The sequence below is a fragment of the Astatotilapia calliptera genome, chromosome 7 (assembly GCF_964374335.1).
Source record: "Astatotilapia calliptera chromosome 7, fAstCal68.1, whole genome shotgun sequence".
Taxonomy (NCBI): domain Eukaryota; kingdom Metazoa; phylum Chordata; class Actinopteri; order Cichliformes; family Cichlidae; genus Astatotilapia; species Astatotilapia calliptera.
The window spans coordinates 30,978,399-31,050,070 of NC_137428.1; the positions used below are offsets into that span (position 1 = coordinate 30,978,399).

At 38.9% G+C, this 71,672-nt stretch overlaps 6 protein-coding genes across 10 annotated transcripts; 4 read left to right on the plus strand and 2 right to left on the minus strand.

Moving 5' to 3' along the window:
- The first annotated feature begins 535 nt into the window (after positions 1–535).
- LOC113027342 (heat shock protein 30-like) lies at positions 536–1,398 on the plus strand. The gene has a single exon (XM_026176960.2). The coding sequence runs from the start codon at positions 674–676 to the stop codon at positions 1,316–1,318; it is 645 nt and encodes a 214-aa protein (XP_026032745.1). The 5' UTR covers positions 536–673; the 3' UTR covers positions 1,319–1,398.
- Positions 1,399–2,859: 1,461 nt separating this feature from the next.
- LOC113027343 (heat shock protein 30-like) lies at positions 2,860–3,721 on the plus strand. Its single transcript, XM_026176961.2, has one exon. It carries the CDS (start codon positions 2,997–2,999, stop codon positions 3,639–3,641), a length of 645 nt encoding a protein of 214 aa, XP_026032746.1. The 5' UTR covers positions 2,860–2,996; the 3' UTR covers positions 3,642–3,721.
- A 1,451-nt stretch (positions 3,722–5,172) lies between these two features.
- LOC113027344 (heat shock protein 30-like) lies at positions 5,173–6,112 on the plus strand. The gene has a single exon (XM_026176962.2). It carries the CDS (start codon positions 5,320–5,322, stop codon positions 5,956–5,958), a length of 639 nt encoding a protein of 212 aa, XP_026032747.1. The 5' UTR covers positions 5,173–5,319; the 3' UTR covers positions 5,959–6,112.
- A 1,137-nt stretch (positions 6,113–7,249) lies between these two features.
- On the minus strand, positions 7,250–8,104 carry LOC113027345 (heat shock protein 30-like). The gene has a single exon (XM_026176963.2). The coding sequence runs from the start codon at positions 7,995–7,997 to the stop codon at positions 7,353–7,355; it is 645 nt and encodes a 214-aa protein (XP_026032748.1). The 5' UTR covers positions 7,998–8,104; the 3' UTR covers positions 7,250–7,352.
- Positions 8,105–10,577: 2,473 nt separating this feature from the next.
- On the minus strand, positions 10,578–12,764 carry LOC113025942 (N-acetyllactosaminide beta-1,3-N-acetylglucosaminyltransferase 2). 2 transcript variants are annotated; one of them, XM_080304409.1, is made up of 3 exons: positions 12,625–12,764; positions 12,329–12,349; positions 10,578–12,096 (listed from the first exon to the last, which is right to left on the minus strand). In XM_080304409.1, the coding sequence occupies exon 3, from the start codon at positions 12,065–12,067 to the stop codon at positions 10,724–10,726; it is 1,344 nt and encodes a 447-aa protein (XP_080160535.1). In that variant the 5' UTR covers positions 12,068–12,096; positions 12,329–12,349; positions 12,625–12,764; the 3' UTR covers positions 10,578–10,723. The 2 variants fall into 2 exon arrangements, with proteins under 2 accessions (XP_080160535.1, XP_080160536.1); XM_080304410.1 differs by lacking the exon at positions 12,329–12,349 and having other exon boundaries at positions 12,625–12,761.
- A 619-nt stretch (positions 12,765–13,383) lies between these two features.
- smad2 (SMAD family member 2) lies at positions 13,384–30,467 on the plus strand. Of its 4 annotated transcripts, none has more exons than XM_026174215.2 (11): positions 13,384–13,510; positions 16,755–17,219; positions 22,910–22,999; positions 24,118–24,311; positions 24,604–24,738; positions 24,917–24,991; positions 25,172–25,225; positions 25,335–25,547; positions 25,959–26,096; positions 27,497–27,641; positions 28,886–30,467. In XM_026174215.2, exons 2-11 carry the CDS (start codon positions 16,969–16,971, stop codon positions 29,007–29,009), a joined length of 1,419 nt encoding a protein of 472 aa, XP_026030000.1. In that variant the 5' UTR covers positions 13,384–13,510; positions 16,755–16,968; the 3' UTR covers positions 29,010–30,467. The 4 variants fall into 4 exon arrangements, with proteins under 4 accessions (XP_026030000.1, XP_026029998.1, XP_026030001.1 ...); XM_026174213.2 differs by having other exon boundaries at positions 13,392–13,552; XM_026174216.2 differs by having other exon boundaries at positions 13,392–13,552; positions 24,917–24,979.
- Positions 30,468–71,672: the final 41,205 nt, after the last annotated feature.

Sequence of the window (71,672 nt, forward strand, 5' to 3'; positions counted from 1 at the left end):
TAAATAAATAAATGAATACTTTAAATCTGATAATTATCAACAGCCAACTGTAGCAATTTAATAAAGTATGTTAAAGATTTACAGTTCTGATCCTACATTGAACATTAACTGAAGTCAGTATTCTTGAGAAAAAGCCCCACAAATTGGTTATATGTGATAAATGCATCAAACTGCACTATGTTCTGCAATTACCGTGAAAGAGTATCTAGGCGTTCTTGGATTTTGGATTTCTGGTTGTGTTTTTTTTAAATATCACATTTGAACAAAAATTTAAATAATGTAACTGAATATTTACTTAATCAAAGTAAACAATAAAAACTTGATGTCAGATCTGAAATATGTAGCATTTACGCTTATTACACATTTATATATTTTACATGTTTTTGTCACTGAGGCAGCCTATATGGACATTAGTAAATACATGCGGTAATCAAATAGTTTCACAGAAAAGAAGTGATGTCATAAATCCTGTAAAACAGCTCCACCCAGTGGAGATCTGTGGCAAAGACCAGAACATTCCTGAAGACTCTGGAACTCCTCCACTTAGTATATATAAACTGGGACAGTCTCACTGCTGAGACAGAAAGCAAGACAAGCAACACCAAGAAGACAACAGACACCTGAACAGTGTTTCATCTCACAAGAAGAGGACTCAACACTAAACCCACTGAAGATGCTGTGCTCTCATGGAGTCCAGTCTGCACTCAGTCCATTCATGGACTTCTACTGGCCTGTGCGCAGTCTGTGGCCAGAGATCAAGCCTCTGTTCTACCAGCAGGATCTCCTGCAGAGAAACCTACAGGAGCTGTGCAGCAGTCTGGAGCTGATGGATAAACTTCAACACAGGATCCTGGAGGAGACAGATCCTTTCCAAAGCAGCATGGCTGTGCAGCCAGTTGCCGTCCAGCTGGAGAAAGAGGGAGACAAGTTTGCTCTGATGCTGGACACTCGAGGCTTTTCCCCAGAGGAGCTGTCTGTCAGGCAGGTGGGCAGGAAGCTGAGAGTCAGTGGCAAGACAGAGAAGAAGCAGGAGGATGGGAAAGGCTCGTACTCTTACAGACTGCAGGAGTTCAGACAGGAGTTTGATCTGCCTGAAGGACTGAACCCTCAAACCATCACGTGCCACCTGTCTCCAGATGGGAAGCTCCACATCCAGGCAGCCAAAGCTCCGTGTGTTGAAGAGGCTGAGAGAGAGCTGACTATCAAGAGGAGCTCAGAGGACAAAGCACAGCAGAGTGTGTGTTCACAGGCAGAAGACAGCAGGACAGAGACACACAGCAGCACACAGGACAAACCTGTAAACATGGATATGAAATGATACCAATGTAAAATAAATGTTTTTGTATTGATATTCATTCAGTTTTCATGTGTTGAGAAATAAATGTTATCAAAGCTTAACTATGTTTTCTGTGTCATTCTTTCTAAGTCCTACATTAAAAAGAAAGAAAGAAAAAAAGCACAGAGGAGGATAGAAGGAGTTTTATTGAGGTCCTGTGATCCATGCATCCAAGTTCTCCAGCTCTAAAATTCTAAACTTTATGGCTTTTAAAAATAGAAACAAATGAGGACAAATTGAATTTGGTAGTTCAGACTGAAAACTGTTGTTTAATTCAACACCATCTGGGTTTGATGAATGAGCTCCTGGCTTTATCTGAGTTAACACTTCATAGACCAGGTGGTTTCAGAGTAGTTCATGCAATCTTATTGTCTGTTCCAAAAATGTGACAACACTCGATGTCAAAGTGAACAACAGAACATTCAGTTCACAAGTAAGAAAAATCAAATACTGCGCAATTAGTTTCCACAAGTTCTGTGTGTGTGTGTTGCTTTTCAATTTCCAGTAATCTATTAAACAAATGAAAGTTACAGCCTTCAAACAAACATGAAGAATGTACCAAGTATTGATAAATTGAGCAAATATTTTACAAGCCAGACTATTTCACCATATAATTTAACAACAATTATATACTGCACATGTGATAATTACTAACATCATGCTATTTGAAGTTAGCAAAACACATTTGCAAAAACATATTCTTATTAAGAATTATTAAGTGAACTCGGCACTCTTGAGAAACAACCCATCCTAGTGGATATATGTGGTAATGGCTATATGTTGAAACATGTTCACCTGTTTCTCTACACATTCTTAGAATTTGGAGTTTATGTTATTTGATTTTAATAATATGTTTTGGATTATAAAATTGATTTGAACTAGTGTTTAAAAAATATCAGCATGAACCCAAACATTTTTTGATCAGTAGACAAATAGCTTTTCACATCAGACATGAAGTGCATTCAGTTCACAAGTGACGTCAGAAGTTCTGTGAAACAGCTCCACCCAGTGGAGATCTGTGGCAAAGACCAGAACATTCCTGAAGATTCTGGACCCCTTCTGGGGAAATGGTGTACATCTAAGGCTTACCTCCAGTGTTTGCATTTAAATTCGTATTTAAATCAATGGACTTGTTAAAAACAAATTCACTGCATATATGGTTAGAATGGATATTCCAGTAAATATTGTATTATATTATACTTCTCAAGTAATGCGGAGTTTTGTTCTTTAGTTTATTTTTTGTATTTTTCAGTCTTGGTGAGAGCAGGTTGAGGGCTGAGGAAGAAGAGGTCAATTTCCTGCTCGTCTTTCATCAGCATGAATCAGATATTTGTTTAGTAGATATAGTTTTTCTTCTCAGTCAAAGCAAATGAAAATTTGGGGGGAAAATAGTACATATTTCAAGTCATGGATGGGGATTTAAGTTTTTCCAGCAGCAAAAGTGAGGTTCTGTTCCTGGGAAACAGCTCCACCCAGTGGAGATCTCTGGCAAAGACCAGAACATTCCTGAAGACTCTGGAACTCCTCCACTTAGTATATATAAACTGGGACAGTCTCACTGCTGAGACAGAAAGCAAGACAAGCAACACCAAGAAGACAACAGACACCTGAACAGTGTTTCATCTCACAAGAAGAGGACTCAACACTAAACCCACTGAAGATGCTGTGCTCTCATGGAGTCCAGTCTGCACTCAGTCCATTCATGGACTTCTACTGGCCTGTGCGCAGTCTGTGGCCAGAGATCAAGCCTCTCTTCTACCAGCAGGATCTCCTGCAGAGAAACCTACAGGAGCTGTGCAGCAGTCTGGAGCTGATGGATAAACTTCAACACAGGATCCTGGAGGAGACAGATCCTTTCCAAAGCAGCATGGCTGTGCAGCCAGTTGCCGTCCAGCTGGAGAAAGAGGGAGACAAGTTTGCTCTGATGCTGGACACTCGAGGCTTTTCCCCAGAGGAGCTGTCTGTCAGGCAGGTGGGCAGGAAGCTGAGAGTCAGTGGCAAGACAGAGAAGAAGCAGGAGGATGGGAAAGGCTCGTACTCTTACAGACTGCAGGAGTTCAGACAGGAGTTTGATCTGCCTGAAGGACTGAACCCTCAAACCATCACGTGCCACCTGTCTCCAGATGGGAAGCTCCACATCCAGGCAGCCAAAGCTCCGTGTGTTGAAGAGGCTGAGAGAGAGCTGACTATCAAGAGGAGCTCAGAGGACAAAGCACAGCAGAGTGTGTGTTCACAGGCAGAAGACAGCAGGACAGAGACACACAGCAGCACACAGGACAAACCTGTAAACATGGATATGAAATGATACCAATGTAAAATAAATGTTTTTGTATTGATATTCATTCAGTTTTCATGTGTTGAGAAATAAATGTTATCAAAGCTTAACTATGTTTTCTGTGTCTTTCTTTCTAAGTCCTACATTAAAAAAAAAGAAAGAAAAAAAGCACAGAGGAGGATAGAAGGAGTTTTATTGAGGTCCTGTGATCCATGCATCCAAGTTCTCCAGCTCTAAAATTCTAAACTTTATGGCTTTTAAAAATAGAAACAAATGAGGACAAATTGAATTTGGTAGTTCAGACTGAAAACTGTTGTTTAATTCAACACCATCTGGGTTTGATGAATGAGCTCCTGGCTTTATCTGAGTTAACACTTCATAGACCAGGTGGTTTCAGAGTAGTTCATGCAATCTTATTGTCTGTTCCAAAAATGTGACAACACTCGATGTCAAAGTGAACAACAGAACATTCAGTTCACAAGTAAGAAAAATCAAATACTGCGCAATTAGTTTCCACAAGTTCTGTGTGTGTGTGTTGCTTTTCAATTTCCAGTAATCTATTAAACAAATGAAAGTTACAGCCTTCAAACAAACATGAAGAATGTACCAAGTATTGATAAATTGAGCAAATATTTTACAAGCCAGACTATTTCACCATATAATTTAACAACAATTATATACTGCACATGTGATAATTACTAACATCATGCTATTTGAAGTTAGCAAAACACATTTGCAAAAACATATTCTTATTAAGAATTATTAAGTGAACTCGGCACTCTTGAGAAACAACCCATCCTAGTGGATATATGTGGTAATGGCTATATGTTGAAACATGTTCACCTGTTTCTCTACACATTCTTAGAATTTGGAGTTTATGTTATTTGATTTTAATAATATGTTTTGGATTATAAAATTGATTTGAACTAGTGTTTAAAAAATATCAGCATGAACCCAAACATTTTTTGATCAGTAGACAAATAGCTTTTCACATCAGACATGAAGTGCATTCAGTTCACAAGTGACGTCAGAAGTTCTGTGAAACAGCTCCACCCAGTGGAGATCTGTGGCAAAGACCAGAACATTCCTGAAGATTCTGGACCCCTTCTGGGGAAATGGTGTACATCTAAGGCTTACCTCCAGTGTTTGCATTTAAATTCGTATTTAAATCAATGGACTTGTTAAAAACAAATTCACTGCATATATGGTTAGAATGGATATTCCAGTAAATATTGTATTATATTATACTTCTCAAGTAATGCGGAGTTTTCTTCTTTATTTTATTTTTTGTATTTTTCAGTCTTGGTGAGAGCAGGTTGAGGGCTGAGGAAGAAGAGGTCAATTTCCTGCTCGTCTTTCATCAGCATGAATCAGATATTTGTTTAGTAGATATAGTTTTTCTTCTCAGTCAAAGCAAATGAAAATTTGGGGGGAAAATAGTACATATTTCAAGTCATGGATGGGGATTTAAGTTTTTCCAGCAGCAAAAGTGAGGTTCTGTTCCTGGGAAACAGCTCCACCCAGTGGAGATCTCTGGCAAAGACCAGAACATTCCTGAAGACTCTGGAACTCCTCCACTTAGTATATATAAACTGGGACAGTCTCACTGCTGAGACAGAAAGCAAGACAAGCAACACCAAGAAGACAACAGACACCTGAACAGTGTTTCATCTCACAAGAAGAGGACTCAACACTAAACCCACTGAAGATGCTGTGCTCTCATGGAGTCCAGTCTGCACTCAGTCCATTCATGGACTTCTACTGGCCTGTGCGCAGTCTGTGGCCAGAGATCAAGCCTCTCTTCTACCAGCAGGATCTCCTGCAGAGAAACCTACAGGAGCTGTGCAGCAGTCTGGAGCTGATGGATAAACTTCAACACAGGATCCTGGAGGAGACAGATCCTTTCCAAAGCAGCATGGCTGTGCAGCCAGTTGCCGTCCAGCTGGAGAAAGAGGGAGACAAGTTTGCTCTGATGCTGGACACTCGAGGCTTTTCCCCAGAGGAGCTGTCTGTCAGGCAGGTGGGCAGGAAGCTGAGAGTCAGTGGCAAGACAGAGAAGAAGCAGGAGGATGGGAAAGGCTCGTACTCTTACAGACTGCAGGAGTTCAGACAGGAGTTTAATCTGCCTGAAGGACTGAACCATCAAGCCATCACGTGCCACCTGTCTCCAGATGGGAAGCTCCACATCCAGGCAGCCAAAGCTCCGTGTGTTGAAGAGGCTGAGAGAGAGCTGACTATCAAGAGGAGCTCAGAGGACAAAGCACAGCAGAGTGTGTGTTCACAGGCAGAAGACAGCAGGACAGAGACACACAGCAGCACACAGGACAAACCTGAAAACATGGAATGAGATTTAAAATGACGTCAATTTAAAATAGATTTTTTTTTTTCAATGCAAATGATAATTTATGGTCCTATATGTTTTGGGGTTTTTTTGGTTTGTTTTTTGTTTTTGTTTTTTTGTTTTTTTAATGTAATGACGATTAAAAATGTTTAAAGCTGAACTCTGTTTCCTGTGTGTTTTACTTAAGTCATATGTTTAAAAAAAGGCCTTGCCTGAATGGATAGAATGGACATGCCAGTGAACATATAATCGTTAGTATGATTCTGAAATGATGTTTTTTCCCCACTTTTTTCTTATTCATACATTAGTATTATTTTAATTTTACAGAAATCACCAAAAATGAAATTTGATTATGCAGAGAAAAAAGCACAAAGCTTTCATCAATGCCACATGGATTATTTTCATTCAATTTTGATAGTGTTTCATTTAACACTTTAAACTGTTCATCTTTTGTGTCATGAAGAGTATCGATGTTAAAGAAAAGAACCATCATCAGTTCAATAAAATCAGATACTGTGTGATTAGTTTACAGAAGGTCAAGCTTGCTTTTGAATTTACCAATACATGTTGAAGAAATTACTTACTGCACCATTCATGCAAAATGGAACAATAAAACAAATACTAACAGAAACAATTTTGAGTTCAGGTCATTTGTCTTTAAAAACTTAAAACAGTAAACACTTTTGTGTAATCTTTTATTTGCCAGATGTATTTATTTTATCTCAAATTAGGGAAATACTATACATCTATTAATTACCTGCATTAGAAAATCTGAACAAAACATTAAAAAAAGACTTTAGTACATTGGGATTAATGAAGTGAAGTCTGAAATCCTGATAAAAAGATTCTCCAAATTGAGATATATGGGTATTGCAATAAAAAACAAATGCTAGTTTATAATCTGAAATCAAAGTTAAAACGTATGTTTTACTTGTTTTATATGTACATTATCCTATTTTTACATGTCTTTTTTTAAAGTGACACAGCCTATATGGATATTAATAAAAAAAGGCCACAGTGCAGTGACCGTGCTAACGACTGCACCACCATCATGGTTACTTTGAAGTATCTTTCTTGATAATCAATGTTCCTCCCACAGTCCAAACATATGCTTGATTGTAAGTTGTATAATATGAACATGGATGACATTCATTCTCTGTATGCCACCTATGGCAGCTGGGAGCTGGAGAACATGAATGGATGGAATAGATTATATTATTTATCACTTTCTTTTTCTATCATTTATGTGCTGTATTTTTTTAATGTATGAAATAGAAAAAAACCCCACACAACATGATTCAGTGTTTGTGATGTTTATTTATCATCAGATATAAATCACAATTACACATATAAAAAGAAATTAATATTATTTTAAAAAAACCATTTATTTTACATTGGTATCATTTCATATCCATGTTTTCAGGTTTGTCCTGTGTGCTGCTGTGTGTCTCTGTCCTGCTGTCTTCTGCCTGTGAACACACACTCTGCTGTGCTTTGTCCTCTGAGCTCCTCTTGATAGTCAGCTCTCTCTCACCCTCTTCAACACACGGAGCTTTGGCTGCCTGGATGTGGAGCTTCCCATCTGGAGACAGGTGGCACGTGATGGTTTGAGGGTTCAGTCCTTCAGGCAGATCAAACTCCTGTCTGAACTCCTGCAGTCTGTAAGAGTACGAGCCTTTCCCATCCTCCTGCTTCTTCTCTGTCTTGCCACTGACTCTCAGCTTCCTGCCCACTTGCCTGACAGACAGCTCCTCTGGGGAAAAGCCTCGAGTGTCCAGCATCAGAGCAAACTTGTCTCCCTCTTTCTCCAGCTGGACGGTAACTGGCTGCACAGCCATGCTGCTTTGGAAAGGATGTGTCTCCTCCAGGATCCTGTGTTGAAGTTTATCCATCAGCTCCAGACTGCTGCACAGCTCCTGTAGGTTTCTCTGCAGGAGATCCTGCTGGTAGAACAGAGGCTTGATCTCTGGCCACAGACTGCGCACAGGCCAGTAGAAGTCCATGAATGGACTGAGTGCAGACTGGACTCCATGAGAGCACAGCATCTTCAGTGGGTTTAGTGTTGAGTCCTCTTCTTGTGAGATGAACCACTGTTCAGGTGTCTGTTGTCTTCTTGGTGTTGCTTGTCTTGCTTTCTGTCTCAGCAGTGAGACTGTCCCAGTTTATATATACTAAGTGGAGGAGTTCCAGAGTCTTCAGGAATGTTCTGGTCTCTGCCAGAGATCTCCACTGGGTGACGCTGTTTGACTGGACTAATGACATCACTCGTCAATTGCTCATCCATCATGTCTGACTTCTTTTCTGTGAAACTATTTGATAGGCTGCCTCAGTGACAAAAACATGTAAAATATATAAATGTGTAATAAGCTTTTACTTCAGATTATAGGTTTGCATTTCCATTTAATTGCAATACCCAAAAAATCACCACAGGTGACGGTTCATCAGGAATACAAACTTCACTTGACTATTCCTGTTGGATCAAAGACTTACTTTTGAATATCTTGTTTGGATTTTGTAATACAGGTAATTATTTGGTGTACAGTGTTTCCCCAATTTGACTTTATTTAAAGTTTATTTAAAACAATCTGTACCAAAAATTCTAGACAGTGCGTTTATTATTCCTCTTCCATCAAAATTTATGTTTTACAAATATTTTTATTCTACGTTTTTCCATGAAAGCTGCATTAATAAACGTCTTGAGCATACATCTGTAAATTCAAAAGCAACCTTGATATTGACCTTCTAAGAATTACACACAGTTTTTGATTTTACTGAGCTGATGAGGGTTCTTTTCTTCATGTACAGATGTTCTTCCTGACAAAGAAGGTTACAGGACTACTTGAAATATACTGTCATCAATGTACACAAATAATCAAGGATGTATTGTCTGTAACGTTGTGCCTTTTTTTCCTATGCGCAATCAATTTCCACTTAAAATACTAGTACTAAAAATAATACTAATATATAAATATAGAAGTATTCTCCACTGTGGTCAAAGAACACACAAAAATAAAAAAAACATGGAAAAAAACATCTGTCATTTCAGAATTATATTAACGATTATGTATTCACTGGAATGTCACCTCTATGCATTCAGGCAAGGCAATTTTTTTAACAAAATGACTTAAAACACACAGTTTAGCTTTTATGATATTTATTCATTATCAGATAAAAAATACTAAAGCACACAGAATCATAAATTATCAGCATTGTTGAGATGCAACAATGTTCAAGTGTCTGTTCTCTTGACTTATCCCTTCTGTCATTCTTCTTTCTCAAAAATAGGACTGTTTATCGTCTTTTGACCTCTTTTATAACTAAAAGAGGTCAAAATTCAGCAGGAACCTTCTGGTCACTACCACAGAGCTTCACTGGGTGGGGCTGTTACTCAGGCTTACTAACATTAAATCATCACTCCTGTGTTTTCAGGAACTTGCCTTCATTTGCGTCACTGCAACACTAGATGCCTGTCTAAACTATCATGAGCTAATATTGTCAGATCTAATCTGAGTATCATCTCAACAAAAGCACACATATAAACACATATAAATGTATATGTGTACACATAAACACAATTAGGGTCTTTGTTTTTATACAATGTTTTAAAAAATATATATTTTGTGTTTAGTATTCATCATCTTAACAATCTTTCCTGTCTTTTCTTTGGATGGACTCCTCCAAATGCATTACTCTGAAGCCACTGTCTGCCTATTAGTACTAAGATCAATAACTGAGACCAGACAAGAATGGGCTACTAATATAATCAAGAAGAAAGAAGAGACGAGCGCGCCAAACACTAGAGTTATCCATAAACATTTCAGACTGCAAGTGCGGAAATATTTACTTAAATGTGATCTCTGCTGTTTGTGCCATGCTGCTGATTTATAATGTGTCTATTAATGCACTTAAACTCTTACTGAGTATTTTATCTTTCAAGAAATGCTAAAGTTCATCTTTTTTATTCACAACCAAACTCCAGTGTTACAACATCTATATACCCATGAACATTGTCCATGTTTAAGGCAACTTATAGCGTTTTGAATAACAACTGCATAATTTTACTTTATCAGTGATTTTCAGATTTTCATGACTTGAAAGACGTTGTTTTATGCTTTATGATTTAATACAAGAAGTTGGAAGTAGTTAGCATCATAGATTGACACTAAAAAAACCATTTTTCTGGCAGCAGAGAACATAAAAAAAAAGACAAAGTTTTTTTCAAGGATTACAACCATGTAGATACACACCTTTCAAAGTCAAGCATTGCTTTTTTTGAGGTACAGAAGACATCACATGAAAATTATACATTTAATCAAGCTGTGTTGCAGTTTCGAAGTGAAAGTTAAACATCAGAACATTTTAAGAGAAACTGCTGACTTAAAGGGAAGAAAATAGTGCCAAGAAATTTAAGAAAGGGGAAAAAAAAAAAACTATGTTCACCAGCCATTGTATAAATACATCTAAATCATTTACAATGGTAAAATATTTTCTATAGTCAAGAAAATAAAACCTTTAAGTTAAAGAAGAGTAAATAAATACAAATGGTGAATAAGGGGCCAGAATGTATGCCCTTAATCTGTGATGCCTTATTAACAAACCCTCTTTGAGGTAGATTGGTCTTCTATTCAGTTTTTAACTCCACACAGGAAATGTCCATTATGTGACCTTACGTAATGTGACAAAGCCTGATTGATATGAAGATGAAGCCAGTGAGTGTGGTTGTAGCAGTCATCCTGTACTCACTGAGTCCTATTTGGTTGGCAAATGAGCCTTAGCATTGACCAGGCAGGTTCCGGAGCTTTTTCCACAAAGTAACCATCTCCTTGGGACTCCGTTTGTGAACAAGCAGAACAGATCTGTATGCACAAGGATTTTCCCTTTCTCCTGCTGGGAGGTCAAATGTTAAAAAACCCGGGTGATGGGTTGGAGAAAGCCCGAGTCTGTGCAGGCACATTCCAAGATACACATCATCAATAGGGAAAAGGTGGACCCTCTCAGACACCTCTTTCAAACGTAATGCAAGTGATCCAGAATACACCACCCCTCCTCCACCAGCATAGGGTGGATACACTCCTTTGTAGAAATTTTCTGGTATGTAGTATTTTGTGGACGGTTCACGGTTTGGCATTGCATTAGTAATCACGTCCCCGATGAACATATCCATCTCAGTTTTCCTTTTTAAAAGTAGCTGTAGTTTGTGTTCCTCCTCGTTCTTGTGCAGATAATCCAGAAGGGCATTTGTTCTGACAAAGACGTCATCGTCTCCTTTGAAAACAAAGATGGCAGTGGGACAGTACTGCTCGAACCATTGCCAGAACAGCAAGTCCTTTAGGGTCAAATTATAAAAAGTATCTCTGAAGTCCCACAGTAGAATATCCCCATACTTCAGGTTCTCTAGCTCCAGGAGATTTTTTAGGTCTGGGTGTGGACCTGTACCTGAGTCCTGCCTTCCAAGAAGAAAGACTGTGCGCACCAATCCACCTTTTTTATTTGATTCCCCTTCCACCAGACCACTGCGTCCCCATGTTTCACGGATTGCCTGCCTATTTTCAAAGTTTCCCACTTGAGATTTGATAGCCATGAGGAGCATGGGAGAGTCCAGATCAAAGCTACTGTTGTCTTTCCTACACATACCAGGTTGGTTGATAAGAAGGGGGTACTCCCTGTAATACATTGACCTGATAAATGCCCTAATCTGTTCTGGCAGCTTGTTTATATCTTGCATGTGAGGGACTGAACACTTGTATGATGTGTTGTCAGAAATACATTCATTGTTAATCTCTGATAAAAACTTAGCTTTGGGCTTCCTCTGTATGCGAGTTGTGTTTCCTATCAGTAGTGGATTGTGCTCACGGTCCCAAGCATGCTGAAGCTGGTTCCACAGAGCACTGTCCTCCAAACGAAGGTTCCAGAAAGGCCCGAGTGGATGGGAGGCCATAGTTGAAGAATTAGCAGAAATCCCTGGAGCAATATAGTGGATAGTTATTTTTGGCGGAGCGTAGGAGATGGTGATGAATATGGAGATGCCAATATAAATTAAAAGATGGCCAGTCATCATACAAGGCAGCAGACACAAGCACAGCAGTCTCCCATTGCGTTTGCAGCATTTTCCCATTGCCTGTGGTATACAAAGCAGACACACACCTGCACACAGAAAAACATGAGGCTTTCTTTTAAAGATAATAATGCAAAGCAGAGAAAGAAAAATGGCACTGCCTTCACTGTACAGATTTATACAACAGAACGAGTCTCATAAGAGGTTTTATAGCAAACACTGCCATCAACTCAAGGGAGGTTTTTTGTCTCCTTAGTGATGGTCCAGGGAGGTTTATTATCTGTTCTTCTCTACACATTCACAACATCATCTAATACCTACCTGTCGACAGGTACTCAGCCCCTGTAGGAACAATGTGGAAAATGTATTATGAAACAACAAGGATTATTTGCCTCTTTCATCAGTTACTGCTTCCATATTGTATTTGACTTGAAAAGAATGGCCTATTGATTCTACATCTATCTATCTAATTCCAAGGATGGATGAATAGACTAAACTTGCCTGCATCTTTTAGTCTACAAAATACACTTGTTAGAACTGCTACATGTGTTTCCTACAATTCTGTCAAACTCTTACAGGTTTAGGCAAGGGACGAGAGGAAACACAGAAGTACTTACAAGCGAGGGAACTTTCGTTGGTTATGGCGAGTGGGAAAAAAGGCACAGTCACCTGTGGTGTCCACTTCTTGTTTTAGTTTTAGCATCCGGCCTCGTCATGAGCTGGTTATTAAGCCGCAGCTGTGTAGCACAGTTTGTATTGTAGTGCATCATTTGGTCCTTCAGCGTATGGGACTTTCAACCGCAGCTGAGCAACGTGTCCCAGGTGAGTCCCATGCGCATCGAGCATGCGCTCCTTTGGCTCTTTGACGCTTAAGCATAACGAGGGGGAAAAAAGAACAAAGGGATCCACATGATTTGTTGTACTGTCTCCTGCCAACACATTGATTTTATTTACATGCGTTGCAGGTGTAGAGGCTATTTGCATGATGTAGCCAGATTGTCTGGACCCACCCAACCGCAAATTATAAATGATTAGTGGTTTAAGGTTTCACTTAAGTACACACATATACATATATATATATATATATATATATATATATATATATTCTGTGTGTCAGTATGTTTGTGTGCGTGTAGATACAGAGATACAGTTAGTGTACAAGTGTATTATGCAATTTTATAAAGATAATCAAGGTAACACCGACATACCTCCATGCATAACACCCTGTGACGGACACTGCCTCAGACCAATAGAGCACGCGTCTTGCAACAGGTTACGGGCTAAACAGTCGAGGGCTTTGGGGCTAAATCCCCGGATGTGACCAATAGAACCAGTTGGGGGGCGGGGCATTGTGAAGTCTTCTTACGTTTGTTTTGCGTGAAGCAATACATGTTTGGTTGAGCTTTGAATGAGGAGCCATCATCCCGGCGGCTAGGAGGTGGAAAATACATTTCAAAGTATCTCTGGATGAATTCAAAATGAGCAAGCAGGCTTTTTTCACAGGTACTCCAGTGACTGTTAAGCTTCACTTTATCTCGGTGCTGGGTAAGCGTGTTTTTTTTTTTAAATAATGAAAGAGAATTGATTTGTAAGCGACAAAACATGCCACAGACCTGTTTGTCTGTGACAAAGTAGCAAGGTTGCTAGCAGATTTTTTCGCACTCTTGTTTTTTGTTTTTGTTTTTGTTTTTTTGAGAGAGAGAGAGGGGGCGAGGTGAAGAGGATGAGGGGGAACTATCAGTCATTCCGAGACAAAAGAAACCCTAATATCTTCACCAATATGTGGCTGAGGGCAAATGACAGCCAGCAATGAGACCAACTCGCCTTTTGTGGCTCGTTGAAGTCTACATCCCCTTGCCATTAAGTAGCGTTAGCTTATTCTTCGAATCGCGTGTGTTATGCAGGCGATCTCGGAGAAGAAGTAACCCAAACAGATCGTTGCAGACATATTATTGTTGCTTATTCCCTTCGTAAGATCCCGATAGTATGCCAGGATTTCGAGTTGACACGAATCAACGAATGGCCGAGGAGCAAATAACAAACGGCCTAATCGGCACGTTTTGTTCTCCTGACTCCTTAACTTGCATTGAGACTTTGTGTTCACTTTGAAGGCTCTCACACTCGCCAGCGGCTTGTCCCTGAGATTTTGTTATTTCGAAAAACCATTGCTTCTCTTCAGCATATTAACCACAACGCTTAAGTGATCATTCATGTGGACCAAATAATTGCTTTTCATTGAACTCAATCCGTTTATTGAAAAAGCCATTAAGCTTTCATCCAGTAGCTGTTATTTTGCGTACTGCAGCTAGAAATATTGCTTGGCGTGCTTTGCTGTTTGGACAGTATCAAACAAACACAGAATTAAGCTTGTAGTTAATTATTTTAAGGAAAGGTCTCTCTCTGGAAGCTGCTCTTACTGTAGGAGTCCAAGGGTTAAGCATTAAGTGAAAATAATTCTTAGAAGGAGCTTGGACTTTCAGAGTAACACACTAAGGATATTTATCCTTTCCACCTGGCAGCTAACTTGAGAAATCTGCATCTGCCAGTAGTTCTGTCTGGATTTATTAGAGTCCATTGATCTGTAGTGCAGCTGTCTAATCCAAAAGCAATGGAGTATACGTCTTGGCAAGACTGAGTCCGCAAAGAAGATGCATTTTCAAATTTCCTTTAGTAATTCAATTACAGTTGTCTCTGGAGGTCCTGTTTGAATTGCACAGTCTGAGCATGTGTGCTCTTCCATCAATAGGCTAGAAAATGGCTCTCTGCAATAAAAAAGACAGGTCTAATACAGGAGGAGGTTACACTTGCGAGTCAAAGCTCACATCAGTGTCCTGAACTTGGTGTTTAGTGTGTGTTCCACATTTCATGAGCTGTTTTCTGCTTAGTTGCTAGTCCAATTGAGGGTGAGGTTGAGGTTTAGAATTGCTCCACTCAGTTGTAGTGAAGGGGAATATCAGATTGAAAGTCTAAAGAAAAGCATCCTGGAAGCTTAAGAGTTTATCAGGAGTAGGTGGGCCAGCAGGTTTCATCTGAAATTCCCTCTAGGAACCTGCTACTGACCAGGATTAAACAGTCCTCAGTTTCCTTATGATAGGGTAATAACAGGTTTTGGTTACAGAAATGCTATAGATTGCTACCTAAGATGGGTGTTCTTCCCTGTTAAGTAAAAACAATACTTTAGCATAATTATATACCCTTTAGTTGTTTCCAAAGCCGACTATATACTGGGGAACAGGATCAAGTGCACCATCCACCATTTGGAATAACAGATTTATATGGGTTAGGATCCTTCAAAAGTTTAGTATTGATTTGTCTAGAGCTGCATTTGTATGAACAACATGCATGTGATGCTGAATAACTACATTAGGGACCAAAAAATTTGGTGTAAATAGTGAAATGCAAGGGGGCTGTACTAACAAGCAAATCCAGTATACCAGGATGAATTGTGATATTTGGGTTCACTCACTCTAACATCGGCAGTCAGGCTAAGTGGTCACACAACGGTTCCTATCAACTCGATAAGTCAAGCTAGGCTTTTCAAGTCTAGCTATGAGCACATTCACACAGTGGTGTTGGCCACATATGGCACAAACATGCATACATTTACTGGTAGCGGGGTGGCCTATTCTACTTTACAATAGAAACAATAATAGAAAACTACAATAATAGAAAATATGAAGTGGTCAAAGACACATGTCAAGCTAAAAGTAGCACATTTACTGCAACCAAAGCAGCATTGTATGTGTCTGGTGGGCATTGCATGTAAATGATATAAATAAGAAGTATATTAATGTGTGGTTAGGAAGACTGGAGCAGCACATAAAAACTCTATTTAAAGCCCAGTAGAAAACCAGCAAGTAAGCTTAGTATATGTAAGTTAGTAGACTTCTCAGCACCACAACTCTGTCATAGAAGCACAGGTTGAGCATTAGCTTGGTAAGATGGATGCAACCCTGGTGGTTTTAGACTGTGTGAGAGCAAGTAACGAACAAAAATATAAACAGAATTTAAACTGGCAGGTAAGTAGAACTGCAAATTTTATACAAGGTCAAAGCTTTATACCAGCCTTAGCGTTCTTTTAGTGTTATATAACTATTTTAAAGGCTAAACAACAACATATAAAATTGCTTAAAAACTGCTAGTAACCACAGGGTATGTCTAATTAGTTGTTGCCAGAAAATGACAAAAGTGAAAGTTATATTAAGTTAATAAGTAGGCAGTGGGTTTCAAAACTTGGGTTGAACCTAAAGTCCCTCCACTAAGCCCCAAATACTGCTTTGTAATATAGGACTGTCATAAATATGTATAAGTGTTGCTCTGTTGCCTGTACTTGAAACATGTTTCTGTAAATAGTGTATTGGTGGCATTTTTTTAGGCTATGTCAGTTAAGTACTCAGATTTTCAAATCAAATGCTGTTCATCATTTCTATATATCTTTAAATAGCCAGTGAAATGACCTGTGAGTGTTGTAGTCCTAAAAATATGTCTCTGTTTAAAGTGTTTGCAAAAGTTAGGTGTTAATGGCTTTAATAAAAAAAAACAATATATGAGAGGTGAGAGATGGTTGTTAATACGGATGCATCAAATTTTTGTGCTTTGTGTGCAGTGGGAGAGGTGATAGTGGAAAGCTGTGATACAAATGATTAAAAAAAACAACTTTAAGTTTAAAAGAAATACATTCAATTGTTCATCTCACTTAATATTTTTGTGCACAAATGTTAATGTGTGTTTTCTCTCTGTTTTCTAGGTTTCTTTGGATTTATTCCCCTTCAATCCCTATATTTAGTTTGACTTCTGAAGACCAATGCCTTAGTTCTGATCAAACATTACTCGTAAAAGACATACATACGCTGGGTATATTAACAGTGAGTTCAGACCAGTCAACTATATCACTCCCCCAAACCCTTCTTTCCCAACTCAAGACAGATTAAGAGGGGCATCAGAACATTCAACAAGCTACCATGTCCTCCATCCTTCCCTTCACCCCACCTGTTGTGAAGCGGCTCTTGGGATGGAAGAAGACTCCAGCGGGGAGCGGAGGAGCAGGAATCGGAGGGGTTGGGGAGCAGAATGGAGGTGGACAGGAGGAGAAGTGGTGTGAAAAAGCAGTTAAAAGCTTGGTAAAGAAGCTTAAGAAGACGGGACAATTGGACGAGCTAGAGAAAGCGATCAGTACACAGAACAGCAACACAAAGTGTGTCACCATACCCAGGTAAGATAGGGACCCAGAGATCCTGTATTTCTATGTTTTGTTTTTTTTGTCTCTGAACTGTAGACGCTCATTCACAACAGGTTTGTGCATTAATACATTTATATAAAGCAAATTTTTTCATTTCCACTGAATGGTTAAAAATGAAGACTACAACAGTGAACAATGCAGTTGCTTTTTTCAGCACTGTCACACTTCCACACAAAAACAAATCTGCTGGCAGCATGGAATGGTGTGCCACAATACCGCAAATTAGTGAGTGCAGTGAGGTATATCAACACACATGAAAGTAAGAAAAAGAGTGACAGGCACCCACACATTTGCAGAAAGAAGTCTCCGTTATGCAACAGTGGGTCCACTTCCCCAATACTTTGTGCCATAGGTTAGCAAGGCAGCAGAAGTGAAACCAGGTTGGAGGAAACAGATGTCCTGCATGCATTGCCAACCAAAACCATCTTGTGCTTGCTTTCATTAGAACTCACTAACCTATATGCAGAACTCGGGGGTGCATTCACACCGTCTGCAGAGTTTGCTCTATATTGATTTTTCTCTGATAATCTTTGATTGCATCAGCCTTGTGGTCTTCTGCACCTTAAGAATATGAACTGCCTGAGCTGATTTCAGTGTTTCCTTTGAGAACATTATACCGATGACTGATCATTCGGATGAATTTGATCGAAAACAGTGAAAAGATTAGAATAGAATAGAATAGAATAGAATAGAATAGCCTTTATTGTCATTGTACAGAGTACAACGAAATTGGAGTGCCACTCCCTTGGTGCAAGTTTCAATAATAAATATAAATGTAAAATATAAAAAGTACAAAAAAAACAATCGTAAGTACTCAAACAATAGTATGTACAATATATACAGGATAGCAGCATTAATATAATGACAGTATGAATAGCAGCATAATATAATAACAGTGAAAAGATTAACGTGCCTATTCTAGACTTTATCTTTAAAATCTATTCAGAAATTTTTTTTGTCTTGCGCCAGTAGTTTGCACCATCTCGTCTCCTAATTCTATAAAGTTTATTTTCAAATCAAAGATCTAAATGTTATTTAAGTAATAAACATCTCTGGCTTCAAAGGTAGGAGCATAATGTTGTTGTTTAACTGGTAGCATACTTTTAAGTACTTTCAGATAACAGCAGGCGTTACTAATTAAATAGCTGCTTTTTTTAAATTAGCACTCTGCATTGGCCACTTCACTTCATGAAGCACTTTAAGTCCAGTAAGTTTTGTAGAAATTATGTTATTACAACTCTCAAGCAATAAAGTAAGAGACAACCAAATGTGAATAGCTGTTGAAGCAATGTCCAAAAACTTAAGAATACCTTTGGTATGTAAAGCATTCTGCACCAGTTAACAAACTGTTTGAAATATGATGAACATTATATGATTACAAAAGTTGATGAAATTCTATTAAAAAATGAGTTGTGCAGTTTGTTACAGTGAAGAATATTCTCTTAACAAATTGCAGTTTTTGCAAACAAGTGAAGAAAAAACAAAAGAAAATGCATCTATTTATTCTTTTCATTCTGAAACTGTTTGCCATAATACCTAGTTCAAATAGTCGCTGGCTACCTCTCTTACATATGGCTTCAGTAGATTTCTGTTTGTCACATGAGAAGGTGTTGGAAGTCTCCAGATGAGGTGAGACAAAAAAGTCATGGAAACCCAACAAAGTACACGTGATCACCTTTCATTAATTCACTGAGGATCGGATTATTAGAAGCTTCCCTTCTCAAGTGTTTTATGCAATGTAGTCTTTCTCTCCTTTCTGTCTTAAGCCTCATGTTAATTACAAATTATAATTTGGTATTATTTTAGTACCACACTACGTACTTATGCTGACCATAAATCAGCACACTCAGACTGGCCTGTCACTGAATTGATGGGTGCTATTCTTGATCACTCAACCCATTGCTTTCTATTGGTAGCTTTTGACAGATATGGAGAAGAAAAAGAAATGAAAATTCAGATCTAATTTACATCAGGTGTTCAAAGCAATTGGCATTTCAATAACATTTTTCTAGTCCTACATATGTGCTTTAGACTACAGGCCACATTTAACCATACATCCATGCAAGTGTCTTATTCTGTACACTAAAAGCACTGTATCTACCTCTTATCCATGGCCAATTAACAAAACAAGCTCACCTTTTGACTGTGGGACGAAGCTGGAGTATTGGGTAGGGCTGCCACAAACGATTATTTTGATAGTCGACTAGTCACCGATTATTTTTGCGATTAGTCGACTAATCAGATCATCATCCATTGGACGTACAGCGTACAGCTTATTGCACCAGCGGCATCTGGTCTTATATAACTATCATTAGCTTACAGCTTGAAGTGTTTGTGCTAACTAAAAATAAAGACAAGATGGTAGTTTATTAATTTTTAATGAAATTTGCAGATTGTTTCGGTGAAGTTTAATAAACTCCTTGCTTTCTAAAATATAACAGGACACCGGAGTATATTCTCCAGCGTCTCACACTTCTGATAATCAGCTGTCTGCTTGACAGTTTTAGCTGTGCAAAAACTATAACTTTAATCTCAGCCAAACCGATTTACTCAGGAACAAATAAAATACTAAAGAAAGCCAAACAATAACATTTTTAAGTTATCTAAGTGACTTATATATATGTTTAACCTGACTAGCAAAAGACGGCGGTGGGTTTGAAAACGATTTGCCGGGAGTCCGGTGTTCTCACGGCTCTAGTGACCTAGCCCCCGGCTAGCTATCGAGCTAGTGGGTAACAGACGTCTCCGAAAACGTCGGAGCGCTTTTGAAAATATGTGGTGTCCTGATAAACTGAGCAGATATTTGAGGTTTACACAGCTACATTCTCGCCTGAAAATATGTTAAACGTTTATTTTGTGACCCAGAAAGAATAATAAGAGTAACATTAAAACTAACTAGCTGCCGCCATTGTTGACAGCTGCGCTATGAATTCTGGGACACAGCTTCTTCTTCTTCGGGGTTTAACGGCAACTGGCAACCTTTTACATGCAGTGCTGCCATCTTCTGTTTCAGTCCGTTATTACACTCTTAAATCCTACTACTCATTCCTGCGTCCTTTGTGATCTTACAAAGCTTCAAACGATGCGTCGACTATTAAATTAGTCGTCGACGATTTTAATAGTCGACATAATCGTGACTAGTCGACTAATCGTGGCAGCCCTAGTATTGGGGTAGAAACCCATATAGTCACAGAGAATGCTGGTCAGATTTACCGAGAATATAATGGAGTTGAAACTAGCATGTGTCTGGTTTGGCAGACTGGTGGTTTCCTGCTTTCCTTCCATTTTTTTGTAACTTAGTTTGTGAAACAATTGAGGGCTTTGTGAGGTGACCAGAAATGTAAATGCAGCTAATGTGATGGAGTTTGCACTGTATTTCTTTTTTCCTTTTTTTGGCCTTGTAGCACACACAGGTTCACCTTCTGTATTAAGGAATATTAGACGACGTCCTTGGTGGGCAGATAGTTTCTCAGCAGTGCACTCTGGTCAGATTTCTGGCTGAGGTCAGACAGACATAATTACATTGCAGTCTTTAATGCATTTGTGTAGATGTACTCTGAATGGATGAGCGCGCATATATATAGATAGATAGATAGATAGATAGATAGATATAAAATCAGTACTTTGCAAAAGTTTTAAGGTACCCATCATTTCTTTATATTTTGCTAAGAAACTGTAGAAATATGTGCAGTGATGTATTCAAACATGTAAAAACCTAAATGTAAATACAGTATAAAAGGCAAAAACAGGGTTTGTACAATTGTAGTAGACTTAATCTAACTTAGGCAAGCTTTCTTTAAGTAGTCTTCAGGAATTGTTCTCTTGAAGGACATTCAAAGTTCTTTGGATGCCAGATGTCTTTTGTTTTGTTCTCTGTCTAGATGATCCCTTACCACTTCAATAATATTGAGGTCCAGGCTCAGGGGAGACCAATCAATAACTGAAACTGACAGTTTTCCATTCGAGTGTGTTTGGGATCATTGCCAGACTGAAAGTTGCAGCCCATCAGATGCTTTCCAGATGGTATTGTGTGGTGGATCAAAATCTAATGATACTTTTCTGTAATCATGATACAATCAGTTCTTACAAGATCCCCAACACCTAGGGCTGAAATGCAGCCCAAGCCGTCATAGAAGCAAGATGCAAAGAAATGAGGGCCAGCATAACATTTTTGCACAGTATTGTATGTGGTTATGTACTGTATTCTAAACAGTGCATCTGAAAGTGGTCTAACTGTTGAGGAAGTTGTCAGAGATTTTAGCACAGATGAGAATGGTCCTGTAAATGAAAAAGACAAGACTTGCATGATGCTAAATGTCTGCTGTTTTCTTCTCATTGAGGAATGTAGGTTAGATTGTAGTTTCTGATATAGAACTGATAAAATCATGATAGTTACCGAAAGACATTTGTTTAGACAGTATGTTTTAAGGGTTGTAACTACACAGCTTGGATTCTTTTAGCTGCATAGTACGTCACATCGCCTCTAATTTCCTTTAAGCTCAAGAAAGTGACGATAAAGTCTAAGATTTTTTTTTTTTTCTTTTGGTCTTTTTGTGGGTGGAGTGAAGGATGTGGAAAAAGGTATCTCGAGTATTGCAAGGTGTTTGTAGGTTTCTTTCTGACTGGAGGTAGGAAACACTGTAGCAGCTCTGCTATTTCTGGAGATAGTTGGTGGTAATGGAAATTTTAAATGACAACAGCCTAATGTTTTGTGCATACTTTGGTTAAACTTGCAAGAAGACTCTTTTAAAATACAGTTCTAGTTTTGTGTCAAATTATCTCCAGTGATCAATAGGTGAATAGATGAAGATCAAGGGTTCCCAGACAGGGGGCTTTTTGACGATGGACTCAAGAGACCTTGTACTTTTGACCTTTTTAAGTAGGAAAGGAAGAAGGCAAAGTGCTATCTGTGATTCTTGTAGTTGTAAAACTATGCAAGTAGGGTGATAAGCTTCGAGATAGAGAACCTTGCACAGACAGGCATGACAATCATTTTGCTCTAATCAGACAACAGGATCTCTCACACAAACTCCTTATATGCAGATACACATTAGTGTTGTATCCTTTTTTTTTTTTTTCTTTTCTCACGTCTTGACACACGAAGTGTTTAGTGATTTTCTTTTTTTTTTTTTTTTTTTTTTTTAAATGTCCTCATTCACATATCATTCATGTTTAGATTAATATATTTCTTCACATCACACTTCTCATGTTTTTGAAAAAAACATGCCCAAATGTGTGGTTTTATTTTATTTTTATTTGTTTGTGTGTTCTTTGCAGTTGTGCATTTTAGCGGCTTATTAGCCACCTAAGTCAAGTAAATGACAATTGGATGCATGCCTGGAATTGTATTATCTTACGGAGCCATTCTGTGTCACCTGATTGCACCACATCACTATTGTCTGATTTGGATTTGTCTTGCAGTCATCTGTCATCTTGTTGGTCTCTTACTGGGAAACTGAAGGTGGAGCTTTTTCCTTCCTTCATGCCATTGAGTTACCAACTGTACATATCTGTGATTTCATCGTACTAATTTGGAATGAAACGCCTCATGTTTACCATCTGTTTGCTTTCATTTTGTATTTTTTTTTCTTTTTCCACTTGTGTGCGTGTGTATGTGTATGCATGTCTTTGGTGTGCGTGCCTGTGTGTTTCTGTGTCTGTAGCAATTGCTCAGACCTTTGGGGTCTAGGCTCAGGCCACATGATAGAGCAGTGGGACTCAGCAGGCATGTACGGATATCCTGACCACAGCAGGTGAATATACTCACATGCATGAAAAATACAGTGATCCAACAGATTTACTACATATGTCTTCATTATTGCAAAAGTTGTGCAGAAAAAAGTAATGCCTATTGTTTTTTTAAGATGGGGTCATTTCTGTTGTTTTTGTTTTTTAAACCAGATGTAATCACAACTTGTGCTACAACTTTGCATTTTTGGTTATTTAGTAGAGGTGGGAATCACCATACATCCCGCGATACGATATTATCACAATACTTAACGCACGATACGATATTATCACAATACTTAACGCACGATACGATATTATTGCAATTTTTTAAAATATTTTGCGATATTCAGATTCTGTACATAAAGGTAAACTTTATCAATATTCATTTTATCTGATATCAAAGTCTCACACTCAGTCTTTCTCTCATTTCAGTCAGTTTTATTGTTGACAAACTGAACGGTTTGTTTTACAGTCTAGTCCAACTTAACCGAATGCAACCATCTGGTACAATTATAGCTATTCTGAACTATGCAATTTATGAAAACTATGCAGCCCCTTCAGCAACTGAAGAATTTGAAAGTAAATTAAAACAAAATATAATTTTACATTAAATAAAAAAGTTTTAAACTTAATTAAAATAAAACATGTCTTAAATTAAAATAAGTAAACTGTCATGTTTATTGCTGCCAAAAAACAAGTTAAACACATTTGGACAGTGAAGGAATGATTCTTGCTCAGAAAAAGGATCAACATGCTCTGAAGTCAGAGCACAAAAACCTTTTTGTAACAGAATATCGATTTCTGCTGTCCCTGTATCGATACATAATTAGCAAACAAAATATCACCATACTACACAGTATCGATTTTTTTCCCCCACCCTTATTATTTAGACGATAAGGAAATAATGTAGCTGGTCATTTCCACTGAAAAGCTTTCTTTATAGCTTTTTAAATAATCAACTAGCAGGTAGGCTTTTAAAATAAGGTTTAGCCATGCAACATATCCAGTAACTTTTAAAAATATATATATATTAGTAAGCACTTTCAAACCAGAAATGACACAATCACCTTTCAGAGTTTCTGAGAGTTTTTTGTGAAGATCTTGGCGCATTATGAGCTGCTTTTCATCTTCTCTCGCTTAGGTCACTGGATGGCCGTCTTCAGGTGTCTCATCGTAAGGGCCTGCCTCACGTCATCTACTGCCGCCTGTGGAGATGGCCTGACCTTCACAGCCACCATGAGCTGAGGGCCATTGACACCTGCCAGTATGCATTTAACCTTAAGAAGGATGAAGTGTGTGTCAATCCCTACCATTACCAGAGAGTGGAGACACCTGGTAAGGGTCCTTGAGAATTGTGTGTCCTCTTACTTCAAGTACTTTTGGTTCTGGTGTTCAAGATGTCCTTGAACAACCCTATGAGCATGGTAGTCATAGCAAAATCATTGTTTTAGATCTCCTAGTCTCTTTCCGTTTTGTGCTGTTAAAATCAGTCTAAATGTGTTTATATTAGTGTTCATTCGTCTTTTTACAAGATTATATTTAGTGGAAAAATGCATATAATTATATCATATTAATTGGTATAACAATTTCCATCTGTACTTGTCAATAACACTCCTTTTCTCTTCAGTGCTGCCACCGGTGTTGGTCCCACGTCACACAGAGATTCTGACAGAGCTTCCGCCTCTAGACGACTTTACAAACTCCATTCCTGAAAACACCAACTTCCCTGCAGGCATAGATCCTCCTAATAACTATATACCAGGTATGTATGTTTTCCTTCATATTTCAGTAGTTTCACTCATTTGTTTAAAGTAACAACTGATCTTTCTGTGCTAACTCTTGAGCTTTGGTTTAGTATAAAAACCCCTTGGCTTTGTTTGGGTTTTAAGCAATGGTTGCTGTTAAGAATACACATCTTATTTAATGTTCCTTTTTTACAGACACTCCTCCACCTGGCTATATGAGTGAAGATGGTGAAACCAGCGACCAGCAGATGAATCAAAGTATGGAATCAGGTAGATTAGTTGAGTTTAGCACTTGGAAATATCCTTAAGATTATACTCGCATGTAAACTTCTGGATTTTTTTTTTCCTCACACATGCACGTCATTACAGCAGTGTGTTTTACACAGGCAGTGTTTAAAATGCAAAACAGAGTACAACAAGATGTAATGTGTTGTATGTTTTTGTCATCAGGCTCACCAGCAGAAATGTCACCGAGCACCCTGTCTCCTGTCAGTCACGGCCTGGGTAAGAGCGATTTATTGGTTTATTTATTTATCTTTAGTTTCCTTGGAAATGATCAATAAATGATTCAATGAAAACTTTAAACATTACCACCTTGATTTCTTTCTTTCAGACCTTCAGCCAGTCACCTATAGCGAACCAGCATTCTGGTGCTCTATAGCTTACTACGAGCTAAACCAGCGGGTTGGAGAGACGTTCCATGCCTCACAGCCATCCCTGACCGTTGATGGCTTCACCGATCCCTCCAACTCTGAACGCTTCTGTTTAGGGCTTCTCAGCAATGTTAACAGAAATGCTACTGTTGAAATGACAAGGAGACATATAGGTACAGCATACACTGCCACACACTCAAAAATAACATGGTGTAGCAGCTACTCTGTGTGGGAAAAGCTCTTTTTAAGGATTTTTACAGTGTTGCGGCACTTTAACAATACCTGCACTATGAATCTCAGATTCATTACACTGACGTCCTTGAGCTGTAAATGTGTCTTTACAGAGATTTCAATTGTAAAGGTGCTGTGAGAAATACAGCAGTTCTTTCAGTGATGGCTTTAAAAATCTATCTGATAAAGACATGTTGCTGAATAGGTGTGACTGATTTAAGACTTTCCATAGCACTATGTCCACTGATATTTCACTCAAGTTCAAGCTTTGCTCCAGAGTAAGCCTTTGTGATTTTTTTTCCTGTCTTTTTTTCGTTAGCTTCACATTAATTTTTCTGTGATACATTCTGCAGGTCGTGGCGTGAGATTGTATTATATCGGAGGGGAGGTGTTTGCCGAGTGCCTCAGCGACAGTGCCATTTTTGTCCAGAGTCCTAACTGCAATCAACGATATGGCTGGCACCCCGCCACAGTCTGCAAGATACCACCAGGTTTGTACATGTTTTGTTTTATTTTTTGAATAAAGCTGAATGATTCTTATACAACAGTTTAAAAAGGTCCTGCCTGGTTTGCTTACAAGATACAGTATAGAAGATGTACTTTATTTATCCTAAAGATGTGAATTTTGCAAATGTCTCAGAAAGGTAAAAACTAATCTGGGATCAAAATGAGTATTAAAAAATGTTAAATAAGTAAATGTTTGGCTGACAATATTAGGTAGTAGCATACAATACAGTAAAAAAAAAATCTAAGTTTATAAAAAAGTGACTTACCTAGTGTAGTAGAAACAGCATAGCAGATATCAGATGCTATTAAAGTTTCTCAGTAGCAGAAAGTGCAGTACAGTGAAGTAAATCAGTAAGTGTTAAGTGCTGTGACACTGCAGGCCTGAGATAAACTTTTGAGAGATGATTCTCTGCTAGGCATATGTGTTAATTTGAACACAGTTATGGCATGAACCACAATTTCCTGTGTCAGTCAGTCTGGAGCTGAATCACTCTTAGTAAAAAGTGCACTGCTGCCTGTACAGTAAGTGGTTCAGAGGGCTTCTAACGTGTCCAGCTTGTATCACAGAGGTGGCCTTCCAGATTGGTTTGTTTAGTCTGTTGGCGTCCGACTGATAGAAAATCCCTAGTGTTTTGCTGTACACATTGAAGGATCTCTGCCTTCTCAGGGGATACAACCTGCTCGTGCCCTTCTTGGGGAAAAAAACAAAAAACCTTAGTGTTGGTCCTCCTCCAATGGAAGTATCACCAAACAAAGATTAAGAAAATGATGGTGCGTGATGGCTGTGCTTTTTGTTTTTTGTTTTTTTTTTTAAATTAAAATAGCTCTGATATGTAGACCCCCCCCCCCTCTGATATTGATGAAATTGAGCTTGAAGAAAGGGAATACAGTGTGACAGTCTTTTCAGACACTCACCCACACTCTGACTCATCTGTACCCATGTAACTTTGAACATTTCATCCCTGGCCAAAAGAGCAGTGTGAACGCTATCATTACTGAAGCACACAGTGGTACTGAAATGCACCACAAAGATCTTTTGAACATTCAGGGGTCAGATTTGTAAGGCTTGTGTAGAATAATTCCTAACATGCAACACACCCACTCCTCACAATGGTTCAGCTTGGTACCTACAAATATAGCACAACTGTGATCTTGCTAATTCTAATATTCAGCTTACTGGTTTTGGAAATGCACATTTATTTAATTTGTTGTTAATTTGGCTTTATTTTTGTAAAATGTTACATGTGCACAAATGTGAAAAATGAAATGTCCTCGGAGTATTTGCATTAACTAAATTAAATCTTTCCTGGTGGGGATTATTAGTCCCACACATCATTTTGTTCGTTTCCTTTTTCTAATGTATTTTTTTTTTCTGTTTTGATAGGCTGTAATCTGAAGATTTTTAACAACCAGGAGTTTGCCGCACTGCTGGCCCAGTCAGTAAATCAAGGGTTTGAGGCTGTATACCAACTAACCAGGATGTGCACCATCAGAATGAGCTTTGTCAAGGGCTGGGGAGCTGAGTACAGGTGAATTTGTCTCTGAAGCACATGTTCTCTTACACTGCCATCCATAATGAATGGAGGGCTTTCTGGTCCCCATCAGACCAGAGAGTTGCTCAGTAAAACTCAGTAGTGTTGTCTCTCTCTCTCTGTGGACTGCTCAGGAATATAGTGTTTGCAATTTCTGAGCCGTTTAATTCATTTATTTTTCTCTGTAAACTGTTAATGTTGCAAATGTTGGCATGACTCTGATTGCTAACAATATTTTTCTGGTTCTATGAACTGAAAGGCTTAGGCCTACCTTCCCTTTTTAAAAACAACTTTTGGTTGTAATTTTGTGTACACATCAGTGTCCATCTAAGTTCTTTATGCACTAAAAATGAGCTTGTGGGTAGAGGCCACATACGGTAAGTGTCACAAATAGTTGTGACAAAGCTTGTGGTTCCCTTCACCTCTGCACATTTTGCTTGCCATGATGTGATGGTTGAATAGTCAGCAATAGAAGTTGTATTAGTTCTCAAGATGTTCTAGGGGGACTTTTCTGAAGCTATTGGACTGTGCATGAAAAAGACTGTAGTTTCCCTTAACACTGACTCATAGCTTGTATACCTTCAAGTTAATGGACTGAACCTAAGTAAATTAGTCTTAAGGAGAAATAGTGAATCAGCAACCTAACTTGAGAAAGTGATGAAGGACTTGAAATTCAAATCTAGGTACACTCTCACTCTCTATTGCGGTGTCAGCAGTATATCTTACATGCAGGTCGTAGAGAAGCAGCTCGTGCAAGATTTTAAGTGGTCATAGTTTGTGTGTGCACGTAAAATGTTAAGTTTTTAGGAGCTAAATGCATGGAACATCATTAACAAAGGATGAGGACTGACTTTTTGCCTTACTGCTCCCCAGTGTTCAGTGGAAGGTAAAACGGGTGCTTTTTACACCCCAAACAGTTTTGTATTTAAACAGAGTAGTAGTTGGTTGGCATGTCCCAAACAGACTGTGAGTGCAGTAAAGGCATCCTGCCAAGAGTAACACACAATGTAACAGTCTTGGACAAACTGCAAACTCAGATGTACATTTTAGTATTTTTAATCACACGTAAGAAATCTCATAATAATGTTTAACATACTGGGTTTTTTTTTTTTTGTGCTTTAAAAAATAAAAAATGAATATTGATATGAAATCCATCTATAAATGCTGCTTATTATCAATAACAAATCACATGAAATGCTACTTTTGTCCCATACCCATGTGCTATATTTTTATCCTTGCAGGCGTCAGACAGTCACCAGCACCCCTTGTTGGATTGAACTGCATCTCAATGGCCCCCTCCAGTGGTTGGATAAGGTGTTGACCCAAATGGGTTCACCCTCAGTGCGCTGCTCTAGTATGTCCTAAACAGTGTCCTGCTTTTGCAGATACAAAGTCAGACATTTCAGTGTTTGAACAGTGTATCCTAAAGGAGAGCACCATGCAGTCTTAAGTGATGTACAAACAACAAAACAAAAACAAGAAGAAAAAACCCCCACACACATTGGACCTGGAGGACAAGAGCTTGACATCACTAATTGACAATAGTGGTTTATTAAGTGATGCCACAATAGACCCTGACTCTGTTGGAACAACTGACACATTCTAGTTCTCATCAAGTGAGATCACCTTGCAATATCAAAATGACAAGAGAGTGATGTCCTATTGGGCGAGCCTACATTTCTGATCTGAAAACCCAAAGCAGGACAGAGCTTTATTATCCTCCTCACTGACACAGCAACAGCTGCTTCGGGCATCGAGCATGTGACCTTCTACTTGCTGGACAGTCTGTCCAACTACTCGTTCAGATCGCATCTTCACTACCTATTTACCACAGCACAACTTTGATCCCATGTCAGTATTTCTGTTTACACGACGCTGACTAACAGTACTACTGCCACTCCAGGCTCACAATCGACCAAAGCCAACTTCACATCTTCATTTTCTGGCGACCAAACTTCCATTTGATTTGGGATGCTCCTCTCTTCTCCCAGTCAGTCATGTGCTGTTGTTATCACTGACCTCACTATGTTGGAATGCAAAGTCTTCTGCTCTTAAAGGGGTTTAATTACTCATGAACCCCATCTTCGCATTTTCTCATGCACACAAACCATATGCGCTTTCCTTTTCCTTTGTTTTCATAATGATAAAGTGTCTCCTCTTTATACGAAGTGTGGACTGGTTGGTGAGGAGTTTCCATTAAATAGTAGTAGTCATCACTAACCACCTAGTGTAGATGATTGGAATTAAAGTTGAGGATTACTTGAAGCAAGTGTCTACAATATGTCACACTAGGCCAAAATTTGTTCCTCCCATGCACCCTCTCTTACATTCTCCTTATTTTATTCCACAGTTACATCGGCTTGTTTGTGAAGAGGAGCTCTGTATAGACTTTGAGATGCACAGGCTTAAGATTAAACACAAGGCTTCACTATTGCTTACGTCTAACAAGAGGAAAAGATAAACACCTATTCCCTATGTTTCACATTTGTGGAAGAGGCATAAATCTCTGCAATAGTGTATCATTATTGACATTTTATCAGTAAGTAAAGTCCTGCAGTGTTGGACTGTAATTAACAAGCATCCTCTATTCTGCACTTGCACTATCCTAAATTAAAAATGGTTGCCTTTCATGTAAAATATAGCAAGGTATGCTTTTAAATTGAAAATATAGAAGTGTTGAAAAGCCTACTCGATTCAAGATAATCACAGAAGAAGATTATTATTTTAGACTATTTACTGTAAAGATTTGGGCCCTTACATTGCATGAATTGGTGTTCATTTGATTTGAAAAATGAATAAATAAATAAAATTTCCTATCTGAAAGCCAGCTGGTACCGACATTGGCGTTTGAAAGCGTTTAAGTATTCAAGCTTTAAGTACTCCACAAGCTAGTTACTCTACAGTTATTTTCTTTACTTGTTTCCTTTAGCTACATTTTGTATTTTCTGAGTATTTTTTACATATAAATATATTTAAAATCTTTAAAGCTTTCTTCCTTTTTATTAGAATTTATTTTTCTTAGAACATACCTTCAGTTTGAAAATTATTACAGCTTGATGACTATTTGTGTGTGTGCGTGCGTGTAGCATAGGATATACCATTATCACTGAATTTACCACTTAAAGCACATTTAGTTATCATTGCGCTCAATGACTGACATTGTCCTAATTGATACCTTTCTTTCTTCAACGTGTGAAATTTGGAGACTTTCACCATATTTAGGCTCTTACAGATGTCATCTTAGTGATACCAGTATTTCATCTCAGAGTCTGACCAAAGATCGGCTTAATCTTTAAATTCACCAGTGGCTGTTTGAGCTCCACAATTAAAGATGAGCATTTTATGGTTAAGTACCACAGCTATTAGAAAAATTAAGGTGTTTCGATGACTAAATAACTGACCTTTTGGATATTGATGTATAATCCAACCGCCTCGCAATGGAGTATACAGCACATGGTATTAATTAATATAGCTCTGTTGCTGAAAGGTGTATTTGTGGAGTTAAGATTCCAGTGTGCAGTGAACAAACTGCATCAAAAGCTGATTGAGTTCCGTAATTCAACACATGCACATTAATTAACAATGAGTGTGTTTACTTGCACACGGGATACTAAGTTGAAGTCTCTGTACTGTAAGTGAATTCTTTACTTGGGATTTTAAGTGGGACATGTAAATATATAATAATGGGACTCACTTGCCTCATTGTTGTGGCTCTTGCTGTCACATTCCCAGTATCCTCATTTTACATTCTCTAAATAAAAGAGCTGTTGTTGGTGTGCACGTAAACACATTCCCATCTTCTACTTGATCAGTGATGCAGATGTGACATATTATTATTGCTATTATTTTATTTTTTAAGTAAGGACACCAAAATGAAGGTTTAGCTTCTCACATAATGAGGGCCAAGACATGAAGTCCAGAAATCCTGGTACATGATACATTATTGCATATTCAAAGATGTCAAACTTCAGTAGGTGGGTTTTAGAGCGCACAGTTGATGGATGACGTCTCTCATTAGGCAGTGTACTTCATTGCCTTTATTTTTATCTTTACTTTAGAGCCCTGCCTGTCTTTATACTGGTTTGACCCAGGCAAATGTTGACCTATACTCTTCACCTAACTAATGCTCATCTGTAACCAGACTAAAACCAGCTCAATGTGGTAAATGTTGTTTATCTTTTTGTTATTTATCTGTCAACCTGTCTTATATTTTCTTTTTTTATTTATTAGGGAAAATGTTGACTGGAAGTTATAGCCAGACTTTCCAAATGTTAAAGTGACGATATCATGGTGTATTATTGCTAACCCACGTTTGTTCTATGCAGAAACATTGATAAGGTTTTTGTTTTTTTTTTCTTTTCGTTTTTTTTCTGATGGCTAGTCATACTGTTTTGTGCGTATTGCCGGGATCCAGCAAAAGCCTTCGCTTCTATTTGTTTTTAAGTGCCACCTAAGACTTTAGCCTGCCCTACAAATTACCAGCTCTCAGAGGGAAGATGAAACCAAATAAGGTTTCATGACGGCTGATTCAACACATTCTGAAGGTCCACATTCCTATTTAAGGATCACGTGTTGTATTATTATTGTTATTATTATTATTTCTTTTTGTTTCCTGATTGTGATGACAATTGTGTATCTTCAAATAAGCCTCTTTCAGGTGAATCGTCAAGAAGGTGGTTCTTTGGAGACAGTGAAGTTTCTACATGTCACTAGTGATGTGTTGTTATATAGTTGTACTTTTGTTTTTATCATACATGCTGTTCCTTTTGCTTGCTGTCAATGGAGCATATTCACTTAGACAGTCTCTTAGAATTTGTCTTTTCAAACACTTCACTTCATAGGCTTTCCAACTACCTTGCATATACAACTTCTTACTGTGTACACTAATAAAGCTGTTTTAATTCAACTGAAAATAGTGTCTTGTGTTGCATTGCAAATAGTTCTAGCCTTTGTTAGGCTGAGTGTTCTACATAAATGAATAAAGCTCATGTTGGTGTAGTCATCAGTTAAAACTGACAGTTTACCTGAATTTCTTTAATTTAAAATACTGTCCTTTGTGGTGTTTTCGCTCTCGGCATAAACAGGCTGGTTCTTGTACCTTCAGAGCTGCCTTAATTCTTCTTGGCATAGATAAAACAAGGAAACAGTCCTCGGATGCAGAATTGTCGGCTGCACATCCCAAACTCATACCGCATATCTCAGGTGGTCTGCTGGATTGAAATTTGTGATTGTGGAGGCCATTTGCGCTTTGCGACATGGTGCGTTATGCTGAAAGGGGCCATCAGAAGATGGGCACACTGTGGTTTTAAAGGGTTGGACATGGTCAGCAACAATACTCAGGGAGACTGTGGTGTTTAAACAATGCTCATATGATATGAAGAGGCCTAAAGTGTGTCAAGAAAAAAATCCCCCACATGACTACACCATCAGAACCAACAGCCTGGAGAGTTAATAGAAACTAGACATGATCCATGCTTTCATATGGTTTATGTCAAATTCTGACCATACCCTCTGAATGTCACAGCAGAAATCAAGGCAACGGTTTTCTGTGTGTTCTGTTAACCAGTTTTGGTGAGCCTGTGTGTAGCCTCAGTTTTCTATTATTAGCTGACAGGAGTGGTACCTAGTGAGTCTTCCTCTATTGCAGCTAATCTGCTTTAAGACACATATTGTGCATTTAGAGATTTTCTTCTGCATACCTCAGTTGTAATGACTGTTTATTTGGGCCATTGTTCCCCTTCTATCAACTTGAAGCGCTCTGCTCTGAACTCTGTCATCAATGAGGTATTTTCGCCCCCTCACTGGATATTTTCTCTTTTCAGACCAAGCCTAGAGATAGTTGTGCAGGAGAATGACAGCAGATTGCAGCAGTTTCTAAAATACTCAGACCAACACCAATGTCACCCCCCCCCCCCCCCCCCCGCTGATGCTCAATTTGACCTTCACTGAGTTGCTGCACACATTTTATGTGCACATAAAAAAAGTGTTTGTTTTTTTGTTTTGTATAATGAGACATGTTTATTTGCTCTCCCCAGAAGCGAAACTGATAAATATTAGTGTATTAGACCAACCAAATTATGATTAATTAGCTTAGGCCACCGTGAGGACACTTTTAAAATGGATTAGCTGCAAGATTTAGCTGGAATAAGTATTATCTCAACCACAGCTACAACAAGGACGGGCTCTTCCAGCTCATTAGCTAAACACTGAGTTCTTCGATGGATTCAATTAAACAGTAACACTTGAAGAATTTGCATTTCGGAGGTCCAGGTACTGTCTTTGGCTAATGTCCATCCTATAACTCTCGAGAGATATAAGTATAGTAAACTGTTTAAATCAGTAAGTTGATGCACAGACGTCTATTGAAGTTAGCTTTGTTTAGACTGTCTGTTAGAAGTCTTTTAGCTTGTGTTTGCTTTTAAAGCCTCGCTAAAGTGTATTTAGTGAGGCTTATGTGGTGTTTATAGTGTATTGCATGTAAACTGAAGGGCTTTGGTGGTTTAGTTCAAATACTAAAAAGGATGGCATTACTATTAAAAATGTAAGCAAATCACTAGCCTAGTAGCCTAGGTTGTAGAATATGGGTTGGTCCTGATGCTAGGTGTCTTATGATTGTCGGTAGGGGGAGGTAGAAGCAAACTAATGAAGCGCCCCAGGGGTGTGAGGCGCAATAAAGAAGCTCAAAACCTACTTTAAAATTTAAATTTGATTTTTGTGTTTATTTATTTATTTGCATTATTTTACTCCCAGTTCACAACAGTATTATTAACCTGTGCACGTGTTAATTTGTAAATGTGTTTTAAGGAAAGCCGGACTGTTACACAGGTACACTACCTGTCTACAAGGACACTGACAGTTACTTAGCGTTGTAATGAAGATTTAAGTAGTTTGTATATTTCTGTAAAAACTGACCAAACCAGTTTGATAATAAATGTTTTCTTCTTTATGTGCACACTCACAAGCATATATACAGACACTGGATCACAACCCTGAAACAGTAACTGATCTGTAACATAAATAAAATGGTAATCTCTCCCTCCCTGAATTATTTATATTTGTTTACTGTCAGTGAGTGAAACCGTCTTTTAACCCCCTCCCTTGAAGTGAAATAGTCTACTTAGTGATATGGTGGTTTTACAGTTAAACATCCCAGACACATTAAAACACATTAAAACCTTTGCAGTTAAAAGGCTGGGTGGAGTAAACAGTCTAGAGAGTGGAGTATCTTTTATATGTGTTATAGTATGTACTGTTGTTGTTGGTTTTAGATAATTGGTGTTGTGATAAAAAAAAAAAAAAGCAGTAAAATATATTTAGCAACACATTTTAACCTGTTTCGTGTAAATACTCAGCATTTTGGTCTTCCCAGTTAAATTTATGCCAGTACACCCATTACATCTTTTTTGCCTGCCTGAATGAGTAGTCTTTCTAAGTGACCCACTCCATTACCAGAGCATCATTAGGGTGTTGTTGTTGATGCTTACCCTCCTTCCTTATGGTTTGGCCTTGGATCTCATCCAGTCCCCTGAGTCCTCTTACAGTACAGAGCAGTAAGCATTTCCCAAACAAATTAATACCATATCCTGAGTGTGCCTAAACTTTCTGGAAGTGTAATATAGACTATTAATGGTGGCAGTCATGTTTTTTTCAGTTGCGGTGGCAGAAAAGATTTCAATTTATATTTCCGATTGGTTAATAGACGCAAGAACGTTAATTGTTGTGACTGTGGCGTCTGCTTTATGGACTAGATATTGATCGGATGTGCTGGCTATTCATGCAGAGGTTGCAAATGCAAAATATGTTTCCCAGTAACTATGAGAGTAATTCGGCTTGGTAAATTACAGTCAGCAGCAAATATAGTATTTTGCAACTGTGATCTTACTCCAGGCTGTTAGTATGTGTAGTGTATTATGGATTTCACGTGAGCATGAAGTTTATTTGAGTGTAGTTATGACATTTCATTGGTTTTACGACTGCTGCTCTTAACAGTATGGCTAATCTACGTAATGCGTACCGACAAGGGTCTCTCTCAGCTGGACTTATTAGCTTGACTCCTCATCATACATTTCAGCACAGCTATAAATAGCTGTCTTGTAATTTGTTTATCTATTGCTGTCCATGTCTCTGTCTTTGTTTATGTCTATGCATCTAAGGCAAAAAAAAAAAAAAAAACCTGACACAGGCGGGAGGATTTTTAAGAATACCTTTAACTCTCTCTGTCAGGTATTTTTTAATACCTGGTGATGTTGCAGCGTAGGTCCTGACATACAACCTGTGTGCTGACCCCAGACTGACATCTATCATTAATATGACTTTTTGTTTCTGACGTTGTGTTTGTGCCATTTGACGTCCCAGTGTAAGATTCCTTTCATGGGTTCCTTACATTTCACTTACCTGACCCCTTGAATCTAAACCTTATACGTGCTGCTTGATCCAACCATGTGTGTGTGTGTGTGTGTGTTTGTGTGTGTGTGTGTGTGTACACGAATGATGTGTGTCTTTCCTGGACAGGGTTAAGTGGATGGTTCCTTGGGAACAGTCGATACATGTGTAGATGAACCCTTCTTACTTCTTGGCTTTACATCTTAGAAAGGCACTTTGTGTGTATTTGGGCACCATAGGACCCGAAGAAGGTTGATCATGTATAAGTTATGTTAACTAATTAAGACTGGGCCCTAACCTATGGCTGACCCCAAGGAAATAACAATGAACCATCTAAAAGCCTTTGTACCTGCTTACCTGTGGCCTCTTGGCCACACTAGAGTGTTGGATATCCTGTGTGCCTGTGTGTGTCCATGCATGTGTGTGTTTTGGCTGGCTGGTAGCAGAGGGCTACTCTGACCTGGTAACTGGAGCACGATGAGAGAAGAAACGAGAGAGCAAAGAGAAAAGGACAGCGAGAGAGCAAAGAAGAAAAGAGCCATCTACCCCTCTCTTACTTTCTTTCACCGAAGAGGGGAAAGAAAGTAAGGGGGTGTAGACGGCTAGTCCATGTAATTAGGCCTAAATGAGTTTTCCACTGACTCAGTGGGTCGTGGCAGCGCTGGGACAAAGATATGCTGGAGGTCAGGGAGTCATCAAGTTTGGGGATGGGGCATGGTGTGGTCACATGAAGAAATGAGTGCAGCGTGGCAGGCGGTAGACCTCCTTTGGTCAAGGTTTTTTAGGGGAGACTGACACGACTTTTTTTCCCTGTTTCTTTATGGTTCTAAAAAAAATATCAGATCTTACATCTGAATATGAACAACATTTTAATGTGGGGGAATGCACAACTTAATTTCCCAAATGAAAGTGCATTCCTATGTCCACCCACAGAATTTCACATATTATCAACAGTTACAATTATTCTCATGAATATGTACAATAAGGAATGAGTGACAATTATATATCTGTAATCTGTTCACATATAAAAGTCCCAAAACGGAAGCAAAAGCCATACTTTCTGCTGCCTATTTGCCCCATAAATGTGTAATACATTGTCACCACAGGTGTAATTGTGCAAAAAGATTGCAAGGATACATTCTCTGCTGGAGGAATAACACGATATTGACAGTAATTAATCATATTAAATGACTTGTTTCACTTAAACAAAGAAAAAAAAAGTCTCTCCACTGCATTCCTGTAGCATTGAACATGCTGCTTAACCTGATATTCTATTGACCGTCTTGCTTACTTAACAATCAGCTATCCTTCAATTTCCATTTAACTGATTTACTATCAGAAATAGACGAATCATAGACAGCAAAGCACCTAGAACGCACTTGTCTTCAATATGGATGAAACTGGTGGCAAAGTTACCCTTGAAATAGTCTTTCTATATGAAAGGAATCAACTCAAGAACTCTATTCAAATGTGTTTGTCATTCTTATTGGTGAGTTCTGCTTTAACCCCAAAACGATCCCTCCAATTATGAGCTGTTATGAGCTCTAAGAGTGTTTGTGACGTCGTTATATCATCACCTCAACCGAGTTCAAAAGGTTACTCTGTAACAGAAATGGTCATTAAGGGGGAATTTTTACATGAGATTGTATGGTGGGTTATTTGTAATTAAGATCCGCTCATTATGTGGATGGGAAATATTACACTTAGCTGGGAACACTGAATATCTCTTGTAAAATCTAAATATACTTTCAAGGTTGTTCTTCTACGCTTTCTTTAAAATACAAGTGTAGCTGGTGTTAGATGGTTCTTCAGGTTGAAATGTCCGGTGAGAATGACAGCACAGGCCGATTGCTTCTTCTCATACAACTGCTTAATGGTACAAATTGGAAAAATGAAATTTAGTGCTGTGCACAGATATTCAACTATGCATATAAATGTTTTTGGGGATGGGTATTTGGCTTCAGATTTTGAAATTATAATTAATTTTTAGGTGATTTTTTAAGGCGCTGAAACACACACCATCTCAACCATTCCTTTCCTGCACAGCAGTGATCATGACGCTTCATTTCACCTCATTCTTGCCATCTTAAAGAATTAGCAAGTCTTCATATCTTCACAGCCACTTTTCCTTAAAAAATTGCATAATGATAAATTTAGTGCCCTGTGAGCGCGAGGTCTTGCTCTCCCACCACAGGCAAACCTGTCAGCATACAGCAGCACCTGTAAATGAGCTGTTTGTGGGGTTGTTTTTACAATGATGGAGGCTGTTTGAGCGGAGGGGGAGAAGACATTCTGTCCCTTCTAACCTTTTCACGTTGGTTGAATAAATAAAATTAAAGCACTAGTTGTTCTTTGTTTAGTTTAACGATTTTTTTACTGTCACTTTTGCAGTTCTGAATGTGGCCTGTAAGCTGCTTTTGTCTCCTTCGCTGATCTTCAACCTTTTTCTCTTATTTGTCTTTCCTCCCAATATCAATACATTGTGTGCAATAATATCAGCTAATATTATTCCCTGTTTGTTGCGAAGCAGATCATATTATGCATGTTTGTCTGTTAATTCTGTGTATTAAGTGTGCAGCTGTGTACACTGTGTATTTTCACATCATCTCACATTACTTTTTAAAGCAACGAGCTACTGAAGGCCGTGCGCACAAACAAACACGCACGTGCCTGTGCTCGCACAAACACACAAACTCTCCACCTTCCTAATATTCTCCGCCTCCCCCTACATGTGCTACATGGCGGGGTGTGTGTGGGGTTATGAAAACAGTTAGGCTTAATAATTGATGTTCTGCATTTCAATCAATTTCACCACAGTGTTAGGCTAATTAAGGTTAGCGCTATGCTCCCAGGGGCTGTGTATGTATGAGGGTGTGAGTGAATAAAAAAAAAAAAGTGTGTGTGAGATGGACGGTATATGTGTGTTTTCCTGCTCCTGGGGGCTCCATGCTCCATTTTATATCTCAAAATACATGGGAATTCTCTATTTCAGGAACAAGAGATGAGAGACGGTCCTTTTCTCTCTCTCTTGCATGCGCGCTCTCGCTTGCTGTTTCTCTTCCTCTCTTTCCCTCATTTTGTGTGTCTCTCTCTCTTGCTCACTCCTTCCCCTCTCTCTCCCCAGGCAGGATCCTAAATGCAATTAACACAGCCGCTTTACTGCCTGCTAATTATTAACACACACACACACACACACGCACACACACACTGGAAATGATTATTTTATGCTGGACTAATTTAAAGTTCATTGACAATTGTTTTAATTAATTAAATAAGAAAAGCACACACTTTAAGAAACACAGGCTGCCAGGCAGGCACTGCAGACGTTTGCATATGAATGTAATAATTATCCTCAGTGTGTTTTCGGTGGCTCACCTAAAGCATTTTTTTTCTCTTTTTGTGTGTGTATGTGTCATGTATAGTTCACCCACAACCTTAAGGTGTGTAAGTGTTAATCTGCGTGTGTGTGTTAATGTGTCTCTAAACCCTTTCTGTCAGTATTTAACATTAACTGGAATAACTAAAGAGTGCAATTAAGAAGCAAAGACAGCTTTATGTGCAGCGATTTTTCCCCCTCTGTCATTAAATAGTCAGGGATAGGCCACACTTCCCATAGGAGGCTGGACTGCTATTGCTGCAGATCAGCTGTGTTTGTGTATCAGCACTAAATGCCACATGGTCGGCTTTTGAGGTGCAGGGTCAACCTACACAAATAACGATTGCCTCTACACTTGACTGCACAGTGGTTTTGATATTTAGCAAATCGCTAAAGTGTCAACTTTCAGGTACATTTATGTTCTGAGATAATTGACTACCTGTGTCACAGGGGAGGTTTTGTCTGTACAATATGTCACGTTCTGCTCTTTTATTTACAATGCTTGACAAAACAGTATTTGTGATAATGAAACATCAGCTTAGACTATAGGTTGCAGATCCTCGTGTCTAACTCACAGCTTACATTGCCTCTAGTAAGTTAAATAGGTGCATTTGAACTTGAATTAGAAATGCAGTACAATGCAAAACTCTTCAGCCTTTTCCTTTATATTTTGCTAGCAAAATTAGAAATAGGTGTTTTTTTGAAACATCTAAAAAGATAAATGTAAATAGAATAGAATAGAGTCTGAACAATTCTAACAAACTTGAAAGTCAATATTTCGTCTGACCGCCTTAATTCTTCAACACAGTCTGAAGTCTGGGGCAAGCTTTCTTGTAAAAATAACAATTCTCCAAGCTAATTTAGGCAGTTTTTAATCTTTAATTGTAAGTTTAGATGCATGTTTGATTTGTAACTTTCCAGGATAACTATGGCCTTACACAGGATAACAGTCTGAGTGTAAAAGAAAGACACCGATTGTATTCATTGGAGTAGTTTTGAAGTTTTGAAAAGTGCATGTCCAACAGAACCAGTCAAAATACAGGGTGTTGTTTCAAAATGTGGGACCAGGGGACAAGAAATTTCACATTTGAATTCATCATGCCCTCATCAAAAGCCTGTTCCCGCTGATTTTCAGACCACTTATTGTGTAATCTGGCATAACTCAGACTTTTCTCTCTGTTTTTCTTCTTTAAGAATAGCATCTTGACAGCCACTCTTCCACTGAGACCATTTCTGATGAGGCTTTGGTAATTGGATCAACTAAAGGGGCAGATGAATCTCTTAGAGCTTGTTCAGGTCTTTGCTGGATTTTTTTCCTGTTTCTTAAGGACGTGACTTTTGGATACTGTTCGTCTGCTGTTGAAGTCCACTTGTCCAGTATAAAGAAATATAAATAAATGAGGGGTTACTTAAGACTTCTGGACAGTACTTAGAGTCCAGAGTACTTTAGAGTGTTTTAATTATATGCAGTAAACCATAGTTTGAGTCCTCCTTAGATAAAAAATATTTCCTCTCCTGAAATGATTTTTTGGGTTTTTTTTATAAGCTAAATTTACGATTGATTGGACCATTTGTGGACAGCCCTTCAGCCATCATTCTGGACTTTAGTATTTGTAACTACAATGCCACTGAAGTGGGCTTGGACTAAGTCTTAAGACTGAGACATCCACCATGGTAAGAAGACAGAGATTGGATATGTACTTTGAAGAATTAATCTAGTACTGCTCTTGTGTTTGATGAGTGAACAGAGTGTGGCCTCAAGTAGCTAGACACCAGGTGTGTTTGTTTAATAAAGTCAGAAGAAAAGAAAAAAGGAGAGCCAAACAAAAGAAACAGAAATACTATAATATAAGATGAATATAAGATGAAAGACTGAATGGAAAGTGAAGGATCTCATATGAAAATGTGTGCGCTTGCTTTTGGTGGACTCAGGTGTTAAAGTACACTCCCATTACACTTAGGAGATGTCAGCCATGAGACTGGAGACACAACACCACCATCTTTCCACCACCCAACCACCTTTTATTAACCTTCTTTGTCTTTTTAAAACCCCTTTCTGCTCTTACCTCACAGTCCATCTTCAGTTCAGTTTTCAACACTGATTGAAATTCAGTATTAACTAGAAATTGTCTGAACTAAATTCTGTTAGTTAAAGCTGAACTTTATTATTATTGTCAAAACTACACTGTGGAGGGGGAAATGAACTCCACCTTATAGAAATCTCCATGACTTTGATTTTTGTTGTGCTTTATAGCATAAATAACCTAAATAAATACATTCTTAGCCATTCTCTGGGTGATGTGAGGCATCTTAAAGGAATGAAATATTTACACTTACAGTTGAAACAGTACTGATAGACTGGAATTGTTCATTTTTAGTTCATGAATTGTTTGAGTCACTTTTTTTTTGTGTGAATTTCTTACTTTCTAATTCCTCTTTATCCCTTCTTGTGTTACCCTTGCTGGCTTTTACTGTTTTCCACACATCATTTGTTCACTTCAAATGTATGTTTCTAGGTCTAGCAGTATTCACAGTTTATTAATAATCTCTCATTTCTTCTTCTTTTTGCCTATAACCACACAGAGAGGAGCTGCAGGAGGGCATCAGGAGGACACAGGGTCCTGAGTAGGGGGTAAGACCTTAGGCCTGAGGGCACAGAACCATATTGTGGGGTTAATGTGTGTGTCTGTGTGTCCAATTTATTCCTCTGTTGTTCTCCTCTAGCCTGACCATCATGTGTGTTTGAATGAATGCATGAATATGTGAAAGAGAGACACATATGGGGGTATATTTGTGCACATGCTTGTGTGCATGTGTGAATGAATGAGTGCGTGTGTGTGTGTGTGTGTGTGTGTGTGTGTGAGTGAGAGTGAGTGGAAGCCCCTGGCCAGGCCATTCGTTATTGATGCTCCTGCCTCAGGGTATGTCGGGGGAAATGGATGTGCGTGTATGTGGGAGTGTGCTCGTGTTCGCTTGTGTGTGCGCGCAGCTGTGTGCATGTGTGTGTACAGGGGGTCATGTTATGTCGTCAAACGGCGGCTGGTGAAAGATGGCCAGCACTGATATGATCAGTCATCTGTTGATCAAGATGTACTGCTGCCTCCTCATCGCAGTTTCTCTCTCTGAATTTCACAGTTAAGTCACTCTTGCGCTTCTCTCTTTCTCTCTTTGTCTTCTTCCTTCTTTTTCCCTGCTTTTTTCTTAAAAATGTCCTTAATTTTGCTTTCTTAAGCAGGTTTCAGAAGCAACTTTTTCTTTTTTTTCTGTTTTTCTTTCTACATTGCTGTATGCAAAGTGTCTTTGTGGCTTGGCATTATCGATGTCCACATGTCTTGCTTTTTGTGTCCCCCTATAGCTTGAATTTTTTGCGACTTATGTCGTTCAATATTCTTCTCTGTCATCTTTCTTCCACCCTTGTCTTTCTCTTCCTTTCATTAAAGTGTCGTGTTACATGTGTACACACAGACAAACAGCCAGGAAATGATAAGATATGCTCACATGCTCAGTAACTCACAAATGTTAAAATGCGCATACACATAAGCTAACCTGAGCCTGGTGTACATACTGCACAAGAGACACACAAGCATTCACATATACAAGTACACACGAGCTGTGGTAAGTAGGTAATGTGCTTCAGATACTGTGGTTAACTGTATACACCACCAGTCTAAAGTGCTCTGCCCTGCGGTGAATAGCTAATGGGCTTCAGAGAGTTTGGTTTTTTAACCTTAAGGCGCTGTTGTTTTCTGTGGTTAAAAGATAATGGGGGTTTTACTGTGTGGTTAAGAGCTGCACTTGTGTTTGGATGTGTGTGTGTTTATGCATGTATTCATGTGCATTTGTTTCTGTGCTAGGAGAATAGTCCCCACCAGTGATTTCATTTGTACCGTAAAAATTAAAAATTTAGAGTTTACTCATGCTAAGTTGGAAGTGCTGTGCATTTGTGAGGTGTTATTTCAAGCGTAATCCTGTGGGTTGTTTTTTTTTTATTATGGAATTAAAATAGGAGACAAACAGGAAAGGAATCAGAGTTGTTACTGCGTGTGTGATTTCTCGAGAAGCATTTTGGGAAATGGTCCAGCCTCAAGTTACGAGAAATAAGCAGAATGGATTTCATGTTTATGGGTGCATGTGGAATGGAAAATAACTGCTCTATATGTTCAAATCCAATACAGACTAGCTGTTGTGGAAAACTATCTCTTCTCCCTGCTTAAGCATGCAAGTTAGCGTTTCCACAGTCATTCTAGTTGTTCCACCATCTGCCATTTTAGCTACCAGAAGAAGTGTGCATAGTTATTGAGGAACACAAATGTAACGGTCCTGATGGTAGCGTAGTGGTTTACACATTTGTCTAACAAGCAAAAGATCCTCAGCTTGATCCTGGAATGAGGCACAAATCCCATTGACAGATGTGTCACAAAGAGTCTGTGGTATATAAAAACGTTCAGTGAAATCAAGCATGTACCTGCTCTGGTGACTCTTTGCGAATAAATAAGCAGACAAAAGCAGCATCTGTCTTCTTGATTTGGTTACAGTTGGGGCTTACGTTTTTCCTGGGGATATTTTGCAACCAGCACTGTAACTGCAAGACTTATAACAATCTCAACAGTTATGGTGCCATTATTTTATAACTGTTACATTGTACAATAAACCTTTCCTGCCAGTCCTCCTTTCATTGCCATTTTTGATGTTTGTTTGGTTTTTTTTTAACTTATTTTTTAATTCATGTTTGCTCAGCCAAAATGCAGAATAGTTTGATAAGCAGTAAATAGTCTGTCTATTTCCTCAGATAACAGATTTTTTTGTTTTTGTTTCAGTGCATTTGTGAGGTGATATAAAGTCTGCAGGCCTGTGGCATGTCCTGTGAATGTTGGAACTATTATCTGACTCATAACTATGCTGACTTGATTGAGATAGCTAATTTGGCTCTTTAAGGTGTGATTGCCTGTATCATTGTTGCAAATGGCTGTACAGTACCTTCTTATTTAATTTTATTAATCAAAGCTCTTTTTCTCTTTATAATAATACCTTTCTGTAGCGTACATGTAGCATACGGACATAAAACTTTGAGTATGAATGTATATATGTGTAGAGTATTTGCTGGCACATCAGTGCATGTCTTCTTAAATCACTCATCACATTGTCAGTGTTGTTTTCTGTGGGAAATGGATAATGCCTTTACAATGTGTGGTTAGAGTCAAGACCAGTACAGTTCACTGTGCGCTGACCCCAAACGATGCATAATGTAACAGCACTGACCACGCTGATGTATTAGTGGACTAAGTGACTGTATTAATGGTGCTCAGTACAGGGAGGGAGGCACTAAGAGGCCCGAAAAGTGCTTTAAGTGAAGGTGTGGAATGGTGATTGGCTGCGATAGGTGTGTGTGTGTGTGTGTGTGCGCGAGCGCGAGCGCGTGTGTGTGTGCATGACTTTTTGGGAGCTAATAGATAGATTAGGAAATCCATCACATTTAAGGACAATTTTCAAGGATTCTTAAATCTTTTTTTCTCTTCCTTTAACGGAGAAATTGCAGTTTCAAACAAAACAGAAGGTGTTTTCCTGTAGGATGCTGAAAGCCTGTCTAAACATTTCATTAATCAACCTAACATAAATGTTTTCAGACTGTGGGAGTGTCCAGAGAGAACCCACGTAAGGAGGGAGAACATGCAAAAACCCCAAACTGACGGTACCCACCCGGCTGTAGAGTCAAATCTAGAAGCTTCATTCTGTTAGGCAACAATGATAACCATTGCACCACTGTGCTGCTATAAATGTGATACAGTACATCAATACAGCCACTGGTATTTCTCAAAAACACCATCCATTACTCAGCATAGTCTCCCACAAATATGAGAAAAGGTTAAATCTTTCCAATGTACTGATAGCCTCTACTTATGGCTTCCACCAAACTATCATGGATTTGATTATAAAAGTGGTAACTCTGTTAGGTAAGCGATTATATGAATAATACTTTGTATTTTACATAGATGTGTGTGTGTGTGTGTGTGTGTGTGTGTGTGTGTGTGTCTTTTGTTAACTTTTCATTGGTGTAGTTGACACAAAATATGAAAACATATCTGTGGTCCAAACAATTTTGAGTGATGTGTACTGTGTGCTAACATCAGCAAGTTGGCAAGTATCCTAACTTATGTTATCCCATCACAAATAAATTTTGCATATTTGGGGGGGCCTTATAGCCAATTTCCCCAAAAGCTGGCGGCAGTTTAAAAACAAACAACAATGTTTATGGATATATGTGAACTTTAAAACATAGGAAAATTCAGTCCAATCAGGATCTATATAGAAAATAAGAAAACATGCCATAAAAGTGAAAGTTACTGTAATCAAAATCAAAACTTTTGACTTTTGCTGGGAAAGATCAAATGAGAGTCACATTGCTTACTCAACAAGCGTAACTATTTCCACAGTTAAGTCTTATCTAGTGCCATTATGTTTTATGCAATCACAGCATTCTTGCTAAGCAGATTTGAATGAAGACTTACTGCTAGTTTAGGTTGATGCCTGTCTTCAAATTCCTGTGAAGTTCTATGCAGACTGACAGAAGGTATTCACTTTCTTTCTAATAGTTATACTTGCACTCTTCAATCTTGAGGGGGAGTGCCTAAAGTGGGAAATATGGGGGCACGGCCCCTTTTTTGATCCATGTCTGAGAGGATGCCAGTCATCATGACATGTCTGCCTGATTCATGTTTTTGTACTCTATGTAATCTAATATTCATTACTTATACAAGTAACATCATCATTAACTCCCCCTCTTCATCTCCTTTCTTTTCATTTTTTTTCTTTCTACCTCCCTTACATCCTTGCATCCCTCTTCCTCCTTACCCACATCCATCTGTCATCCTCTCTATCCCCATGCTCCTTCCTTACTTCTTCAGTGTCTGGACCAAATTGTAAACAACTGTCATATCTGGCCTTCTTAAATAGCATTCAAAGAAGGTCCAGAGTGCGCACACACACACACAGACACACACATAGACACACTCCCATGCATATCTCATCAATGTTTCAGATCGAGGGCTGAATATCAGCTAGCTATACTCCATGCCTAGTCCTCACTTATTTACATCCGGCTGCCCCCGAGCCACTGAAACCTCAACACCAACATCAATGATTCATCAGCCAGTGTTTTAGCAAAATGCATACCTCCTCTGTCGATACTGAGGAGGAGAAGAGGGAAAGAAGAGGAGAAGTGAAAGGATGGGACCATGTAAGGAAAGAAGAGAAGCTAGAGAGAGACAAGTGGAGAGTAAAGGGAAGGTATTAGTGGCATCAGTGTAAAAAGAAAACTTGGAGGAAAAGATAGTGGATGAGGAAGAGGCAGGAAAAACTGGACAAAGGAAGAAAAGGAAGGCAGGTAAAGAGAGAAAGTCATAGTGGAAGGTAGGAAAAGACAAGGAGATTGATAAGGAAGAGAAGAAAATGCTGTTAAAAAACAAAAAGAGAGAAGCAATTAAAACATACCAGTGCATCTACTTCTTCCCTCTGCTTTTCTTTCTTTCTGCCTCCAACACTTGATCCCTCTTTTATGGATGAAACACGGTCTTTTTTATCTTATTTTTGTTCGAAATCAATGACATTCTGCAGGCACACTGAGACACAGGAGTCCGATATGTCTTTTACTCTTTAGATTTCAGTAGAACATGAACCCACTTTCCTCTTTATAGATGTTCACAGACATTTCCACATTGATTTTAAAGATGTACTTGCATTTTGAAATTGTGGTTTTATGGTGTGCAATTGCTTAAGAAACATAAAAACAGCCCTAAAGCCAAATGAACAGAATTTCCACAGTTGGAAAAAACAAAAGCAAAAACCCCCTTTTTTTTGACTCACATGAATCCTGTATTTAAAAAAACCCTACAATTTACAACCGTTTACAACAGCTGCTTTAATATCAGTTTGTAAGAGATTCAAACTTTTTAACTATTAACTATTTTATTAACTGTTATTACATAAATGATGTACCTTAATTACACTGCAACTGGAAGTGCATAATAATACTAAAACGGTTTGATTTGTTACACTGTCTTATAGATAGATGTCTTCCTACTCCATTCAATGATTGAGTGGTCACTGAGATGTGCTTGAGCGTGTGTGTGTATGTGTATGTATTGCTTTGTTTTTATATGTCCAAAATAAAAGGTTATTATCAGCATATTTTTTAGCTAATCAGAAACACACAGTTAAATATATAGTATTTACGAGTATCCGAATCTGAATAGCTTGATTATTAGCAATTAAAGCAAATGCTCAAAAAAGCAAAATGTTAAAATAGAAGAAAAAAATAGGACTGAATAGAATAGCATAGCTACTTTACTGTCATTCAGAGCATTATGTATTTTAAAAAATACAATCTTATATATGTAGACATAAGAATATAAAAGAAATTAGGCACATGAAGAACAGCACGAAAGGAACAGGGGCAGAAACAGAGGCTAGAAGGGATAACTGGCCTTGACTTTGAGGGAGAATTGTTTCATGATAACAAGGACAAGACACTTCTACTGTGTTTTCTCTCTTTCTTTCTCCTTTTCTGTCATTTAGTGCCCAGGGTGAAATTATGATAATAAGAGAAAGGAAAAGCTATTACTGTGGCTGCTCTCTCATTATGTAAATGATATTAAACAGGCCCTCTGTGTGTGAATTTGTGTGTGTTTCCAGTGTGTATTCAAGCCTGAGCAGCTGAGCATGCAGGTGCGTGTGCATGAATGTTTGTGAAGGCTGCCGTGTTTGTGTGCGTGCATGTGTGTGTCTTTGTTTGGCTGTTTGTTCTTGTGTGGACGGGCTGAAAGTGTCTTTCTCCATTGGTGTGTATGTGTGTGTGTGCACGTGTATGTCCTGGGGCTAGGGTTCCTCAGTGCAGTGATTACAAGGTGTCAAACTCCCCCACATTGATTATGACATGTTAATTACACACTGTTTCCACCTGCTTTGATGACACAACACGCACATTAAAAGATGTCCTGCACACACAGTGTCTTGGACGTTGTGTTGGTATGGGGCCCTTGTGAATTCAAGCGAAACTTTGGACATGCCAGGATAAGAATAGGTTGCCTGTGCTTGTTTAAAAACAGCTAGAAGTAACCTAACTATTGTAGCTGTGTTTACCTGCAGCCAAGTGATGATTAACACAATAATTGTGACATGCATGGAAAACTGACTTTATTTTATCTGTATGTTACACACACACACACACACACACACACACGCGTGCGCGGCGCATACACACACACACACACACACACACACACACACACACACACACACACACACACACACAAATAATAAATAAATAATAAAATAATTAAAAATACATCTTCAAATAAATATGCAATTTAGCATTTTGGACAGTTTGATGCTTGTTTGGGAACAGCCCCCTTTCCAACATGACTGTGCACCAGTGCACAAAGCAAGCTCCATAAAGACATGAATGAGCAAGTTTGGTGTGGAAGAACTTGACTGGCCTGTATAGAGTCCTGACATCAACCCAGCAGACCACCTTTCGGATGAATTATAGCAGCTGCGAGCCAGGGCTGCTCATCCAACATCAGTGTCTGACCTCACAAATGCACACTCCTACTGTAAACCTCCTTGACTCCTAAACCTTGTGGAAAGCCTTCCCAGAAGAGTTGAAGCTATTATGGCCACAAACATCATATTAAATCCTATGGATTAAGAATGTGATGTCACTCAAATTCATATGAGTGTGAAGGCAGACAAGTGAATACTTTAGGCAATATTGTGTAGGTAATCATGTGCACACAACTCCAGATTTTGTATGTTTTTTTTATTTGACAATATCATTGTGACAGTAATAAGATGCTGAATGGCATTGACAATCAATACTCCTGTTTCAGGTGATTTCACATAAAGCAAATCGCACTGGGAAGTATTCTGAGACCCCATTTACAATATTCCTTATGTGATTATGAACACTTCTGAAAAATATTGACTATCTGCTGAACCACTGTTTTTTTCTAGATATCCTTCTGTCTTGCCTTCAGTCTTCTGTTAATGTGTTTGATTTCAGATGCACTTTAATACATTCTTACTTTTATGTGTGTATGTGCGTGTCTTTTTTGGTGGTCTGTCTTGCTCTACTCCATTGCTTGTTTATATGCTTTATACCACAGGTCCTCGGGGGTTTATAAATATTGATTCTTACAAAGGATGGATAGATGCTTGATAGCTTGTCCAAGCCCTGGGAATACACACTTGAGTACATGCGCGCGCACACACACACACACACACACACACACACACACACACACACACACACACACACACACACACACACACACACACACACACACAAATAAGACACACACACACACACAAATAAGACACACACACACGCATTCCTAAATCCCTCTTTCCAAGTACCAGCAGCCCAATACAATCTCTCTCTTATGTGGTACTTTGATACAAAAGCAGTATTTTTAAATGAGAATGTGTGCAATACCTCCATGAATAGACTGTTGTATTGTGTTACAATATCTATTCTACCTCAACTTTGCAAAAACACTAAATAAAGCACTTCCACATTTTATGTTCTTATCTAGAGTTCAAAATCTTGCAGGAATCAAACGTTTGTTTGGTGAGTGATGTTTGTGTAACTATAGAGGTGGCCACATATAGTTAAGATAGATAGCACACAGCTAGTGTCCATGGTTACATCAACAAACAGCATGATTTTCCATTATTTAGTTTTTTACTAAAGGCTAACAGAATAAGATTTTTTATGGCTATTATGAATATTTCTGAGAAGCTGGTAGTGTTTGGTTCCTTAATCAAATGCTCTGTTTGAGCCTATAAATATAAAGATTTTGTGATTCAGAACTTTATTAATTTACAGTGAGGAGCACAAAATCACCATCCACTTTGTTTGGTATAGCACACACCTAGTATCAGGTTGACCCTAATTTGTTAGAGCTAAATTCTGACACCTCAAAAATTTTTGTTTATCAGACCAAGCAATCTTCTGTTGTCTAGTTTTGGTCAAACTGTGCCAATTGCAGTCTCAGTTTCCTGTTCCTAGCTGACAGGAGAGATACCTGATGTGGTCTAATGTTGCTATAGTCCAAAGTTCAAGGTTTGACATGTACATTCAGAAATACTGCGTACCTTCGTTGTAATTAATGATTTGAATTACTGTTGCCTTCTTTTCAGCTTGAAGCTGTCTGGCCATTCTCTTTTGACCCCTGGCCTCAACAACTTCTGGACACTGGCTATTTTCCCTTTTCCAGACTGTACTCTGTAAACCCTAGAGACAGTTGTGTGTGAAAATTGCAGTGGAACAGCAGTTTCTGAAGTCCTGAAACCAAATAACCGTGCAGTGTTGAAAGTCACTTAAATCACCTTTCTTACCAGTTCTTATGCTTAGGTTTTCTTGAACATATCTACATGCCTAAATGCACTGAGTTCCTGCCATGTGGCTGGCTGACTAGAGATTTATGATAACAATCAGCTGAATATGTGTACCTAATAAGGTGTCCAGTAGTTCCATTGTTATGAACATGACCCACAAAATTTGTCAAGCCTACTAAAACATTTGATAACAGAAGACCCTCTGGTTCAAGTACATCGGGAGATAAAAGCTGTAGAATCAAGTGGCTTTATATCATCTACTTAGTTGATGAAGGTTAAACTGTCTCACAAGACAACAAAAGAGAAATCCCATATTGTTCCATATGGTACCTTTTTACTTGCTGTTTCTGTAATCTCAATCAGAAGAACCTGGCAGCAAACATCTAATACTTTTTTAAATATTGTTTTGGAAACTTGACAGTTTTGTGTTCTTAGATCACAGTCTGTCTAAAGCATGCAACAGAGACTCCTTAAGATGTAATTTTATATTCTCCATTAGTGCTAGAGTGTTCAAAGCTAGAGAAAGAGTGACAGGATGGCCCCTCAGAGCATACAGCAGATTGGAGTGAGGCTTGGCTAAAAGTGCAGCAAGACCACTTGAAAAGGTAGAGTGTATGAACTGGAATAATGGGAGACCAAGATCAGACGCTGTTACCCTGATCCCATCTGCTATGCCAGATACTTCTGAACACTCTATAAACCACCTTTCTTACACACTTGTTAAAAGGTCCCCTGTTTGAGCGAGAAAGTGAAAGAGATGGAATAATGAGATGGAAAGATAAAAAGACAAGCTGATTCTGATTCTGTATTTCCTGGTATCCTACTACTGGGTTACTGGACACTTGTAAACACTCAACGTTTCACACACATTTCCTCCTCACACATAGTAAATAGTGTGTGTGCATGCATGTGTGTGGTTCGGTATAAAGATGGATTTAGGGCATCCTGTCTGCATTGTTCCTTTGCTCTGCTATACTGCAGGTATATCTTTGGTGACTGTGTGTGTGTGTGTGTGTGTGCGTGCGTGCGTGCGTGCGTGTGTGTGTGTGAGGGGTGGTGGTGGGGGGCAGAATATCGTATCTATCTTAAGTCAGTAAGGCTCTGGCAAAAATACTTTTTCTTCCCCCAAAAAAATTATCTCTCTTTTTTTACTCAGTGCTAGGCTGTATTTTAAAGATGGTAGTTCTGAGGCAAATTACATAAGGGCAGCTAATCAATCATCTAAATGTTTATTTAAACTGTGCAATTAAATGACAGAAGAGGGTTTTTTTGATCTACTATAGATTTTTTAAGCCCAAAGAGTTGATATATTTCAATTACTACAGCAACATTTCTTTATCATGTAGAAAAACTAAGACTCATGGTTAAAATTACACTTCTTTTTCTTATATTAAATAATCTCAGGGGTTCTTTACACTGACAGAAAGGCGAATTTCACTGGTCTGGTACACTTGACATCAAAATGTGCTGTATGTGGCCCATGATGTGAAATGACATCTCTGCTATGAAGCACAGCAGCTTCACAACATTGGATCCAAACATTTAGGTCGATGTACAGTAGCCTAACTGGAAAAGATAACGTGCATCTTGTGATACTGAGGTTTTTCCATATCCCCACATAGCACACAGGTCTGGCCCGGATCTGGTGTCAAGCTGGCACTGCTGGCTGACTTCTGGCATGGTAAGTGGTATGTCATCCAGATATGGGGCAGGCCTGGCATAAATGGCACTGTTTATGTGATGGCATGCCATATCTGGCACGATTGCGGTTTGGTTTATGTGGCTCAAGCTCATAGAAAACAGGTCTGGCTCGGATCCAGCATCAAGCTGGCATTTCTGACTGACTGGTGTCATGACAGGGTGTATTTCAACCAGATGTGGGCCAGGTCTGGCAATGATGGCGCTATTTATGTTCCTATTTTCCTATTTTAGTTAGAAGACCCAAATACTATACTGCAATGGTAGCCAACGTTTCAAATGCAGATTTGACAGGTTTGTGAGTGTACACTTAATCCAAAATCTGGTGAGGGTTTACTCATGTTTCCCACCGGATGGCTGTAGCTCAGGAGGTAGAGCAGGTCCCCTACTGATCGGAAGGTTAGTGGTGTGATCAGTGGCTCCTCCAGTCTGCATGTCAAGAATGTGTATGAATGTAGTTAGGAAGCACTAAACTTTCTCAGTTTAGAGAAAGTGTGTGATTGGGTGAATGTGTTGTGTTGTATAGAGCACTTTGACTAATCTGGGAGAGTAGAAAAGTACTATATAAGAATCAGTCTATTCACTGTCTGAACAGAGTTTTGTCATGTCACTTTTGGACTATTATGTTCCGGCACATGGTATTACATGGCTTGATTAGGGTACACATTAGGGTAACGTCTGGGACCAGAGCTGAAACTGTTCTGGGCCAGCACAGGGCCAGCAGTGTGTCTGCAACTGGCCTTGTGCTGGCCCATGTGTGGGCCACTTCTGGCAAACCAGCTCTGGGCCACCAAAGGGCCGTCATTCTTTACGGTATGTGGGCCATGTGTAAGCACATTGTGTGGGCCAGATCCAGGCCATACCAATTTTGCTGTGTGGTTTGGATGTGATACAGTTTACAATTTTTCAATTAACCTTTAATTTATTGCTATAGAATACTGTTACAGCCCAGTATGTTTCTATCTCTTAGCAACAGAAAAAAATAACATACCTCCTGTGCACAAAGCAAAGCTTATGAAGAAGTTAGTTTCCCAGTATAATGTTAAAGATCTTGCAAATGAACACCAACTGTATGCCAGATCTTGCCACATAACATTGATGGCTGAACTTAGTAATGCCCTTGTGGTTGAAAATTCCTGCAGAAAAGTTCAAAAGTATTGTGCGAAAACTACCCAGACACTGTTTTAAAAAGCAGTCTGTACTGTTAAGTGTGTGTATGTGTGTTTATATGTATATGTTGTCCACATACATTTGATCATGTTTATATGCGCACATATATTAGGCAAAGAGAGAAACTGGAGTTTATGTGGGTGTGTTTTTGCCCCAGCTTCTCTCACAGTGTGTGTTAGTTTCTAATTCCCAGTGACAGATAACTGGTTGGAGCAGCACCGTGTCAGCTCTGTTTACTCAGGACAGGCCTCCTGGAAATTAGACTTAACTCATAACCACAGGCGCCGATTGTCCTCCTCTACCACACATACTCACAAATATAGGCCAACACAAACACATCCTATGGAGGAAACTATGAATTCTAGATAGATGGGGCACACAAAACAGCATGTAAATGCATACACGGGTATTATTGTACAAAAACAGGCACACACAGGCTCAATCAACACTCACACGCACACACATACACACTGTACCTGAAAACAACTTATTCAGTACCTGTCACCTCTGCTTAATAAATAAGAATCTGGTTTTGTCTTTGTGGGGGATGAGAGGTTAAGGTTTATCTGAGTGCATTCATTTGTATGTGCTTGTGTTTGAGAGAGAAACAGAGATAGGTTGAGCTGAGGAGCGTAGCTGTCTAGATTAACCATCTAGTCGGTGTGGTCAGACCCCTTAATGAAAACCAATAGAGATTCACTCGTCTTTAATGAACAGCACACAGTCCTCACAGCCTCAATTTAAGCTTGCAATAAGACACTGTCACTCATCGTGTATCAGTTTGTGTGTGTGTGTGACTTAGAGAGCAACTGAGTGGGCAAGGGGACGTTTTGTCCTTTTCCCCGCTTTGTTTTGCTTTCTTCTGATTTCTTTCTATTTCTTGTTTCTCTTTCTATCTTAACTTCTTTCTTCCCTTCTCTCTGTTTTTCAGCTCCCGCTTTTCTCTGTAAAAGATGGGAGTGTTAACTGCTTTTTGTGTGTTGGGCGTGACTGTATGTGAACCTCATGGAGTCGATCTGGCAGGTGACACCTCTGATCTGGCTTCTGCAACCAGTAAGCAACCCTGGCAATAAGAAGCCACCAAATTAATTACCCTGTGTGTATTTGTCATTGAGCTAGAGAGGTTACACACATCCACGCTTACGATCTTGACTATATTCCAATTTTCTTCTTGCTTTCTAAGGCCAAAAAAGTGTGCGACTTGACCAGTGATGTAATTATTTTTTCAAAATTGATCCTCACAAATATATTTTCTTTAATTGCCTTCAACTGTCTTTAGTTCTAATTTAATTCTCACACTTCTGAACCGTCCTTAAAGCCGAATGTCCTGGTGAATAAACATAGTTTTTAGTCGTAGGCTCATTTCTGGTGTGGGAACAAAGTAACAAGTCAAAAGTCATTTAGGGCTTTTTCACAGTATTCTGTCCTTATTGTGCTTCAGTGCATTTGGCCTCCAAAGTTCAGCTGATTTGACTCTAATGAATACTTTGCACTACCAGGGTATGATTAAGTGAACTATGCCCTGACTAGCTTGAAAACATGTGCCCAGATCTGACTTGATACACATGTAGTGTTATGGCCACCACAGCCAATCCCAGATCTCTAATGATTTCTCAATAATCAACAAATACGAGAGAGAACAGTGTGCCACTGCTTCTCTATTAAGCCACAAAATGCATAAACCCTGCTGTGCTCAGCAAAAATGGTTTTCAAGATTGTGAGTTACATGACACACAGAGCATTCATGAGAGAGGAGTTGAGATGCAGAGACAAATTAAAGCGCACTCATTACCTGATCTTTAAGGACATTGATGGAGGGCAATAAGGCTTAAGCACGGCAAAAGACAGTCCATAGTGTGAGTACACACCTTACTGGCATGGAAAGTAACACTGGCACTAAAATAATAAACCAAATAACATAGTTTAATATTAATACACTTTAGCCAAAGATTTATCTTACATAGTAGTTAAATCTAGTAGGAAAAAAAACTTTTTGATGTAAAATGTGCCGGCTTCAAAACTTTTTTTTCATTTTGTTATAAATATATAACATGTGTGGCATAAATCCTCTGAACCAAGGATAGAGCATTGTATTAGCACAGATGTAAAACAAGGATGATTAAGAGACAGCCCCTCATTAAATATTGGTTTATCATAAAGTCTACCAAAGGCTAAAGAAATCACAAAGAACAATAATGCATTTGAAGATCCTTAGTCATCCAAGTCATGCTAACACAAAGTGCTTAAGCAGATGGCAACAGGGCTTGAGAAGTCTACCTGCTTTCTACTTAAGCACTTAGAACGAACAATAATGCAACACTCTTTAGAAGACTTTGGTACTCTCACCATGTAAATTGAATCGCAGCTGCAGTGAACACAGCTGTCTACTACTACTACTCTATTATGTGTGCCACCTCTTTTCTAAACTCCCAAACCATGCAAACTTATATTTGTCAGATTTAATACATACTGTTTTTTTCTTTTATGACTTAAATCTGGTTAACCTAATGTAACATATCAGATTATCATAATGTTAATAATTAAATAACATATTTTCATATTAATGTTGGTATTCAGCTTTGGTACCACTTACTTAGATTATAGTCTGTGTGTGACCCAGACTATTCAGTAATTTATTAAATTGACTTAATCTCACCTGAAAAAAAAAAGACTTTTGAAGAACAAAAATCATTTTTGAATTAGTGGTGGTGACCTCGCCAGATGTCACTTATTAGGTGATCAGACTGATTTAGAGCTATGATAATATGTTTTTATTTGTGTGCTACTGCTGGTGTTCAGTGCAGTTTAACTTCTGGTGGAATAATAAAGTGTGCGATTTGTTCTGTGCTGTCAGGCCACTAAAGGGTAGGAGTGTAAAACTGTAACACAACTTTTTGGAGTATTTGATGCCATGTTTATCGTTTACTGATAAACAAAAGGCTTTCAGATCAGATACAGCAGGTAGCGAGTGTTGGCAAGCTGAGGTAAAATAACAGGTCACACTGTGTTATTTGAACAGCTATTTGACCTGTTTGACCTGACTGTGTTACAACTTGACTGGCAACATGATCTCAGCCTCACTAGACCTGTGTACCATGACTCGTTAATTCAGCAGCTAGACTCACAAGGATAATGAGGGTACTTCCTCTGTGTGTGTGGGTGTGCGCGTGGGTGTGTAAGAGTGAGAGGCGAAACTACAACACCACCACCTTTCCCGCAGTATCAATTTACTACACACAATCCGACTTCTGCGATAGATGCGGTGTTACAGTACTTCTTGAGTTCTTGTTGTAATGTCACCTGTAATTCCGCTAAAACCACAGTTAATTATAGAGATGTGCCAAATTATCCACGGAGCATCAGGATTGGGAGATAATCACCCAGTTGACTCTCATTGGGTAAATAAAATGACATACAACAATGGCATTCATGGAATTTATATACTGGGTCCCATAAATTTTGTGCCCGTAATATCTTGGATTCAGTTTCATAGATTTGTATAATTGCATTCACACCCATAGTTGCGCAAAATTACAGGACCTTTAATTTTATAATAAGGTGATCCAGGTTACTTTATAGAGCATGTTTGTACAAATTACACAAAAGAATTTAAATTCAGCAAGCTGTACCTGCAATATTGCTAGCAAAATCAGTAAACGGTAAACAATAACAGCTACAGTATATTGTTTTTTACTTATGTACAGGACTGTGCAGAAGTCCTAGGTCAGCCTTCGTGTATTTATATTTTGCTATGAAAATGGGAAGTAGGTGTACTGATTAACTGAAACATCTGCAAATCTACATGTAAATATGTTATATAAGACCAGAGATTTTTATGCTTGTTCTAACGAGCTTAGAAATCATTATTTGGCACCTTTATTCTTCAACACAGTCCGAACTCTCGTAGGTAAGTGCGCTTGTAATTTCTTTGAGTAATTTCTTCAGGAATAGTTCTCCAGGCTTCTTGAAGACATGCAAAGCTCTTCTTTGAAGTTTGGTGGCCTTTTGTTCTATTCTCTATCAAGATGATCCTACAGGGCTTCAGTAATATTGAGGTCAGGGTTCTGGAGAGGCCAATACATGACTGAAGGAGGTATGTTTTCAATGGTGAATCAAAATCTATTGCTCCTTTTCTGCCTTCGTAATTCCATTAATTTTGTCACGATCCCCAACACCACTGGCTGAAATGCAGGTCCAAACCATGACAAACCTTCCTCCTTTTTTACTGATGTCTGTAGACACTCATTGTTATGCCTTTCTCCTTACGCTTGATGATGACCTGAGCCAGTAATTTAAAATTTGGATTCACCACTCCGTTGAACCTTTGCCACTGATTTTTAATCCAGTTCTTGTGTAATTTGGCATTTCTCAGCCTTTTCTCCCTGTTCTCGTCCATAATAATGGCTATCACTGCTACACACAATCCTACCTGTAGCCTCCCTATTTGGAAAGCTCTCATAACGCTCACCCCCCCCCCCCCCCCTCCCCACACACACACACACACACACACACACAGACACACACACAGAGAGCGAGAGAGAGAGACTGACTTTCACCTGCACATTTGCATCTTAGCTACATGGCCAGACAGTGGAAACAGATACCAGCATCATCTGAGCCACCCTTGGTACACACTATTACTTTCCACTCTGTTACCTTACCTTCACACAGTGTAACCTTTCTTAGTAATTACCTCAGCTTACACCAACACAATGAGACCTCAAATGCAGTTACCTGTGCAGTGCTGCACGTATAACATCCCAGGCTAATCAAACATTTTATGGACACATCTATCTAAAAGGGAAGTGATTCGTGAGCACAAACAGATAGAGTCAATTGCTAAAATACACTGTTTAGCACAAGAAAATAAGTCATGCCTAAGGAGCCTTTGTTCCTTCACTTAATATTCTGAAGGCTTTACTCCATGATGACAGCATGCAGAGTGTAAACAACTGGCACAAATTCAAAATGTCAGTTGTCAAAGTGTCCCTTTTTAACAACTCTGGCACATTATTTGTGACATGCCCACTAGGAAATACAACTAATGGCATCAAGGTCTAATTACGAGCCAGCTCTGACTGTGCTCCAGGCATCATCCACTGATACAGTCTTTGCCCATAGAAATGTTTCCGATCACCTGAGACAGAGCACATCTCTGTCTCAGGTGCTATTTGTCATCCTCTGGCTGAGCATGTACTAATCACTACTATTACATTTTAGCACACTTAAGCAGTGCCTAACGGCTTAATTGTTTCTTTGTTTATTTAGTTTACTTATCAATGAATTATGTAATTAATTTACCCAAAGCTCCAAAAGTCCTTTGAGGGATACATTTTAAGATATGCTTTGAAATTCTTTAGAAAATCTGTTATTAAAAAGGAGATTGCTCTTGATTTGGGATTTATCCCGTTCCAGTGATAGTTCATCAGTCCATCCTTTTCTTATGATCTTATTGGTTCTACATTTGAAAGTTATATTCATACACAGCAAGCATGTGTTAACAGGGCTTTTTTAGAGCTCACAACAAACAATGTTTTTCAGAGATAATGACAAAAGTAATATTTTTATGTGAGGATAACTGTTCTGTGTAATTGTGTCTGTCTGTTGTAATAAGTAATAACACACAATAAAAATGCAGTGCAGAAATACAGATTAAACAATGTTCAGAAATTTGTGTATCTTATGATGACGTCAGTTGCCCATTTTTATATCCTTGTGTAACAGAAAAAAACACATGAACATTTACTTTGGAAAACAGGATTTACAGCAAACATGAGGATGGTGGAGTGGGCGTAAACTGCAGAGCATAGTGGGAACTCTGTCTTCTAAGTTTTTATCGCTTCCTTTTCCCTCAGTGTAACATGGAAACTTGTTCACCTCTCTTTCTTTATGTGTCCTCAGCCCACTCTGTCTTCTTCATCTTCCTCCATTGAACCTCTCCATTTCTTTCATCACCTCCAAATGCCCGAGGTTGATCGCTCAGTCTGATGCTCCCGGCAGGAGGCGTCGACTCAGGGTGTAAGACTATTGGTAACAAACAGAGTGCTACCAAATATAATGGTAGCGCTACATGATTTCTCTAGATTAAATAAATAACATTCAAATGTTCCTATTCCAAAAACAACCACTTTTTTGGGTGTGTTTTTTTCTTTTGCTTCTGTTTCGCTTGTTGGTGTTTATTTATACAGTAAAGCACTCTGAGCTTCTTGTATGCAATAGATACATAAAGTGTAGTTGAGTACACAAACTTATGCGGACATTCCTTAAATGCCGTGCAGGAAATATACTAAATCAATAAATAAGATGAAGTAAATCTGTTCATGTCTGTCATGCATGAATACTAAACATATTCAAAAATGAGATTTTTCTTTGTTCATTTTTAATCTATATTACACTTTTCTTCATTTTAGTCAACAGTAACATGTGCTAACAAATGTATCTACATGAAAATAAATATAAAAGTAAAAACTTCATTAAGTATTATTGAATGATTTATGTAAGCAGAATTTTGTATTGGCATCTCTTACAGTTTAGAAGAAATCGGTTATTTAATGTGTGACAAAATAGAAAAGCTAAAAGAAAAAAATAAACATCTTTGCGTGAAGAGCACTTCGTGTCTTTATCTCATTTCTTCAAACCCGAGCCTTGACTGCGTTGCAAAGTAATAAAGCAGTGCATGGTTTTCACAGAGAGCTAGTAATTATGGGGGCGCTGTGATGAGAAGGTTTTCTCTAGATAGACTAGATTGGCCATTCATTACTAACCCTACACGTACACACAAACACACACAGCAGCGTCAGAGAGACAATGGAGCACAGGCTGATTCAATCTAGGCTTGTAGTTACAGACAACAATGAGATAATCAAGTAGAGCATTACACTGCACAACACAGGGCTAGCTGTGGGAGTATGTGTGCATCCCCACATCTTAGCTACATGTCCTATTACTTTTTTTTTTTTTTTTTGCGCAAAGTGCATTTGGTTTCCACGTCAACTTGATAAAAATTGAAAGATTTTTAGAGGCACAGCAGATTAAATGGGAGAGAGAAAGATGGGAGTTAAGAGCAAACATGTAAAGAAATCAAAAATGTCTGGAAAGTGAAGGAGAAAGAAGAGCAGTAGGGAAATGAAAAAAGAAGGCAAAAAGGTCTGTAATGCAGAAAGGTCTGTAATGCAGACCTTTTTCAGGACCTTTTCAGTCCTGTAATGCAGTGTGAATGTATGCGGGATTCTGTCTCCATTTGTTTTGCCCTCTTTTTACCAGTACTTGGTTTCCCTTTTGCTTCTCAATTGATATGTGCTTGATTTCCAGAAACCCCCTCCGGCACCCACTGGGGAGTCTTTTTAGATTTTACGCTTGGATATATCGGTTTAACTCCCCGTTTACCCTTCTGACAACATGACACACACTACACGAAGCGATGTGCTGAGCTGCCAGTGGAGGATGTGTGAGAGAGGACCCCATGGTCCTCTGGGAACTGGATATAATACAGTACAATAAAAGAAAGGCATGGGATTGTGAGCTGGATGTTTTTATTGTGGCCTAAGACACCTATCATTGATGCCTTCATATATATATATATATATACATATATACATATCTGGTTAAAATGTCTTGTAAGTGACTTTAGAGAATACTTGCCTATAAACGTACATTTACCCTAGAGCAGGCGTGTTTAATTAGAAAAAATGAGGGTTTTTTTGCAATGATCTTAATTTAAGTAATATCAGTGTTTTATGCTATATTCTATCCATGATATTAGATTTGTGTATATGGGGTGGTGTTATGCTAATGAGACATTAGATGGTTAACACAGTGATGCTGTGGGGGTTGGGGTGGGAAGAGGTCTATCTAAGTAACTGACAGCCAGCAGTAAAGATTAGTGTTTATCTGCACTTTACTTTTATTTAAAAAAATAATGCTGAAATATTCATATTACATCAATATATAACTGTTAAAGGCATAAATATATGGAAGTAAAAATATATCAGAGAGCAAACAAATTAAAATGTAACTAAATAGATATCTGACCCAAGTGATCTTTAATGCCTTTCATTCTGCTGAAACGGTTGACTGTCAGAACATATCTATCGATCCACCTCATCTCTCTCCTCTCCGCCCTTCTCGTGAACCTTTGACCACGATCGCTAAAGGTCAAAGGTCAGGGCTTTGGGTCAAATTAGTGACATTGAAGCGTCGAAAGACCCTCCTGACTGTTTTTCTCCGTTTAAGCAGGCGTAAAGAATGCGATTGTGCAGTTAGATTGATTGGTGGTGCATGCCTGAGACTCGCAGTATTCGTGTGCGTCTGCGTGCGTGTGTGCATGTTGTCACAACACCAACAATGCATTTCAATAGGTCTAATATGAAAGCTGTCAATACTGTTGATCCAAACCACAATGCTTCAGAGGAGGTTATTGCCCTTTGGCTGGTAAAACTGTGTGTGCATGTGTATGTGGATACAGACTGTGTATAGATATGGTATATGTTTGCCTGTGTGTGTGTGTGTGTGTGTGTGTGTGTGTGTGTGTGTGTGTGTGTGTGTGTGTGTGTGTGTGTGCGCATCTGCTAATTGACAGATGTTGGCTCTGACACAGCAGCCAGAGGGAAGTAAAGGAACTATGTATTGATTGGCCTAGTTATGACTGTCAGCTACCTGTTCTTGCATCTGTTCTCATAATGATCGTTCATTCCTTTTTTCCTAGTTTTTGTCTTTCATATGTGGGTTTCTCTGCTTACTTCACCTGTGAGATGAACTAGTTTTTGCCTCATTTTACCCTTAATCTGCTTAATATTGACTGTGTCACAAGAAAATGTACCGCCGGTGTGAAATATTAATATTTCCAACTGGTCTCCAAAGACCGCCGCGAATGGGTCTAAGCTTTGAGAAATGTAAATGAAGATGAATTGTAATTTAGTTCCACTTATGTATTCTGAGTGTCAGCTTGTTTATTTTTGTACATTCTAGGTTAAATGTGATTTTCAATACCTATTTACTTAATATTTGGGTCATTACTTTGTCCCAATAGTGTTTTTACCTTGATAAATTGTCCTTGTTGTTGCACAATAATGGAAGGCTTCATATTCACTGTTGATTTAAAAAAAAATCAGGTCTTTATATTACTAGGAAATTACACAATTATTACTGAGCAATAGCACCCTAGTGGTCGTATGTTTTCTTTGTGTGTGTGTGTGTGTGTGTGTGTGTGTGTGTGTGTGTGTGTGTGTGTGTGTGTGTGTGTGTGTGTGTGTGTGTGTGTCACCTGTGCGTTGGTCTGCATGTTTAAATGTCTACAACAATTTCTGTTTGTGTATGTGTGTGTGTGTTGTGAAATTAGGTGCTATTGAGGGCCTCTGTTTGAAATATCCCTGTGGTGCCTCTTCTCACAACTGGAGATCAAACGGTACACTACACAAACACGCAGACACACACACACAAATCCCTGTAGTCATTATCAGATCCCCCCAGATCCTCTGAAAGCCTCAGACTGAAGTGGAATTTACTGTTCTTTTTATTTACTGGCTATGGAAGGCCTGACACTAGCAACATAAAGGAACCTTACATACACATGTACACACACACATACAAAAAAAGTGTTATATTGGCATCTCAAGTCTTACTAGGATGATCGTAGTGTTATTTTTTATAAATACTGTGTGTACCTTATCGCCTCTTTGATGGGTGGGCCAGTCTGAGCAAAGACTTGCACGCACATAGTAACACATACAGCAGTTATTAACATTTATATATAAAGATTTATTATAAATACAAATTATTTTCATATTCATATATTTTGTTATCCCCGTGTGAATGTGATGTTACTTTCTCTGTTTGCGTTTGTTTTATGCATCACATTCAACACATGTCACCTGTACACAAAAAATGTCACCAGAATTTGCATCTGTTGAGGAATTTTGTTCCAGAATTGCAACTAAAGTCCTTAAAAATCTCAGATAATTAGCTTAACAGATGACAATTCAGTCCAGTAAAGCTGAAGATGTTTTTCACGAAAGCGTTGCTGCTAAATTTTATTTAAAACTTTATTTTTATTTTTAAATGTTTTGTGGTTGTTATTTATCATTCCTGTATTACATATAGATATCATGCAGCATGGTGGTTAGCACTGATGCATGTTTTTCCCGTGGGTTATGTGGGTTCTCCGGCTTCTTCCCACAGTCCAAAGACATGCAATTAGTGGGGTTACGTTACTTGATGATTCTTAATTGGCCCAGAAGTGTGAATGTGACTGCAAATGGTTGTCTGTCTCTCTGTATTAGCCCTGTGTCAGATTGGCAACCTGTCCAGTTTAGAGGTGTACCCTGTGTGTTGCTCCATGGCAGCTAGAATAGGCTTCAGCGACCCAGCTGTCCTGATAAGGATAAGTGGAAGAGAATGAATGGATTTATATTCATATTAAACTTTTTCTGCTGTTGTTGTTTTGCATTGCTGCTTTGATAAAGTCACCTGGTACCTCTAAAAGAGCCCTTATCTTTAGGAGGGAAAGCACTCCCGTCAGTTCGTTTAAACAGATCACACAAGTTATTTTCATTTTATGTGTGTGCAATTCACAATATAGTGATGTGCTGCACTGTAATACTAGCAAATGTAGCTGTGTGTTTTGTCATATGAGCCCCTAAACATGTAATACCTCTAAAACAGCTGGATCTGAAATGATATTACCTGGTATTGTATTACCTGTGTGTATGCAATCCATGTAGCCGTGTGTGTACCCGGGCCATACACACGTGTGTGTTTCTCTAACTGATCATACTTGTCTTGTGAATGTTGTTGAATGTAAATCAGGTCTATCAGATTCCCCACAGACAGGCAGGTGTAGCAATATTATGGGATTTGTGGAGGTAAACTCTCTATGACTGTGTGTGTGTGTGTGTGTGTGTGTGTGTGTGTGTGTGTGTGTGTGTGTGTGTGTGTGTGTGTGTGTGTGTGTGTGTGTGTGTGTGTGTGTGTGGTTAGAGGCATTATGGAGATCAGAGGCAAGCTGGGAGCCTCCAAGGCTATTAGCTCATCTGTATTGTATTGAGACGAGGGTATGTACACATCTGCTGATGACACTAGAGGATTGAGCACTGTGTGTGTGTGTGTGTGTGTGTGTGTGTGTCTGATATACACACCTTTATTTTTTTTCTCTTCCTGTGTGTCCCTGCATGCGCCTTTTTGAAACTTCCTCATGTTTGTAAAGTTCCAATATTATTATAATTTGACAGCTATGTTTTTGCCGGCAAATTGTTCAGCTGTGGTAAAACAAATAATAAAAATATAGACACATAATATAAATCCTTTTTTCTCTTGCACGATCTGATCTATCAAGGGAGTTATTGCTATCAAAATGTAAAGCCTTTCAATTTGTGAGTCATAAAATGAAGAAAAAATATGTGAGAAGGAAGTGTTGTTTAAATCACTCCATCTGTGCCCAAGTTTGATATGACCCATTTTGTATACAGGCTTCTTTTTTATTTCATTATTTCAGTATATCCTTGTGCCAGTGACAGTCAGCTGTTATAGCATCCTCTTTTATTTCATTACAGTTTCTTCCTTTTATCAAAAATTGGTTTGTTCAAGTGTCTGGCAGGTTAAACCAAGTACTGTATTTGAAATTAACCTTGAAACACTTTGTTTCACAATCCAGAGCCTTCTGATCTGCCTCTTTTTTATGTTATTAGCCTGAGCTGCCCTGATTCAGAGTGCTGACTTTCCTTTTTTGTCAACCCACTGAATCTAAGTCAACTGATGAATACAAATGTCACTTAATGTTCCATTAACCAGACAAAAAAGTCATAGAGAGAAGACGTTGATGAATAAAAGGAGAAGAATCCAGCTTCTGTTTTTTTGTGCCAACGTTAGCAGATTTTAACCCACTTTGATTGATATGGCGTCAGAAGTTACTCGATTAAACAGTGTTTCACACTGCATAGATTCCTACTTAAGAGTCTCAAGACCTCTAAATTATTTATTGATGTCTGTTCCAATCTACATCTGACTAAAGAGGACTGTGCTATGTGTGTGGGTGGAGAAGAAGAATTCGGGGGGGGATTGCTGGTCTACAGCGCCTAGAGGAACTTGTTTTCTATGTGCACTTGTTCACCTGCCCATCTTCTCTAATGGGGCTCAGCAGGGAGGGATGAATAGGGCTGGAAGTGGCAACACTGCAATGAAATTGCATCGTGGCAGCTTTGCGTGTATGGGCCACTGTTCTCACAAGTAAAATCCCACCGCTGTCTGTTCTTTTTCAATTCCTACTTTCACCCATAGGAGAAGAAAAATGAGAAAACCGTGTGCAGGCACATATACAGTAATTCGCCAATGAACAAACTATCAAGCAGGGAAGAGGAGAAACACGTATACTCACATGAACATTCTGATAAGGTACCTAGCCAAGTAAGTAAGAAGATATTGGGTAAAATCCTTGGCAAGCAGTTCAAGAATCTTTTTAAAGTTCAGTGGCAAAACAAAGCAGTTTCTTATAAGGTTGCACTCTTTCCCTAGAGCTAACGGATTGGGAAATATACAAGTCTGATTTATTGCAAAGCTGTTTTGAGGCATTTAGTCTCCCAGTGTACCAATGATAAGGGCTCAGTTGTAAAGTGTGGGGGGGAAGTGGTGGAGTGATTGAATACTTTTTACTTCTAAGTTGTAAAACATTGCAATTTATTGTTGAGTTCACAAAGGTAAAGATGTGAAACGTTTACCTACACTGTAACTTGTAACTACGACACTTCAAAATAATATATATGAATATTATATGCGATTGACAGTTTCACTGATTGTTTACAATATTAAAATCATTTGCAATCAACGTGGATTACACTGTTATAATACAATACAAGACCGAGCACTCGCCTTTATAACAAAACCCAACAGCAGTAGCTGCAACACTCAGAAAAACTGTGCAGGGTGAGGAACAAGACAAAGAACCAAAAACATTTGACCTGTGTCTAATTTCTCCATACGCCTAGATGTGAATATCCCAGACTGATCAAGATGTGTCAGAATAACTGGATCCGTGTAGGCTCCTCCTTGCGTCTAGCAGGTCACAAAGGGTCTCCTATGATGCCCTGATAGCCGATACCACAGAACACCACCAGATACGTGCTCGCCTCAAAGGTTCGGATTTGTTTTGGAGAAACAAAAGTAGGTAGTTTTTAAAATTGCGGTCAATCGGTGTATGTTCATGCTGCCTAATACTCATTTTTAGCGATAATAATGAACTACATTTAACAGGTTTTACAGATAACTTGCTGCTGATGAAAAAGATAAAAAGGGGTGTCTGTGCCTCAGCTGGTGGAGTGGGTCGTCTACCAGTCGCTATGGTCGGTGATTCGATCCCTGGCTCTTCCTTGGGCAAGATACTGATTCGTTGGGCCTCTGATGCAGCCACAAGCACTATATGCATGTGCGTGTGATTGGGTGAATATAACTTGTAGTAGAAAGTGCCTTGAGTTCTCAAATTGAGTAGAAAGGTACCATATACCAGTTCATTTATCCTAAAATCTGGTGTAACAGTCAGCCTTTCTTAATCAAGATGTATATTATATATGTTATATATGCATATTCTGCTGAGCTTTTCAGTATACAAAATGTATATTGTAGCACTGTTGCTTTCTACATCTCACAGATTATGCAAAGCCAAGGGAATGGATATTTATTTCCTAACGCTTGCACAAGAGTCAAATACGGCTCATTATCATAAATATTGCTCACTATTTTTTGATTCAGTATACAGTAAAATCTCTCTGGCTGAAGTTGAGGGTATACTACATACAACTCTGATGCACATGCACTCATCTATAGATGCACATGTTAGATTGCAAACTCTTAAGTGAGTGTGAAAGTGCATTTGAATGAATGATGGCTGGGATCAAAGCATCACTGTGACCTTGAGGCCTGAAACACTAGATGGAGGCCTCTGCTGCTGGTTGGATGAAGTTGGATGAAAAGTGGTGAGGTAATTTACTTTGAATTGTGCGGGAAGTGAGCGCGGAGCTTTAGCTCTGCAGGTTGGCCCATGTTTCTCTCCCTGCTGTTTATCAAGGACCTGTCTCAGGGGCCAGGTATTGATTTCTGCCTGGATGAGATGGGATAGCCCTCGAAGACTCAGTGATGGATGGATGAGGAGGAAAGAAAGGGATAAGTGCAGGAGTTACTTCTTGTTCCAATACAAAAGGTTTGTAGAAATGTTTGCCATGGGACATACTTTTAAGTTTGCTTGATCCTTTGCTCCTAGTATAAGCATTAGCCAGAGGACCACATGGGTGTTAAATTTATGTTTGTTTTTCTTCTATTGGAACAAAATTAGTAACTTTCTAACTGTCTTATTAGCCCTGAATTAAAAACAAGTGTAACAGACCGTCTCAGGGATCAAATAAAGAAATCTGAGAATCAAATAAACTCACAATATTGTGTGTATCATTTCCAATATATCAATTTGCTTCCATTTACTTCTTATGTTTTGCCTCCTCTCTTTTTCAGATTGCATGTGAACTCCTGCCAAACTTGGACTCTATATTTTATTTCAGCTGGATTCAAATTATGCTTTTTTTTGGGCTCTCTATCACATACGCACAGTCTTCACTCTGTCCAGGTTGTATAGTTGGTTGTTCCCCTTTTAAGTGCCTAGTGAAAATCACAAAGCAGACACACACACACCTCCTAGGCCCTTTGTCAACTTAACGGCTGCCGATCAATGGCAAGGGGTCAGCCTGGTGATAGAGATGCTTGAAAGTGGATGTGTGTGTCTGTATATTGGTCTCCTTTCATTTGTGTGCTTTCATGTGTCTGTGTGTGTGTTTATTTGAGGGTGTGTCTGTATGTGTGTGATAGAGAGCGGGGCTTAGGACTGCCAAGCGATTTGGGGGATTGGCGGGGGGGTAGAAGGAAAAAGTGGCCAAGATTCATTTTTTCTCATCTGGTACAGAGGGAGAGGAGGGAAGGCCGGTGTGTTATTTTTCTTGGCTTTAGCCCTCACAGCTCTAAGTGGGTATTGATCAGGTGCCTTAATGCAAACCTGTCAAATTAATTTTGCAGGGAGAGAAGGCTGTGACTGCTGCAAGATTGCTTCACCATTGAAAGGGGTAAGATTGTAAGGTGGTGGTGGTAGGGGGTGCGATGGATGGATAGAGCAAGAATGGAGGGGGTAAAGAGATGTTGGAGGTGAGGGGACTGAATTTTTATCATCTAAATAGGAAGTGAGTTTTCCAGTATTTTCATCCTTTTACTCGGAGAGTGTTTTCTTTTACTTGACAACTTGCCACATTTACCTTGTTGGTTCAGTAGTCGATCCTCAGACAAAGGCAACTTATATTTAAGGAATATATGCACAATTACTTACACAAAAATCCACATAAAATCACGAGATGATCAGTATTTGTTGGTGGTTATTGTCAGATCATTTGACTTGTAGTGGAAAAGCCACAGGTGTTACCAGAAAGTGAACTAGCAGGCACAATGCCAGGCATTTTCAGTTTTATTATGTACATCTGTGCTTTACATAATTGGCCTTTAACAGTGTTTTATTTAAGCTTTTGGCTTCAAGCCTGTTTTACACAAACTGTATTGTAGCTACATACTTGAGAGCTCAAGGCCAACACGCTGCTTCATTTTTAGGAAGCACTTTTGTTTTTGTCTTTCTATAGAGTATATTACACTCGGTCTGTATTTTTCTTTACAGTTGTGAAGTCTCATCTTTAAACAGCTGCTTGAGCTCAGGCTTAACTCTGGCCTGATATTTTAACCTGTTCGTTAGTGAACAGCCTGCCAGAGTGTTTCTGAACTGTTAAAAAACAGCCAGTCCTCTGCGTGACTGAGGACATCGGCATGTTATCGACTGCAGTGTGTTTTCTCCAATTTTCACTTCTCTCTGCTAGTTTATCTGATAGCTGTAAGTTTTACACAATAGGCTGTAGCCGCTTTCCATCGACCATCTCAGCTTTAGGTGTGCTTTATGACCCATATATGTAGCACAAAACGAAGACAAACACACCCTCGCTCTGGCTTGAGACACACCACAGTACATGAATAAATTCACGCTAGGTCCTGTATGTACTTCCACAGATGTATGCACATTCAAATCCATGCAAGACTACAAGCACGGAGATACACTAATATCTCAAATACACACACAGACACACACCTATGCACACTGGTAATATGGCAGCGCTGCCTTGAACAAATCATTGTAATAACTTTCTCTTAGGGAAACAGAGCTGCATGACAGAATTATAGTGCTAAGTATTATGTTGATTCAGAATGAGCTTTACAGTGGAGATTTTAAAATATTTCATATTGCAGATGACATTTTAACTATGTTTTAAATTCATCTTGATGAGGTTGTTTAGAGCAAGACGGCGCATCACTCCCAAGTCGCTCATCATCCATCTGACTCACAGTCTGGGGCTTAAATGTTGCTACAGATGTATAAAGGCACTCTTATTGTGATGTGTAAAGTGAAAAACTAATGTGAAGAAATGTTTGCAGTCAGCAGCATCACCAACCCCACTCTCCTTCTTCTGACTATTGAATAGTTAGCTGATATCTGTTTTAAATAAGGTTTGGAAGCTAGTGTCATATATGAGTGAGCTATTGTAGTTAAGACAAAACATTCTGAGAGACAAAACATAAACACAGTGTGGAGAAAACCACGAGCAGCTGGGTGCATCAAAGATACTATTTTTTAAAAGTTACTTAACTTCTAGTCTGTCAGTTTGTATTTGTTAAAAAGCAGTGAAATACAGTGGACATATTTGATTAAGTATGTTCTATATATACTGTTAGGTCCATAAGCATTTGAACAAGTAATATGTTTTTGTAATTTTGCCTGTTTACAACACCACAGTTGATTTAAGTCAGATAAGAATTTGCTAGCAAACTCTTTCACAGCCAGGCGAGGTCTGTTCCCTTCTGTGGTTGATTCTGTCACGGTCCTGGGCCATTTTGACCCAGCGTTTGGAGTTTTAGTTTGTTTTTATGTTTAAGTCCTTTAGGTTTTCTGAGTGCATTTCTATCATGCCTAGGTTGTCATTATAGTTTGTTTATTACACTCAACAAAAATATAAACGCAACACCTTTGTTACTGCTCCCATTCCCCATGGGATGGACGGAGAGACCTAAAATTCATTCCAGATACACAATATAACCATCCCTCCCAAACAGTGGTCACAAATCAGTCCAAATGTGTGGTAGTGGGCACATCTGCTATATTGAGATAATCCATCCCACCTCACAGGTGTGCCACATCAGGATGCTGATCTGACATCATGAGTAGTGCACAGGTGTACCTCAGACTGCCCACAACAAAAGGCCACCCTGGAATGTGCAGTTTTTTGTGCTATTGGGGGTCTGGGGACCCAGAACCGGTCAGTATCTGGTGTGACCACCATTTGCCTCGTGCAGTGCAACACATCGTCGCATGGAGTCTATCAGATTGTCAATTGTGGCCTGTGGAATGTTGGTCCACTCCACTTCAATGGCTGTGCGAGGTTGTTGGATATTCGTGGGAACTGGTACACGCTGTCGTATACGCCGGTCAAGCACATCCCGAACATGCTCAATGGGTGACATGTCCGGTGAGTATGCTGGCCATGCAAGAACTGGGACATTCTCAGCTGCCATCTGCCCTGAACAATGTGAACCATGATTCATCCGTGAAGCGCACACCTCTCCAACGTGCCAGACGCCATCGAATGTGAGCATTTGCCCACACAAGTCTGTTACGGCGACGAGCTGGAGTCAGGTCAAGACCCCGATGAGGACGACGGGCATGCAGTTGAGCGTCCCTGAGACGGTTTCTGACAGTTTGTGCAGAAATTGTTTGGTTGTGCAAGCCAATTGTTCCAGCAGCTGTCTGGGTGGCTGGTCTCAGACGATCTTGGAGGTGAACCTGCTGGATGTGGAGGTCCTGGGCTGGTGTGGTTACACGAGGTCTGCGGTTGTGAGGCCGGTTGGATGTGCTGCCATATTCTCTGAAACGCCTGTGGAGACGGCTTATGGTTGAG

Excerpts from the sequence above, each read along its gene's own strand:
- LOC113027342 (XM_026176960.2), top strand. The coding sequence starts at position 674 with ATGCTGTGCTCTCATGGAGTCCAGTCTGCACTCAGTCCATTCATGGAC.
- smad2 (XM_026174215.2), top strand. The coding sequence starts at position 16,969 with ATGTCCTCCATCCTTCCCTTCACCCCACCTGTTGTGAAGCGGCTCTTG. Across the intron at positions 23,000-24,117 it reads GGATATCCTGACCACAGCAG|GTCACTGGATGGCCGTCTTC; the intron begins GTGAATATACTC and ends TCTCTCGCTTAG. Across the intron at positions 24,992-25,171 it reads GAATCAAAGTATGGAATCAG|GCTCACCAGCAGAAATGTCA; the intron begins GTAGATTAGTTG and ends TTTTGTCATCAG.
- LOC113025942 (XM_080304409.1), bottom strand. The coding sequence starts at position 12,067 with ATGGGAAAATGCTGCAAACGCAATGGGAGACTGCTGTGCTTGTGTCTG.
- LOC113027345 (XM_026176963.2), bottom strand. The coding sequence starts at position 7,997 with ATGCTGTGCTCTCATGGAGTCCAGTCTGCACTCAGTCCATTCATGGAC.
- LOC113027343 (XM_026176961.2), top strand. The coding sequence starts at position 2,997 with ATGCTGTGCTCTCATGGAGTCCAGTCTGCACTCAGTCCATTCATGGAC.
- LOC113027344 (XM_026176962.2), top strand. The coding sequence starts at position 5,320 with ATGCTGTGCTCTCATGGAGTCCAGTCTGCACTCAGTCCATTCATGGAC.